This window comes from Bos taurus, chromosome 14 (assembly GCF_002263795.3).
Source record: "Bos taurus isolate L1 Dominette 01449 registration number 42190680 breed Hereford chromosome 14, ARS-UCD2.0, whole genome shotgun sequence".
In the NCBI taxonomy this organism is placed as follows: domain Eukaryota; kingdom Metazoa; phylum Chordata; class Mammalia; order Artiodactyla; family Bovidae; genus Bos; species Bos taurus.
The window spans coordinates 69,365,735-69,437,823 of NC_037341.1; the positions used below are offsets into that span (position 1 = coordinate 69,365,735).

Sequence of the window (72,089 nt, forward strand, 5' to 3'; positions counted from 1 at the left end):
TTATGTCTTATTTTCACTGCTGTCATTGTCCTGCACATATTTCTTCTTTTCTCCTTCACACTGTATCATAAACATTTTTCCAGATTATTACCTAGACTTTATGCATATAATTTTTCATAAAAATATTTTAAAAGATATTACAAAAGCAATACATTTGTGGGGAAACAACGCAAATAACACAGAAGTGCATGTGGTTAAAAAGTAAAATCATCAGATTTTAAGAATGTGGACTAAACTCATGCTGAAATCTCCACTTCCTCATAAGACCCCAGGAAGAAATTTTTAAAGGTATGGAAAGGAAAGAAAGAAGGAAGTCAGGGGGAGGGAAGGAATAGATGGAAGAAAGAGAAGGGGAAAAGTGAAAGATAATAGAGCCGCTCTTGAAGAAAAGCAAGGGCCCACTCCAGAATGGCTGAGCAGCAATCCTTAAGGAGGTGGAGAAGGGAAACTGCATGGTAAGCAGAGACACACCATGTCATAATGTCTACATGGGAACTGATGCAGTCAGACCACAGACGTGTAGGCAGAGGTGGAACCCAAGGGGTAGAAGGTGAGCTCACCCAGCCTCTGAAAACGGCTAACACCATCCAAAACCCCAACACGAGGAGGAACTTGGACCTGATACAACAATCAGCAGCTCAATGAGAACTCGAAAATTAGGGATTTCAGATTCCCATAGACAACGGCCCCAGCTGCATGCTGGAATCACCAGGGAGCTGACACATCCTCTGCTCCCCAGACCTGACTTACCTCCTCCCCAGACCTTGCTAGGTGGGCTTCCCTGGTGGCTCAGAGGGTAAAGCGTCTGCCCGCATTGCGGGAGACCTGGGTTCGATCCCCAGGTCGGGAAGATCCTCCAGAGAAGGAAATGGCCACCCAATCCAGAACTCTTGCCTGGAAAATGCCAATGGACGGAGGAGCCTGGTAGGTTACAGTCAATGGGATGGCAAAGAGTCATACACGACTGAGCAGCTTCCCTTCTCAGACCTCGCAACCCCCTAGTTAAGTCAGAATTCCTTGGGATTAGACCCAAGCTTCAGTATTTTTAGTGTTCCCAGTGATTGCAATGTGCAGCCAAAGTTGATTTCAACTGTTCTGTCGGAAATTATTTCCATGGAGTGAAAACACGAGGCTGTGAGACAATAGATGATCATTAGCAAGAATCAGTTAAAGATGATGAAAATAAATGATTGTTGACAGAAAAAAATTAATAATGGTCTGAATATCAGACTGGACACAACCTTGAAGGCTGTCTCTTCAGATGATTAAGTTTCCAGAATTCATTCAGCCTTTCTTCCCTCCCGCCTTCTCTCCTTCTCTTTCCTATTCCTGGCCCTACACCGTGTACGTGTAGCCACAGAGCAACACACAAAAGTCTCCAGACAAGGTCAACAAAGACAGTTTCCCGGTGACCAGCAGCTGCAGGTCACGGGAGATCTGTGAATTCTACCTTACTGCCCTGGCTCATCTCTGCCTGAGTCTTAGCAGGATTTGAAGTCGGGGCCTAGGAGGCACCTCTGGAACTTTCTGTGAGGTACACCTGGAGACTCTGGGAGAAGGAATAGTTCAGTAGACATCTCACCGCGCCTTCATCTTCGCTCTTCTCCTTCCTCACCGCACCCTAGGAAGGTAAAATCTGGCTAAAATGATTAATTAGGACAGCTTTATGACTCAAGAAAGCCACGTGCAGGGTGTGAATGAAAGGGGGACCTCCATCTCACCCACTCCCTGTCTCTGCCTGACCCCAGCAGCTGTAGGAGGGCAGAGAGATGCATGCCCTCTCCTTGGAGTAACTCAGCATTTGGATGACACAGCTAGGACTGGCACACACACACACAGGTGACGATCTTGGTAGGCAGGGTGTGTAGCAGCAAGGAGCTGGCTTTCTGGAGACCGAGGTTTGACTTCCAGGCTGGCACTTACTCCTTTTTATCCTATAATGCCTTGGGTTTGAAGCTCAGGTCAATGCTAGAGGCAAATGTCTTCACTGAAGCACTCAGAGACTCAGAGTCTGCTCTGGGAGTAATATTACCCACCTCCTAGTACAGGGCTGAAGATTAAACTGGATAATGTAAAGCCCCTAGGGCAGGGAAGGTGCTCAACAGATGGCCACTCAGTCTGCCTTCCAAAGGAGCCAGCCACCACTGCAACCGTGTCTCAGTCACTAACCGGAAGCTGCTCTCCCTCTGGGAACTGAGAGCTGAAACACACAGGTGATGCATTCTCTGAACTGTTTTATAGCCATGAACTCTTGCTATATACATATATTTTGCATATTTTCAATACCCTGTTGATTCCCACTTTTAGGGTTATAAAATCATCTCAGTGTATGCAGCTTTCTCCAGATATCTTATATACACTGGATTTCACTTTGCCAATGATAAAGGGAGTAAATTTAGTTTTGGAAGGCCACTAGCACTGTGAGTCTAACAAGACCTTCTGGAAAATTCCATCCACCAGTAAACTTGGATCTGAGGGATCCTGGGCTGAGCCCTCACTGATAACCCATTAATCTGCATGAGATTTCTATCTGGAAGTATAGCAGACATTCCAGCAATAAGTTTTTTGGTTCAACTTTTAAATTTTGAGATCACAGGCAGTTTTAAGGGATAACACAGAGATAGCAGATGTGCTTTGCCAATTTCCCCCAATGGTAACACCTTATAAAACCGTAGCACAAGATCAGAACTGGGACAGTGACGCTGAGACAGTCAAAATACAGAACTTCCCCATCATCATAAGGATCCCTCTTGTTGTCCTTTTAAATCCATACCCACCTCCATCCCCGCCTTAACCCCTGGCAACCGCTTTTCTGGTCTCCATATCTATAACTGCATTCTTGTCATTTCAGGAATGTTATATAAATATTTAAAAATTCTACAAATTATAAATGCTGGAGAGGGTATGGAGAAAAGAGAACCCTCCAACGGTGTTGGTGGGAATGTAAATTGGTGCAGCCTTCGTGGAAAACAGCATGGAGATTCCTTAAAAAGCTAAGAGTGAACATGTAGTTCAGTGATCCCATTCCTGAGCATATACCCAGAAAAGATGAAAACCCTAATTGGAAAAGATACATGTATCACAATATTCATAGCAGCATTATTTACAATAGCCAAGCCATGGAAGCAACGCAAGTGCCCATCAACAGATGATTGACATAGAACATGTATCAATAGTGCATATATTAATATATATTACATATATTAGCCATTGAAAAGAATGAAATATTGCCATTTGCGGGAGCATGGGTGGACCTAGAGAATATTATACTTAGTGAATTAAGTCAGACAGAAATATTAATAGTATATGATATCACTTATATGTGGAATCTAAAAAATAGTATGCATGAGTCTATATACAAAACAGCAACAGACTTACAGACATGACAACAAATTTTACAGTTATTAAATTGGGGAGGGAGTATAGGATTATTAGATTACTCTACTATGGAGAATAAGCAACAAGGATTTACTGTATAACACAGGGAATTATGGGCTTTGCTGGTGGCTCAGCAGTAAAGAATCCACCTGCCAATGCAAGAGACACAGGTTTGATCCCTAGGTTGGGAAGATCCCCTAGAGGACGACATGGCAACCCACTCCAGACAGAGGAGCCTCACAAGCTACAGTCCCTAGGGTCACAAAGTCGGACACAACTGAAGTGACGGAGCACGCATGCACACCTACACAGGGGCTTATATTCAACATCCTGTAGTAACATGTAATGGAATATAACCTCAAAAAATATGTATATAACTCAATCTCTTTGCTGTACACCTGAAACTAACACAATATTGTAAATCAACTATACTTTGATATTTAAAAAAGAATATTGCACAAATGGAATGTTGCCACACGTAATCTTTCACCACTGACTTTTTTTACTCAACACAGTTCTCTGGAGATTCATCCAGGTCATTGCCTGTTTCAATGCCCTCTTCCATTTCACTGCTGTGTCGTGTCCAGAGTATGAACGTACCAGCTTGTTTACTGTTCACTCATCGAAAGACATATCCATTGCTTCTAGTTCTGGGCTATTAAGAATTGAAGCTTCCACGAAGACTCGTGTCCAGGTTTTTGTGTGACCATAAGCTTCCATTTCTCTGGATAAATGCTCGGGAGTACAATGCTGCATCACATAGTAATTGTATGTTTAATTTTAAAAGAAGCAGCCAAAATGTTTTCCAGAGTGGTTGTAGCATTTTACGTTCCTACCAGCAATGTATGAGTGATCCAGCTTCTGTGCTTTCGTTCGCACCAGAATTTGGGATTGTCACTGTTTCACTGAAGCTACTCTGATAAACGTGTAGTACCGTCTCACTGCGGGACTTGCATTTCCCTAACAACTAATGAGGCTGAACATCTTTTCATGTGTTTATTTGCCATCTGTATATCACCCTTGGTGAAATGCCTCTTCATGCGCTTGGACCATTTTTTAATTAAATTTTTCATTGTTGAGTTTTGAGTTATTTATATGTTCTAGAAACCAGTCCTTTGTAGGATATGCAGTTTGCAGTATGCTCTGATTTTGTAGCTTCTCTTTTTATTCTTTTATCAGGGCCTTTCTCAGAGCAGGTTTGTCATTTTGATGAAGTCTGATTTATTCATTTTTCCCTTTATGGATCTTACATTTGGTGTTAAGTTTAAGAACTTTTTGCTTAACTCTAGATTCTGAGATTTATCACCTACCTTCTTTTCTAAAAGTTCTATCATTTACATTTAAGTCCATGATCGATTTTGAGTTTATTTTTGTGTAAGGCATGAGGCATAAGCGCAAGTGTTTTTGTTTGTTGTTTGTTTGTTTGGGGAAGGTTTTTCCTTCAAGATGTCTAATTGCTCCAACACCATTTGTTGAAAAGATTATCTTTCATCAATCAAATTGCTTTCTCATCATCATCAAACATCAGCCAGCTCAAATTGTGTGGATCTATTTTGGGGTCCTCTGTTCTGTTTCAGTGATCTCTGTGGCTATACCTCCACCCATACCATACAATTTTGATTATTGTACCTATTAAATAAATGTTGAAGCTGCTTAGACTGAGTCCTCCTACATGACTCTTTCAAAATAGTTCTAGTTCAGTTCATTTCAGTCACTCAGCCATGTCCAACTCTTTGCGACCCCATGGACTGCAGCACGCCAGGCCTCCCTGTCTGTCACCAACTCCCGGAGTTCACTCAAACTCATGTCCATTGAGTCGGTGATGCCATCCAGCCGTCTCATCCTCTGTCATCCCCTTCTCCTCCTGCCTTCAATCTTTCCCAGCATCAGGGTCTTTTCAAATGAGTCAGTTCTTCGCATCAGGTGGCCAAAGTATTGGAGTTTCAGCTTCAGCATCAGTCCTGACAAAGAATATTCAGGACTGATTTCCTTTAGGATGGACTGGTTGGATCTCCTTGCAGTCCAAGGAACTCTCAAGAGTCTTCTCCAACACCACAGTTCAAAAGCATCAATTCTTCGGTGCTCAGCTTTCTTTATAGTCCAACTCTCACATCCATACATGACTACTGGAAAAACCATAGCCTTAACTAGACAGACCTTTGTTGGCAAAGTAATGTCTCTGCTTTTTAATATGCTGTCTAGGTTGGTCATAACTTTTCTTCCAAAGAGTAAAGTGAAAATGAAGTCACTCAGTTGTATCCAACTCTTTGCGATCCCATGGACTGTAACCCACCAGGCTCCTCCATCCATGGGATTCTCCAGGCAAGAGTACTGGAGTGTGTTGCCATTTCCTTCTCTAGGAAATCTTCAATTTCATGGCTGCAATCACCATGTGCAGTGATTTTGGAGCCCAAAAGAAATAAAATCTGCCACTGTTTCCCCATCTATTTGCCATGAAGTGATGGGACTGGAAGCCATGATCTTAGTTTTCTGAATGTTGAGTTTTAAGCCAACTTTTTCACTCTCCTCTTTCACTTTCTTTAAGAGGCTCTTCAGTTCTTCTCCACTTTCTGCCATAAGGGTGGTGTCATCTGCATATCTGAGGTTATTGATATTTCTCCTAACAATCTTGATTCCAGCTTGTGCTTCATCCAGCCCAGTGTTTTTCATGATGTACTCTGCATATAAGTTAAACAAGGTGAAGTTGCTCAGTCGTGTGCAACTCTGCAACCCCACAGACTGTAACCTATCAGGCTCCTCCATCCATGAAATTTTCCAGGCAAGAGTTCTGGAGTGGGTTGCCACTTCCTTCTCCAGGGGATCTTCCCCACCCAGGGATCAAACCTGGGTCTCCCACATCGCAGGCAGACACTTTACCATCTGAGCCACCAGGGAAGCTCAAGTTAAATAAGCAGGGTAACAATACACAGCTTTGATGTACACCTTTCCGGATTTGGAACCAGTCTGTTGTTCCATGTCCAGTTCTAACTTTTGCTTTCTGACCTGCATACAGATTTCTCAAGAGGCGGGTCAGGAAGTCTGGTATTCCCATCTCTTTCAGAAATTTTCACCGTTGTGATCCACACAGTCAAAGGCTTTGGCATAGTCAGCAAAGCAGAAATAGATGTTTTTCTGGAACTCTGTTGCATTTTCGATGATCCAAGGGATGTTGGCAATTTTTGGCAGAGGAACCAGAGATCAGACCAAGGTAATGGAATTAGGACCAACAATAGAAAGATCTTACCAGACCCACTCCCATAATATACATTTTAAGATGACAGGATTAGTCAGAAGGTTCTCAAGAAGGAGAAAGGTGTCCTCAAGCAGTATACATTGTTGTTATATAATCATTGGTACAGAGCTTAAGGCAGAACATAGCCTCGAGCAAGATGAGTTGTTTTGTTGCACAATGATCAGGTCTGGGCCTAAAGAAAAAGAGGTTTGTCCTTTTCTCCTCCTTGCAAACTCCAGACCCTTTACTCCTCCTCAGGAACCCCAGACTTCTCATCAATCTGCCTAGGAATTGACTCTCTCAGGAACAGAATCAAAAGACACCCAGAAAAGAAACAGATTTGGTTCTGGTTGGACACCAACTCACTCTTGGTGCAAAGGGGTGAGGAGGTGACCCATCAAGAGAGCCGAGCCATGCCCCAGGTGACCTCTGGTTCCTGACCAGTGACCAGTCTCCACAGGAGCAGAGACGCCAGTGTCCTGTTCTAGCCCTGAGGCTTAACGGAAGGACTTTCCTGACTTCCCATGAAGATATCTTCTTTCCTCACTTCCATGAGCACCCCTTAAAATAAATCTTCTCTTAAAATAACAGCTCATAGCCCAGCACAGGTATATAATAAATTAATGTCTACAAAGTCTGGCATGTAGGAAATATCACCTTCTATTAATAAATTCCCTTTTAATCAACCTAACTCTGATTCCCAAGCCCTTTTCATTGCCACCCTCCTTTCCTGTTTCACACTGATTTCCCTATAGAACTTGAGCATTTTATCACAGCAGCTGCTAAGAATTGAGCTTTGCAAAGATGGATGGCATCTGAGAGGAACATAATTTGGCCTAATATAGAAACGGAAATTCCTTGAATTAGTAGTGCCTGGTGTTCAATAGGCTTCCCTCAAAAATGTAGAACACTCCTTGAAGCCTCCTTGAGTTCACTGCAGCTTGCAAGGACTCCTTGACTCACATTTGGGGAATGACGGGCCTAGCACATGGTAGGGATTCCATAAATACCTCTTGGGTAAACAATTCAGAATCCTTTTCCCTGTCAGAGTCGTACTAGATCCAGGAAGCTTGTTGCAACCAGGAAAGCAAAAGCCTCTAGCATGGCCTGGCCAATATGGTAGCCACCAACCACATGTGCCTACTGAGCACTTGGAAATAGGGCCAGTCTGGATGAAGATACGCTGTAAGTGTGAACTCCATACCAGCTTTCATAGGCCCACAGAAAAATAAAAAGTAAAATATCTCAGTAACGTTTGATTACATGTCAAAAGGATAATGTTTTAGACATAAAATATATTATTAAAATTAATTTCACCTGTGTCCTTTAATGTGTGTGTGTTTTTTTTAAGGTGTCTAGCTGAAGAATTGATGCTTTTGAACTGTGGTGTTGGAGAAGACTCTTGAGAGTCCCTTGGACTGCAAGGAGATCCAACCAGTCCATTCTGAAGGAGATCAGTCCTGGGTGTTCTTTGGAAGGAATGATGCTAAAGCTGAAACTCCAGTACTTTGGCCACCTCATGCGAAGAGTTGACTCATTGGAAAAGACTCTGATGCTGGGAGGGATTGGGGGCAGGAGGAGAAGGGGACGCCAGAGGATGAGATGGCTGGATGGCATCACTGACTGGATGGACGTGAGTCTGAGTGAACTCCTGGAGTTGGTGATGGACAGGGAGGCCTGGCGTGCTGCAATTCATGGGGTTGCAAAGAGTCGGACACGCCTGAGCGACTGAACTGAACTGAACTGAACTAGATTCTAGTAGCTCGAAACTTTGAAATTACAAAAGTGGCTCAAATTATGTGTCTATTGGTCAGCACTAACCATTGCACTCTCACAGTCAAGGCCAACATTGTCTTAGTCCAAGATCCCAGGAGTCTGGAGTGCCTAACTTCTGGGCCATGAGGCACGGGAAGACAGTGCTAACTTCCCCAGCACACAGCACAGCCATCCCCCTGAGGGACAGCCACCGCCTGAGGCTCTGCACTGGCTCCCAGCTGCTAGGACCGTCTCCAGAAACTCTCCCCCATCTCCTCTTTTCTTACATTCACAGGCCTTGGCCACCTCCACCGCTCCGGGGCACTCAGTATCACCCATCAACAGGCTTGCTGCTGCTGCTGTCACTTCAGTCGTGTCCAACTCTGTGTGACCCCATAGACGGCAGCCACCAGGCTCCCCCGTCCCTGGGATTCTCCAGGCAAGAACACTGGAGTGGGTTGCCATTTCCTTCTCCAATGCATGAAAGTGAAAAGTGAAAGTGAAGTCGCTCAGTCGTGTCCGACTCTTCGAGACCCCATGGACTGCAGCCTACCAGGTTCCTCCGTCCATGGGATTTTCCAGGCAAAGTACTGGAGTGGGGTGCCATTGCCTTCTCCGATCAACAGGCTTAGGCTTTCCTTAAAGGCTGGAAGAGCCCCTGGATTCAGTCACCTTCTCATCCCTTGGGCTTCCTGCTCCAAATGAATCCCTCTGGCCAAAGACACAAGAGAGCAAGGCTACCTGCTTGAAAGGTGGAGAACAGGACAGCTAGAGGAAGAAGAAACCAAGATGAATAAGACTTCAATACACTGTCACTATGGAAGTGTTTCATGTGCTTGTTTTGGGGGTGATTACTAAACAAGTGATAGCAAGGAAAAGTAGCGTTTACTTTTAATTTATTCATGATTTTATTTAACAAGCATGAGAGCTCAGTTGATAAAGAATCTGCCTGCAATGCAGGAGACCCCGGTTTGATTCCTGGGTTGGGAATATCCCCTGAGGAAGGGATAGGCTACCCACTCTAGTATTCTTGGACTTCCCTTGTGGCTCAGCTGGTAAAGAATCTGCCTGCAATGTGTGAGACCTGGGTTCGATCCCTGGGTTGGGAAGATCCCCTGGAGAAGGGAAAGGCTACCCACTCCAGTATCCTGGCCTGGAGAATTCCATGGACTGTATAGTCTGAGGGGTCGCAAAGAGTTGGACACGACTGAGCGACTTTCACTTTCACTATGCAGCAAGTGTCATATCAGGTACTGCTGACAGCTATTTGCTAAGTCACTTCAGTCGTGTCCGACTCCTAGCAACCCCATGGACTTCAGCCCACCAGGCTCCTCTGTCCATGGGATTTTCCAGGCAAGAGTACTGGAGTGGGGTGCCATTGCCTTCTCCGGAGAGCTATTTACAAAATACTAACTCATTTAGTTCTCATTACAACCTTATGAGGTAGGTTCTATCATTGTCCCCATTTTACAGGAAAACACTAAGACACAGAGAAATTAAGTAACTTGCTCAAGGTCACACAGCTATCAATATAATGTAAGAGGCAGAGCCAGGATTTGAACCCAGGCAGTTTGTCTTTAGACATTTGAGTCCTCATTACATGGTAATTACTGACAGTTCGTCTTGAGAACTGAATGTTTTAAATGTAACTTACTTTTACAAACAAACTCATTTTCCTTTAGGTTGACCTTTAGGATCTCTTTTAAAGATCTTGCCTTTGCTCTCTAAATCGATCTTGCTAGGACTAAAACACTTAATCACTTTGAAAATACTCTCTTTCACCTTTTTGGAACACAGCTTTCCAGGAGAGCTTTCTCCCCGGTATTATCAGAGCCATTATTTTTCTTATTTAGTATTTGTCAAATGGCTGCATTTTGATAGGTGAAGGACTCAAGGTTGAGATGGCCCTATCAGAAAATAAATAACATGATTGGTTTCACGACCACCGACACCATTCTTCAATTTGCTGGTGAGCCAGATTTTTTTTTTTAATATATGTAAAGGACTGTAGAAATAGAAGGTATGATTCTCTGTCTTTTCCACCCATGAGAAATCTGAAAACAGTAACATTCCCAGCAGAAATGACCCCGACAGAACAGTAAGAACTCCAAGCCAGTCTTGGTCAAACAGGTGGGATGGAGAAGCAACCCCAGAGGGAAGAATAATAACTCGTCTTTGGTTTCAGGTACTCCTGGGCACCAGACCTCTTAGAGCAGGAAGTTAAATAACACGTCCTGCTAAGAAGCATCAGCTTCATTTTCCAGTTTCATTAGCTGTTCCTCGATTCTTCTCTTGGGGTCAAGGTGATATCAACTCCAGCACTTGGTTCTCTGTTAACTGACAGCTAAGTCTGCGTTCCCAACGCCCTATTACCTTTAACCCTGGAACTGCAGGTCTGGACAGGGCCACCAAAGGCCCATCTGTGTGGCTGAGGTCCAATTTGTGGCTGGACTCATTCTTGCTGTGATATTTTGAGATACCAATATTTCATTTTCTTTTTTCTTCTTGGCCTTGCCGTGCACAGCTTGTCGGATCCTAGTTCCCGGATCAGGGATGGATACCAGGCCCTCGGCAGTGAAAGCATGGAGTCCCAGCCACTGCACCACCCGAGAATGCCCCCAATTCTTTTCATATCTTTTGAGACTTTATTGTTAACTCCCATAAAACAGTTTTTTTTTTAAATTTTGATTAGATGCGAATTCCTCGAGGGCAGAATTTTCGGAATTATCTTTGTAATCCCAGGACTTGGCCAAGAGAGATCAGCACAGAGCTCAACAAAGGTCTGCAGCAGGAAAGAAGGCAGCCAGGCTGCCTCTGTGACAACACTGTGATGGGTTTCCTTTTTTCTATAAGTATTTTTCCCTTAGGTGAGAATATAAGATAGGCAGCATTTCAAGTCCTGCTTTTTTTTTCAGTTAACATGATACAGGCTTTTCCAGTATGCTATGGTCTGAATGTTTGTGTCCCCTCCCCACCAAATCAATATGTTGAAAACCTATGCCCCGAATGATGACATCAGGGGGTGGGTCCTTCGGGAGATGATTAGGCCCCAAAGGTAAAGCCTTCATGAATGGGCTCCAGGCTCTTCCATATGAGGCCAAAAGAGCTGGCTTGCCCTCTCTGCCACTCATGCTGGCACCCTGATCTCAGGCTTCCAACCTCTAGAACTGTGAGAATTCAATTTCCCTTGTCTGTAAACTATTTAGTCTCTGGTATTTTGTTCTAACAGCCCACATGGACTAAGACATGGTTGCCATAAACTCATCTCATTTTGGATATATATGGTATATATGGTTGATTAATATTCCACTTATGAACGTACCAAAATTTTCCAAGTCATTCTTTTGATATCAGCATTTGGATTATTTCCTCTTATTAACTATTGTAAATAAAGCTATGGCCAGCTCTTTCGTCTGCGTTTTGGCTTAGTTTGTTAGGATTCCCTGAAGCTGGAATAACTAGGTTAAAGGTTATAAACAGTTTTTTGTTAATTTGATAGTTTAAAACACGTCATCCTGTGGTTTTACGCTGTATTTCTTTCCTGGCTAATGGTGCCAAACATTTTTCTTTATCTTTGTTTACTTATTTCGTTTGTGAACAGCCTGTTCAAGTCCTTTGTCCATTTATCTGTTAGGGTCTTAGTATATTTTTTATCAGTTTGCATGAGTTTCTTTCCATTATAAAGATTCTAATACTTGTTATATTTACTAAGAGGTTTCCTTCTTTCTGTGGGCTGTTTTAATTTACAGTGTTTTTGTTGATAGAGACATTTACCAATTTTTTATAATTTAATGAGTGCTTTCCCTCATGCTGTTATTGTTTCTAACATTGAAATTCTTAAAAGAGAGGGTCACACCCAGTGGGACCCAATGGGTCCCAATGGGTCTCTTACTAAACTTCACTGTTTCCAAAATTCACCATCATCCAGCTGTTGACTCCAGGATGCTTTGCAAACTGACTTTGCTAATGTCATCAATGACCTTTACCATCTTTCAAGTCCTGTGCACCCCCCCAACCCCCTGGAGGCATCTGGAAGGTGGAGAGCACCACTTCCTGTGGCCACCAGCGTGGAGCCTGCTGCCCACCTCCCCAGCACCATCCACTGTTTCTCGTTGGATTCTCCTTCTCAATCCCCTTTACCAGATCCTCCTCATTGTCCCATGTCCAAAAGTTCTGAGGGATGTCTTATCCAATGAGACATATTTGCCAGGTGAGTAATCTCATCTAGTCCCGTGGCTTTAAATGCCAACTTGATGCTGATAACTCTCAAATTTCTCTTGCCAACCTAGACCTCACCTCTGAACTCCAGACTCCAACTTCCTCTGCAACCATCTCCACTTAGATATTTAAAGGGTACCTCAAACTTCACATGACCGCAAGCAGATCCATGGCTTACTCTCCCAGACTTGTCCTCCGTTCACATCCCAGCAAATGGCAAGCCCAACCTCACAGAGGCTCGCGCTGGAAGCCCGAGTTGTCTTTGACTCCTCTCTGCCATACCCTAAATCCGGTCCATCCACAAGCTTCATTAAACATGTCTGGCATCCAATCACTCCTGCCCACTTCCACCCAACCCGAGATGCCATCATCTCCCACCTGAGCTACTGCTGAAGAATCCCAGCTTTCACTCTCAGCCCTTGTATCATCTGTTTTACACACCACACAGCCTTTAAAAAGTAAGGAGGATCATGTTACACCACCACTCAGGATCTTCCAGTAAAGATTTTCCTGTGTCCTGTATGTCCGTCCATAATCCGTCTCCCACCCTGCCTCTCTCTCCTTCCTTGCTCACTCAGCTCCAGCCATTTTGGTTTTGTGATTCTTAAAGACGCCAAGCACCCTCCTGCCTCAGGGAGTTTGCTCCTGCCCTGGGCTCCTCCTGAAATGCTCCTCCACAGACATCCATGGCTCACTTCCTTGGCCGCTTTAGACGCTACTGAGAGTCATCTTGTGAGGGACGCCCTCCCTCATTCTGCTTTATTTTTCTCCTTTATTACACTTGTTGTCACTTACATAGGATATAGTGTCTGCTCTCCATTTCCACTGACTAGAATACAGCCCTGGGGTAGAGAGCCTCAAAGTGGTTCTCCATGACCCCCACCTTCCGGTACTCATGCCCTGAGATAATGCCCTTCCCTTGAGTGTAAGCTTAACCTAGTGACTTATTTCAAAACAGATGAAACCTGGAAAAGATGATGGGAGGTCACTTCAAAGATTAGGTTACAGAAACCACTAATTATCCTACCTCCCTTTGCCTCAACCCTCAGCCTAGAGGACAGGCCCACATTGCCAGGAACTGATGTCTCCGGCCAACAGTCAGTGATGACCCGAGGCTAGTAGCACACAAATGAGCAGGAAACAGGTCCCCCCAGCAGCCCCAGCTGATATCTTAATTACAGCCTTAGGAGAGTCCCCCAGTCAGGCCATGGCCAAATTTCTGACCCACAGAAACTGGGAAATAACAAATGTTAGTTGTCTTACGACACTCAGTTTTGGAAAAACATGTCGCACAGCAATAGATGACTCAAACAGTCCAGTGGGGCCAGAATCCATCTGCTTGATTGACATTATCCTCAACATCTAGAAAAGTGCATACCGCATTACCCAGCAATATTTTTGAGTGAATGAATGAATTTCAGGACTCGTGCTAAAAAGATGGCCTGTCTTGCTCTGGACAATGTGGTGTGCATGTGTGAGTCTGGAACTATTTCAGCCATTTTACTACCCTTTGTGAAGCCAACTAGGAGGCAAGGCCAACGAAGAGGGGGCAGAGCCAGGAAAATACACAAAACCAGAGCCCCAGCCAGCATACGTGCTCTACTCTACATTTTTTTGGTTATCTGAGCAAAGTTTAAGCTAGCCTGAGCTGAGTTTTCAATAACTTGAAACTAAAAGCATCCTAACTATTACATTTGTTATGGCGTCATTCTCCGCCCTACCCACAAATGTTCTTTATCTTCTTCTTTCCTCTGCCTACCTCATTACGGCAGAGATCACAGTTGTCTGCCCAGTTTCCATTCTCCCTTCTTCTCAACCAAAAGAACCACAATTTAGGACTTCCCTGGTGGTCCACTGGTTGAGAATCCACCTGCCAGTGCAGGGTTTGATTCCTGGCCCAGGAACTAAGATACCACATACCATGGAGCAACTAAGCCCATGCGCCACGGCTCTCGAGCCTGTGCTCTAGAGCCCGAGAGCCACAACTAGGAAAGCCTGCACGCCACAGAGCCCATGCTCTGCAACAAAAGAAGCTGCAGAAATAAGACACCTGAGCACAGCAACAGAGAGTAGCCCCCGCTCACGGCTCACCGCAACTAGAGAAAACCTGCTCACCACAACTAGAGAAAACCTGCTTGCAACAATGAAGACCCAGCGTGGCCAAAAAGAAAAAGAAAAAAAAATTTTTTTAAAAAGAACCACAATTTAGTTGGAGCAATAAGAGGCCTATCTAAAGAACTGCATCGCCTCACCTCCCTTGAAGCTAGGTCAAGTGACTAAATTCTGGCCAATGTAAGCAGAAATTATGGAGTAGATCTCCTAGAAAGACTTTCTTAAAAGCAGTCTCACTTAGCGGGAAGATACACTTTTCTCTCGGCCTCTTCTGTTTTCCCTCTGCCTGAAATGGGATCAGATCAGATCAGATCAGTCGCTCAGTCGTGTCCGACTCTTTGCGACCCCATGAATCGCAGCACCCAAGGCCTCCCTGTCCATCACCAACTCCCGGAGTTCACTCAGACTCACGTCCATCCAGTCAGTGATGCCATCCAGCCATCTCATCCTCTGGCGTCCCCTTCTCCTCCTGCCCCCAATCCCTCCCAGCATCAGAGTTTTTTCCAATGAGTCAACTCTTCGCATGAGGTGGCCAAAGTACTGGAGTTTCAGCTTTAGCATCATTCCTTCCAAAGAAATCCCAGGGCTGATCTCCTTCCGAATGGACTGGTTGGATCTCTTTGCAGTCCAAGGGACTCTCAAGAGTCTTCTCCAACACCCACAGTTCAAAAGCATCAATTCTTTGGCGCTCAGCCTTCTTCACAGTCCAACTCTCACATCCATACACGACCACAGGAAAAACCATAGCCTTGACTAGACGAAACTTTGTTGGCAAAGTAATGTCTCTGCTTTTGAATATGCTATCTAGGTTGGTCATAACTTTCCTTCCAAGGAGTAAGCGTCTTTTAATTTCATGGCTGCAGTCACCATCTGCAGTGATTTTGGAGCCCAGAAAAATAAAGTCTGACACTGTTTCCACTGTTTCCCCATCGGGACCTAAAGCAGTCGTTTTGTGATTGAGGTAAATTCGAGGGGGAAATGCACACATTGAATATGGCAAAAGGGAAAAATGAGCGCCTGGCTCTCTAATGAAGCCACCATACTGGGAGCCCCATCAGGACGTCTGTTATGAGAAAATGAAAATCTGTTGTCAGCAGTGGAGCTGACGCAGCCCTTAACTGTGAACTTCCCCAGGGTCTGTCCTCGTCTTCTCTTTTTGTGCCACGCGCTTCTCCCAGCTGGTCTCATCTGCTCCCACTGTTTCAGGAACCATCTACATAATAAAGACTCCCAAACTGATGCCTGCACCTTCTGCCTATCTCCCAAGCTCCCAAGGGACTCAGATATCCCCACTGCAGGGCACTTAGAAGCAGGTGGGATGGCATGGATTCTGGGGTCAGGCAGGTATCATTGCCAACCCTGACTCTGTTACTCTACGAGCAACCTTTGGTGAACAGCAGTACCTCTAAGCCTCAGCCTTCTCACCTGTGAAATGAACATAATACCACTACTTTCGTAAGTAGGTTTTTATGACAAAAATATACAGAAACAATGCCTGGCATAAAACCAGTGCTAAATACGTTTAGTTCTCTCCTCCCCGTCACCCTTCCCATCCTCTCCTCTGCCTTCTGTCCTCTCACCTCCAGGTAAATGGCTTTACTCTGTCCTCACAGCTAGAAACCTTGGACTCTCCTTCAACTTGTCTCTTTGTTATTCCACCTTATTCCATCAAAGGCCATCAGTGACCAGATTCTCTGTTGCTTTTATCCCAGAACCGTGGCGGCACTTCTCTGTCTCCCTGATGTAAATTCTCACTTGCCTTTGTCTGGCTTATTCCTGTGGCCAAGCACAGGCTCTCCACAACTTATCTTCCATCAGAGCTGCCCCTTTAAAACAAATAAGAAAAAAAGATCTTGGTGGTGCAGGGGGCACAGGTTTGATCCCTGATTGGGGAAATTTCACATGCTGTGCAGCACTGCCAAAAAAAAAAAAAAGTTTTGTGTCAACACAGCATATTGACCTTCCCTGAATTCTGTTGCCAACAAAATAAAATCCAAATTCTACAAATGGTCCTCTAAGGTGTCCCCTCCTCCTCCCCAGGTACTCACCATTCCCCAGACATCTCAGGCTTTCCCTGACTCCGTCACCACACCTCCTGGGATGTGTGTGGGGCCCCTTAAACCACACCACCACCATTAATATGTGGCCCAATAATTGGAAGTTTAAACTTTTCTCCCTGCATTTCCCCTTTTGCCTTCCCCCATTCTAAAAGGGTCTGCTCCAGTCTCAGGGGAACAGGGTTGGCTTGCAGACACTTCCCTTCCTGGCTCGTCTTTTCCCAGCCCTAAGTCAGCTGAGCTGCATAGGGATGTGGGTGGGGAGGATACATCCCTAGTGGAAACTGACCAGAGGGAGATATTTCCTCCAAACCAAGAAGAGATGCCTCGGCCTGGGGAGAGGAAAGAGGGGCTTCTGGGGCCCGCCAGCAGCAGGGACCTGAGTCCTGCTTTCTAGAAGCACCGGAGGATGTATCAGGCAGTTGGTGGAAATAGTCATGATATCTCAGGGCGATGGGGTCCTGCAGCCAGGGTTCGTGTGTCACAGAGACAGCAGCAAAGGGGAATGCAGGGCGCTGCTGTCTGAGTAACAGACCAGGATTTCATCAGAGCCTGGGTGCAGGGGGAAGCCACAGGAAAGACTAAGATTGAATTTCCTGCAAGCCTAACAGGATGGGGGCTGAGAGTGAAAATGAAGTTGAATGATAAGAAATCATGAAATGGGGTGTTTGGTGCCCTAAGTTTCTTACCTGCTTGAGAAGCAAGTCTCTGCCCATCTTATCGGGTTCCTGCCCTGCGCTTGCCCATGTGCCCTCTGATCTCCTGCTCTGATCTTTCAGCCCCAGATTTCTGGCTCCCTGAACTGCGACAAGGAGTTCCTGCCAATCCGGACAACTTCACTCCTGGTTCATTGAACTTTGAGTTTCCTGCATAGCTGTGGACTCTGCTGGCAGTTTGTCCCAATATATCCCCAGCTGGGCCAGCCTCTGTCCCCTAAAGGTAAGGGTGAGAAGGAACGCAGTACATAGAGCTTTTTTTACCTCCCTCTTCTCTGGCAATTTTATGTATCTTCAGGACTTTGCTAAAATGTTACCTCCTGGGCGCCTTCGCTGACCTCCCTAGGAAACATTCTTTGTCTGGGTTTCCAAAACATTTCGCTTCTACCTTTGTGCTTGTCATATGTTTTTTGTTGTTTAAACTTTTTGGGGTATAGTTGCTTTACAGTGTTGTGTTAGTTTCTGCTGTACAATAAAATGAAAGGACATGCATACATATATGTTTACACACACACATATATATGCATATATATATCCCCTCCCTCTTGGACCTCTCTCCCACTTCCACCTCCCGTCCCACCCCTTTGGCACCAAACTGAGCTCCCCATGGTATACAGCAGGTTCCTACTAGTTAGCTATTTCACACGTGGTGGTGTATGTATGCCAGTCACAATCTCCCAATTCATCCCCCCTTCCCCTTCCCCTCTGCCTGTCTACATGCGTGTTGTCTACACCTTCATCTTTACTCCTTGCATATAGGTTCATCTGTACCATTTTTCTAGATTCCACACATATGTGTTAACATATACTATTTGTTTTTCTCTTTCTGACTTGTTTCACTCTGTATAACAGACTCTAGGTTCATCTACATCTCTACAAATGACCCAACATGGTTCCTTTTTATGGTTGAGTAATATTCACATGTGTTATTATTTGTGCATTTACATGGTGGCCTTTTCAACAGGAGCCATGTCTCATTCACCTGGCACAATGTCAGCCACAGAAGAGGGCCTCACAAATGCTCATTAAAGTACCATTTCTCATGCAGTGCCCCAGATTCTCATTCACCCTTCTAGCCTTCTTTCTCTGTATTGAGTAGGTATGCTTTTGACTATAAGTAACAGAGAACCTGACTACAGTGGCTTAAACAGAGATTTATTTTTCTCACTTGAAGAGAAATCTGGAGATAAGCAACCGAGGGCTGTCAGAGACCCAGCCTCTTCCTATCTCCCTGTCCTGCCAGTTTCAGCATGTTGGTCATAAATGCTGCTGTACCTCCAAGCACTACATATAAGTTCTAAACAAGAAGAAGTAGGAAGGGTGAAGGGCCAAGTATGTCCCTTTACATTAGGAAAGCACAGGTTTTCCCAGACTTCTCCTCACATCTCATTGGCCAGAATATGTCACATGACCACCCCTAGCTGCAAGGGAAGCTAGAAGGGGAAGGCAGGGGAGAAAGTGGAGGAACTTGGATGTGAATAACATTCTTGGCTCTCAGCCCAGACCTACTGAATCAGACATGCTGGGGATGGAGCTCACAATCTTTGTTGTATCAAGCCCCCTCAACAATTCTGATTCAGCTAAACTTGGAGAACCATAGTCATATATGATGGCCAGTGTTCTGGAAGGGGAAAATCCTAGACTAGAATTCAAATCACCCATTTTTTACTATAACTTTTGTTGCTCACCAGCCAGGAAACCTTGGTTTTATGACCATTGAGTTGTTGTGAGGATCAACTTAAATATTGTAGATGGAAACATCTTGAGAGCTGTAAGTCATGGACAGTTATACTGATTTTGAAATTATAAATTTCTTAGTTCACAGTTTATGTAGCTGACACATTCAGCAGATTGCAAATGCTTGGGAAAAGCAAAACTACCCATAAAAGGCATAAAAAGATCAAAAAGTTATGACAGTAAGGGACAAAAATAGAAATTGAAACCACAGACGTTCAAAATACACTGGTATCAAAAACAAATGTTTGCAGCAGTCCCAGTGGTTGCTGCTACAGGTGGTTTCCATGAGAGGAAGGAGGACATATGTAGTTTCAAAACAAATACTTTGGAGGATAATGAAATGGAGCATTTAGGGGAAAGGGTTGGTAAGAAGATGTGGAACAATTGTAAGGGATTTGGTGTTCTGCTGTTGGGATTAAACATACTGAGACCTCATTGTCTGAGTTCCAAGTAGAGTGTCCATGCCTCCCTGTAGTAAAACCTGGTTACTCAATCTATTTATTCCACAACAGTCTCCCATGTAACAGACACTGAGTGGTCTTTACCAGTGAACTTGGCCAGTTCATCAGCTGCTCACTAGGCACCAGGGAAGTCACAGTCAGACCTACATTTTTTTTTTTTTTTTGAAGCTGAAACATATGGTAAATGTTTATTTTCATATTTTACATTAAACATAAAACACAAACATTAAAACATAGGACATGAATAGAGATCCCACTGTCTGGTTTTCAAAGCAGGTACAAGGATATATATAACAAGAAAATATTTTTGAGTCTGCTTAACTCCAAACGCTCAAATGGGAAAACAATCTCAGAGACTGGGGTGAGGGAAGATGGTGGGGCAGAGCCTGCATCTACAGATGTCATCTCTCCTCCCAGGCGGACGGGAGCAGGGGTGGAGGGGAAGTTCTTCCACTGGAGAAATCAGTCACAATCGCAAGAATTTTTGTTTCTCTAACATCTAAACTTACTAGGGGAATGCAAGGACTGGTAAGGCATGAGATTCTTTCAACTTCTCTAATAACCTCCTCAGGGTAGGAACTGGCCCATGATTAAAATAGCAGAGGTGTACCAACACTGGGAGTGTGACCTGTCTGCTCAGGTGAAAACCACAGTGTCAGGAAGGAAGTGCTGACAACTCTGTGAATACAGTAAAAATCAGTGAATGTACAATTTAAATGAGGGGAATTTATGACAGTTGAACTATATCTCAATAAAGCAGTTAAAAAAAAAAAGAATGAAGTGTTTTCACTCAGAGACCCCATGACATAGAGGCTGTGAGCAGCTTAGACTGTGTGTCCATGTGTCAGTTAACTTTGTACAAAATGTGAAGCCAAGGTTTATTTACTGATTGATTTGTTTAACATCTGGGCTCTAACACACACATGCTGTGATGAGAGCTTGTAAAAGCCAAATCACAAAGCCACACGTTCCCTGGGTTTGTGAAAGAGGGTAGCAATCTGCATGTGAAAAGCTGATGATGTAACTGGCTGAAACTGGTGGTGACCTGAAGCCCAGTTCAGTTCAAATAAATAGGCCAGTTCTGGGTCACAGATTCCAAATATTCAACAGCGGTGGATTTGGACTTTCTGGGGGTGTTTCAGCTCATTGATCAGTCGGACAGAGCCTCACCTACTTCTCCCCCTTCCCCTTCTGTGGACCCGGCCAACCCCTGAGGGCAGGGCTAGGAGGTAGCTGGGGCAGCTGTAAGTCCAGGCATGATCGTGTTTACTCCATTGTGATCCTCTGCTCCTTTCCTGGGGAATTCCTACAGTTATTGCTGGTATTAAAAAGTAGCTGGTGAGACCATGAGTCTCTGGGTCGAGTGCAAGCCCCACCACTCACAAGTTAGTGATCTGGGTAAGTCATTTCACACCTCTTGATCCCATCCCCTCTCAGAGCTTTGAGGACTTTGTACTGACCCCCTCTCTCCCTCACAGTGGTCTCAGCTTCTCTGTCATGCCTTTCTCACCAGCAGTACCAGTGGCTGGAACTTCTCCCAGAGTAAAAATCCAAAATAAAGACAAAGCCTCCCTGTCTCCCCTGTCACCTCCAGTGCAGCCCTTTGCTCCCTTCACAGCAAAATTCCTGAAAAGGAATTGCTCAGTGATAAGTGCCCCCTTGCCCTGAAATCCATGTTGAAGCCATAAACCCTAGCACTTCAGAATGTGACTACTTTCCTAAAACGGCCTTTCCAGAGGTGATTAAGTTAAACGGAGGCAGTCTGAGTGGGCCTCCGTCCAATATGACTGGTGTCCTCACCAGAAGAGAATATTAGGACACACACAGAAGGAAGGCCAGCACCTGCAAGTCAGGGTGAGAGGTTCCAGGAAAAAAATCAACCCTGCCTGCCTACACCTTGATCTTGGACTTCCAAGTCTCAAGAACTGCGAGGAAATAAATGTCTAGTGTTTAAGCCACCCAGTGTGTGGCGCTTTGTCATGAGCCCTAGCAAATTAATACACTTAGACCTTCTGCCTCTGCTTCCTCCTCTCCTAGTCTCTCTCGGGATTTTCCCTTCTCTTGTTAACCTTTTCCAGTCAGCATTCCGTAGCCACCAACCAATCTGCCAGACCTGCTCACCCAACGTTACCGCTGGCTGCCATCTTGCTGGATCCAGACAACACATTGCCATCCTCATCAGACTAGGCTTCTCTGCAGTTTCTTTCTTTCCGAAGGCATTTTCAGCCCTCGGATTCCAGGTTATTTCACTCTTAAGTTTTCATTCACCCCATTGGCTGCTCCTTCTCAGTCTTCTGGGCTGAATATTCCTTCTTTCTGTCTTCTAAAAGTCAGAGCCCCTGACCAGGCCTCAGCCCTCTTCTTTGTCTATAATCTTTCCTTCAGTCATTCCATTCAGTTCTTTGGCTTGAAGTGTTAATAAAAAGCTGATAAGTCATACATTTGCAGTACAACCCCTACCTACCTGTTCCTTGAGCTCCAGGTTCAATATTCAATTGCCTAGAACATTTTCCCTGAACAGCCAAAGAGCATTTTGGACTCAAGATGTCTGAAACTCCAGACTTTAACTTCTCATCATATTTAGAATGAAATCCAGATTTCTTATTCCTGCTTGCAAGTTTCCTCGTTACCCTTCGGACAGCATCTTCTTCCAAAGCCCCTTCCCTCACCAAACTCCCAGCACTCTGCTGGCCCTCTATGCACACTGGGGTGGCCTTTACGCTTAGTGTTTCTTTTGCCTCTACTCCGAGTACTGCTCAGAGCCTCACAAGGCCTATTTGGTCCTTTGCATCACTCAGGGCTTGACTCAAAATTCACCTTCTCGAGAGGCTTTTTTCGACCTGTTGTCTCAGTATCACTCTCCTGAAGGTTGCAGGACTCAGAACACTTAGGTTACACTATAACATTTTAATAAGCTCCTACTATAGTGCTGAGCATTACATTAAATGCTTTATATTCATGATCTCATTTACTTTTCAGAACCACCTAATGAGACATTCTTATCATCCTTACTTTGCAGGTGAGGAAACCGAGGCTAAGAGAAGTGAAACCCAAGGTCATATAGTTTGCACTAAGGTCTGATTCCAGAACTGGCGCTCTTAACCGTGAAGCTCAGCTGCTTCTCACTTTAAACACTATTCCTGATTATGGACAATATGGCTTCCAGGAGTTTACTTTCCAGGATTAATTAGTTTCCACTGCACTTGTGTTTGAGCCGGTAAAGTAACTCTGCTGTATCAGTGTTTGCTAGGGAGGCACTTATTTTCCAAACTCTGGTTTTAAACAATCAGATAATACAAAATGCAGGTTTCATGGGGACAAATTCAAACATGGGTCCAGACCACGTCTGTGGTTCTTGCTTATAGACTTATTAAAGAAGATAAGGGTATTTTCCTCATCTTTGTTGTTTGGAGGTAGGCTCAAGTTCTCAGAAGCTATTAACACTTTTAAACTTAAGGTTTTTTTCTCTTAAAAACATCCTATTTCCACAATGTGATTAGAAATAAAACCTTTAAAATAAAATTCTTAGATAACGGTCAGTGTGCTGGTGAGAACAAACATTTGTCAAATATCTACATGTCCCAAGCACTTTTTTGCTTTCACTGTCTCTCTAAGTAGGTATTATTTCACATCTTTTACAATTAGGGAAACTGAGGCACCAGAAGATAAATAATCCACTATAGCACAGGAACTCTGCAATTTCCTGTCCCTTCCTTCTTTACCAGATAGTACATGCTGCAAAATGGTTTTGCCTTCCCAACATGATACTGAATTGACTCCCTTAAGCCATTGTTCTTAGGGCTCTGAAATTTAGTCCCAGGACATAATGATAATCACAAAAGCCACTTCTCAGGGACCTATATGCCCTTGTGGCCAAAACCCAAAGACTAACAGAGGAATTTCAAGATCTGGGCCAGTCCTCTTGAACTCGTGGACTTAGGGGTCTGCTCAGGTAACTGTCAGATACCAGGTCCTGCCAAATTCTCAGGGACACTGTTCGGTACGAGAGCAGCGCTATTCCATGAGCATGAGGACTCTTGTGCTTCTGACCTTTGCGTTGGCTCTCCTGGCTGCCTGGGCTGCCTCTTCATCTCGTGTCCTTCTGTCCTCAGAGAATTCCATCTGATCATCCTACCTCCCCACCAGTTCAGTTCAGTCTCTCAGTCGTGTCTGACTCTGCGACCCCATGGACTGCAGCACCCCAAGCCTCCCAGTCCATCACCAACTCCTGGAGTTTACTCAGACTCATGTACATTGAGTCAATGATGCCATCCAACCATCTCATCCTCTGTCGTTCCCTTCTCCTCCCACCTTCAATCTTTCCCAGCATCAGTGTCTTTTCCAATGAGTTAGTTCTTCGCATCAGGTGGCCAAAGGATTGGAGTTTCAGCTTCAGCATCAGTCCCTCCAATGAATATTCAGGACTGATTTCCTTTAGGATTGACTGGTTGGATCTCCTTGCAGTCCAAAGGACTCTGAAGAGTCTTCTCCAACACCACAGTTCAAAAGCATCAAGTCTTTGGTGCTCAGCTTTCTTTATGGTCCAACTTTTACAACCATACATGACTACTGGAAAAACCATAGCTTTGATTATACCAACCTTTGTTGGAAAGTAATGTCTCCGCTTTTTAATAAGCTGTCTAGATTGGTCATAACTTTTCTTCCAAGGAGTAAGCATGTTTTAATTTCATGGCTGCAGCCACCATCTGCCCCCAAAAATAAAGTCTGCCACTGTTTCCACTGTTTCCCCATCTATTTCCCATGAAGTGATTGGACCAGATGCCATGATCTTAGTTTTCTGAATGTTATTCTTTAAGCCAACTTTTTCACTCTCCTCTTTCACCTTCATCAAGAGGCTCTTTAGTTCTTCTTTGGTTTCTGCCAAAAGGGTGGTGTCATCTGCATATCTGAGGTTATTGATATTTCTCCTAGCAATATTGATTCCAGCTTGTGCTTTATCCAGCCCAGCATTTCACATGATGTACTCTGCATATAAGTGAAATAAGCAGGGTGACAATATACAGCCTTGACTTACTCCTTTCTCAAGTTGGAATCAGTCAACCAGACATTTGTTCCATGTCCAGTTCTAACTGTGGCTTCTTGACCTGCATACAGATTTCTCAGGAGACAGGTAAGGTGGTCTGCTAGTCCCATCTCTTGAAGAATTTTCCACAGTTTTTTGTGATCCACAGAGTCAAAGGCTTTGGCATAGTCAATAAAGCAAAAGAGGATGTTTTCCTGGAACTCTCTTGCTTTTTCAATGATCCATTGGATATTAGCAATTTGATCTCTGGTTCCTCTGCCTTTTCTAAAACCAACTTGAACATCTGGAAGTTCATGGTTCACGTACTGTTGAAGCCTGGCTTGGGAATTTTGAGCATTACTTTGCTAGTGTGTGAGATGAGTGCAATTGTGCAGTAGTCTGAGCATTCTTTGGCATTGCCTTTCTTTGGGATTGGAATGAAAACTGACCTTTTCCAGCCCTGCGGCCACTGCTGAGTTTTCCAAATTTGCTGGCATATTGAGTACAGCACTTTCACAGCATCATCTTTTAGGATTTGAAAAAGCTCCACTGGAATTCCATCACCTCTACTAGCTTTGTTCATAGCGATGCTTCCTAAGGCCCACCTGACTTCGCATTCCAGGATGTCTGGCTCTAGGTGAGTGATCACACCATCGTGATTATCTGGGTCATGAAGATCTTTTTTGTATAGTTCTTCTGTGTATTCTTGCCGCCTCTTCTTAATATCTTCTGCTTCTGTTAGGTCCATACCATTTCTGCCCTTTACTGTGCCCATCTTTGCATGAAAAGTTCCCTTGGTATCTCTAACCTTCTTGAAGAGATCTCTAGTCTTTCCCATTCTGATATTTTCCTCTATTTCTTTGCATTGATCACTGAGGAAGGCTTTCTTCTCTCTCCTTGCTCTTCTTTGGAACTCTGCATTCAAATGGATATATCTTTCCTTTTCTCCTTTGCCTTTTGCTTCTCTTCTTTTCATGGCTGTTTGTAAGGCCTTACAAACACCTCCCCACCAACCTCTGTCTAATCCTGTATCCAGCTTTGTCTTTCTTCACAGCACCCATTACATTCCACACTTATCTCCTCCACTAGAGGGTAGCTTCCTGAGGGCTGAGACTGTTTTGTTCACTGCGGTTATCTCCAGTGCTCAGCATAGAGTAGGTGCTCATTAAATAATTACTTAATGAATGAATGGATGCTGTAAACACAGCAGGCCTGAAGGAATGAGTGGGTGACGTTCAGTCTTTACAGGCTATTCTATTCATATCCTCCTTCTGTCTGAGCTTCAAAGGTAGAGACAGGACGACTCCTACCAGAGGAGTAAACAGGGAAAGAGGTCCCCAAAGAATAGAAATCAAAACCCTCCTGCCTCCAATTTCATGACCAAAGCCTTGAAAAACCTGAACACAAATTAACCTTGCAGAATGTAATGGATATTTAAGGTAGTTGATTCCAGCAAAAAGAATAACCCAGTAAACAAGTTTTCCTTAAATAGGCAGACTGCCAGGCAGCATGCAGCTTACATAAGGAGAAATCACACTGTCTACGTCACCCCCTTGGAGAAAGGCGGCAAGACACGTTCTGCTCAAGCTGTCCCCATAACCGAGTGATTCATGGTTACACATCCCACCTGGAGCTGCCTCTGGCACATGCAGGCTGTTGGGCAATGACCCAGAAGAAGCCGTGAGAGTTAAGAGGCAGCTTCCGCAGCAAGAGCAACAAAAGACCTTTGCTCACACTCCTCAGATAACAGCTGCCGTAGTACTGGGACAGGTCATGTCTGCCCCTCCAGGGTGGGGGTGGGTGTTGTCTTCAGCTTCATGGTGCGTGTGCTGTGGATAGAGGGCTACTCTAGATCATGGATCTCGGTCACATCCTAGGAGGGACGACTCTCTGCTCTGCTGTAAGGATACATTTTAACATAATTTTAAATAACTGGACACTTTTTGTGCATTCACCTAGAAACCAAAAAGTCTTTAAAGTCGGGACTTTACAGAAACTGGATAAAGCACACTAGGTTGGGGGACCATCGTCTGTCACTCACAATCCACCCCATGCCACCACGGCTCTTGGGGGCTCTGTTCCTCAAACACTGGCTGTCGAACAAGATGGTCTTCTCCCTCCTAGAGCCTCAGCCAGAACACAGACCCTTTTAAGGATTTTATTTCTAATCATCATTCATTTTAAAAAACGAATCTGCTGGAGTAACAGAGGTTCCAGACTCCTGAAAAGCTAGGACACAATGGCTCTAGTATCATTCCTGACTTCTTCCTGAGATAACTGGCAGTGCAGTTGCCTGACTTTTTTTTCTTTTCCAGAAAGTGGAGTTCACCAAACCTCTTGCTTCCTTCTGTTCCAGGCTTTCTGGAGAGCAAGACAGACCCTTTCTTTCTTTCTCTTATGACAACAGATTTCACCGTGATTGTTTTCCCAAAATGCACAAACAACAAACAAATCTTCTGTCTTTCCGAGATACTTGACATCAAGCTGGATGGATAGTAGAAGCCTAGCAGATGCTGTGTTGATGGACAGATTGAAAATTACCTGGGCAGATTTTACTTTGGGAGTCTTCTCAGTAAAGTCCGAATGACTTGTTGCTTTGTTGTTCGAGGTTGCCCTGAGGAGCCACCCTACAGGGTTCCCCATCTGCAGCTTGGTAGGAAACAACATTCTTTAGCAGCCTTGACGCAACTGGCAGGGTAATGGCCATAGCCTGCCTTTGTTAACAGGAGGCAGGGGCATTAGCTGTATTGTTTCTGAAGTTGGCAGAAATGTGGCCCTGCCCTGTGGTCCTTCAAAACAAAACTTGAGGTTGAATCTCTTTTGTTGGGTAGATAAGGCAGTGCATTGAGCTCCATGGAAAACAGACACGAGGGCTCTGACAGATGGGGAAAGGGTCACCCCCACAGCAGGGGGTCAGCTTGGAAGTGGGTACTATGGCAACCCACTGAGAATCATCCTGTGAATTAAAGGAAGGTTGGATTCACTGGGTCTGCCCAGGCAGGGAACCTGGCTGAGTCTTTGTCAGCCAACAGACAACAGGCTGGTTTGCAGCTGTGTGATTTGACAGTTTGGTTGTGTTCAGACAGCTCTGTGCTGTGGAGACGACATTACTCTGAGTCTCACTGCGAGTGTGTATGTAAACCAGTGGCTCACCAAGGAGGGAGGCAATGGGAGCCATCCGTTCAGGCAACAAGCAGTGGATCTGTGTGTGTGTGTGAATGGAGAGAACTTAAAAACAATAATAAAACTGATGAAAATTCTGTTTGCTTTTTATTATTTTCATGCTCTAACAGTTCCAAACAAGGTACAGTGATAAAATATTCCTCCCTCATTGGGGCAGACTTCTCCTATGTTTCCTTCTCCCACCCTTGGTATAACACTGGGATAAACAAGCACCAGGTGGGACAATTATAAATCAGCAAGAGAGTAAACAGAAAGCAAATGACTCCTGAGATAAGATTAAAAAAAAAAAAAAAAGAATTATCCCCCAAACTCTGCCTTGTGGAGTCTACAGAAGGTTGATCTGTATGCTAGGGGACTTTCTCTTGTTTAGCTTTGTCTTGGTTATCTATTGCTGCTTTTAAAACTACCCCAAATTTAGTGCCTTAGAACATCAATCATTTATTTGCTCATGATTCTATAGTTTCGGCAGGGCTCAGTGAGGATGGCTCATCTTCATTCCATGTGGTGTCTGCTGGCCTTGGACCTTCCTACAGCAGTTTTTCACTCACAAGTCTGGTACCTCAGCCGAGACAGGTTGAACAACTAGGGGCCAGTCAGTCATCTCTGTCTTTCCAGGTGGCCCCTCCACATAGCTTAGACTTCCTCACAGCATGGTGGGTTCTCCTTAAGTGGTGGCTGGTGTTCCCCAGAATGCAAAGCAGAAGCCATCAGGCTTGCTTAACGTCTGGTCTTGGAAGACCTCCAACACTATTTTTGCCACATTCTATAGGTCAAAGCAGTCACAGGGCCAGCCCCAATTCAAACAGAAGAAAAAATAGACTTCATGGTGGAGACACCGTTGTGACCATCTTTGGAATCAGCATCTACCTCAGGTCATTTTCTCTGTCGTAACAAGGTATTGTATGCTTCCACATTTTGCCTTTAATGATGATAAATCTTATCACACTGGAAAAAGGTAGGTCTCGCTATGACCTTTTAAGAAATCAGACTCTTAGAATTATCATCACGCCTGGGTTCTGAATGACAAGACAGTCTCTTGGTAAATTCCTAAGAAGAAACAAGATTTGGGGGCATGTAATATTAGCAATGATAATCAAGAGAAAATATGAGGATGAACTTGATTTGCCAAAATCCAAGTTAATGCCTTGCTCTATCTTCTGAGAAAAAAGTCAAGTGGCCCCTGAATTTTGGTTATTACTCCTGGGTGTCAGACCATCCCCCGTCTTTTACACCCTTTAAAACTAGTACTGATGGAAACAGACTGGCCACAGGATACCCCTGAGGGTCAGGAGGCCAGAGCCTTTCAGATCCTTAATGTATGACACACCTGCTCAGGGTCCCTATACAAATTTCACCCTGGATCAGAGAACTGCATCTCAGTCCAAACAAAATGCATGTGAGGGTGGAGATACGTCAAAATGACTACTTTGCCTTTGCCAGACAGTGTGAATCCGTCTATACCCGTACAGAGCTTTGGTTTGGAAAATATTTTCAAGCCCCCTGTTTTACATTCCTCTCACTATAAATAACTGGGTGAGCAGGTAGGCCTCTGGTAAACGCCCACGGTTTTGTGCTGTGTAAACAGCAGAACAGAGGCCATCGGCTCCCTGGGTCAGAGCAGAGCCTGGACGGGGCCCTGTCTTCTTCCTGCGGGTTCTCCTGGCTTCTGGAGCAGAGAGCCTAAAGGCTCCTGGCGTCTCTGCCTTCAACGTCTGGTCTCACGGCCTCTTCTGCCTCGCCGGCTTGCATCCCGAGCCAGTAGACCAGGTCAGTCAGCTCCCAGGGTCAGTGACCACAGCAAGGTGGGCGCCTGGCTCCTGGTCTTAAGCAGGTTGGGTGGGCGGCACGCCTGTACTCACGGGGACCAGCCCTTCCTTCCCACGCCGGCCAAGACGTGAAGTGGGCCTGCCTCACCGTCTTGGGCTTCCATCACTCGCGAGGTCCTTAGCTTTCCTCTCACATCAACTCTGTGTCCCTGTGTGCCCCCAGACGCTCGGCCAAAGGGACAGCTGGGGTCAGGGTTCTTCCTTTCGGGGTCCAGGTCTGCTTGGTCCTCACCCTCCGGGGCGGGTTTTCGCGTTGGTTGGCCCCCGGCCCAGCCCCCAGCACCCCCGCCTTCCGCGGGCCCCTCTCTCCCCCATGGGTGCCCGGGCGTTGTTGCCCGGGCTTGTTTCTAGCTCCGGAGCGTCGCCCGGCCCGGCGCCAGGTCACGTGCGTTAGTGACAGCCTCTCGCAGGGTGGCCCCGGGGCCCGCGCGCCGCTGATTGGTGAGGCTGAGCCTGGCCCCGCCCCAGGGCGGGGCGTGCGGGCGGGCGGGCCCGACGGGCGGGCGCAGCGGCGGATCAGCTGTTCCGAGGCTGCACAACAACAAAAGGAGCGGGACGCGCCGGCAGCGGCCAGCGGCGCGGCCTCAGGAGGGCTGGAGCGGCCCCGCGCCCCGCCGTCCGGGAGCCGCAGCTACCTCAGCCGCCCGCGAGCGGGTCCCCGCCGGCTGCCTTCGCCGCCCGTCCGGCCGCGGGTCGGGCCCACGTAAGTGCGGGCGGGGCCGGCGTCCAGGGCCGTTCGCTCCGGGTCGCCCCTCTGGCCGCGGTCGGTGCGCCGCCCACCTCGGTCTCCACTCGCACCCGCGGGCCGGCTGCCCACCGCCTCGGCGGCCCCGGGGGTGCGCGCGGGCGCGGGGCGGCGGTTGGGTGTTTGGTTTCTGCCTCCCCCCACCCCGAGCGCGGCCTGTTTTCCCGGGGCCGCCGCGGGACCGACCTTCTTTTCTCTCTCCTCCTCACTCCGCCTCCTGCCCTCCGCCGTTGGGCTGGGGCTGCCCGCCCGGGACTGGGCGTCGGGGTCCCCGGGCCCCGGAGGGGCGAGCGCGGCGGCCGCCGCCGCTCCGGGGCGCAGCTTCCAGGGCTCGCGGCTGCTCGGCCAGCCCTCCCCGCGCGCGGCGGCTCCGCTACCCCGCGACCGGCGCTCCCCCGCCCGTCGGTGGCAGGTTCCTTGACTCTTGCTTTGATCTTACCTATCAATGGTGGAGGTTGCACCTGTGGTAGGCATTTTATCTCCCATCGTAGTTAAAATCCTCATCATTTTGATCACGCACGCTCATTGGGTGCTTAGCGTGGGCCACAGACTCGGTGAGGATTTTACGTGCATTAACTCGATTCCCACAATAATCCTGTGAAGTTAGGCTGTATTACAGATAGGAAACCTGAGGGCCCAGAGATATGGACTTAACTTAAGACCACACAGCCAGGTAGAAGGAAATGGTGTTTTAAGTTGAAGATGAGTTTTCTGTAGGGATAGGGATTCCGCGTGTGTGTGTGTGTGTGTTAAATTGTATTTCCTAATTACATCTAATCATTGTCTCCTGGTTAATTCCAATTTCAAGGAGATTAAGGAGGAGGGCCTCTCCCCCTTTCTGTCATTGAGACAAGAACCCTTTCTGAGGACAAAGTAGTTTTGAGAAAGGGTGGAAAGTGTCCCCTGGGGTTGTTGAACAGAGGTAATAATGAGGAGCCCCAAGATCTGGAAATCACTTGCTTGGTAACTGAAATATCTTTTTCACTGCAGATGCAAAAAGCACTAGGAAGCTTTTGCTTTTAACTGGCAGCATAATTTTCGAAGGTTCCAGCCTGGAACCAGGACCTTGCTAATTTCTATGACTAAGGTCTGGTTTGTTTTTGTATCTTTATCTTTTGTTCTTTTCTGTGAATGCTTCATCGATTGCTCATAGTTCTCTTGGGAATGGTCCCACTTTCAAACTTCAGGGTTAACAGGCTGTGAATTACCATTTATTGCTGTCTTTGTTCACTGTCATTCAAGGCTTCAGAGCCAACCTGGTGGATCCTGGGGAGAAGAACCTCCTTGTAGCTGGTTGAGTAGGCTGGATAGAGTGGAACAAGCGAAGACAACTTTCTTGGCTTGGTTTTTCTACAGTTTAAAATTGATGTAAAATTACTTGAATCAGCACGTTTATTCTTCTGAACTAGTGAGAGAGGGTGGGATAAAGAGATCATTTTGAGCTGCTTTTTGATGATGATGTGTTAGTTTGGCCACCTGATATTTCGAAACTATCAAGAAGCCACAACTGTACACATAGTTAGGAGTTAAATCATCAAAGTTGTGGTGTTTTTTTTTTTTTTTTTAAATTTAAAATGTTTTTGGAGCCGCCTACTGGCAGCCAAAACCAACTGAAAAGTGCAGTTCTCCAAAATTCATAGAGCCAGAGTTGAGGCTGGAAGGAGCCTGAGACATTCCGCACTGGGGGTGGGGGGCAAAGGCGCAAGGTCCGGGAACCAGAGAGACTTCGTTCCAACGTGGGCCCCACCCCTGAACAGCTCCGTCACTTTTGAGCAAGTTACTTAATTTCTGAGCCTCAGTTTTCTTATTAATCAAATGGGACAAATAAGTGCCTCAAATCTGTCACATACAATAAACATTGAGTAAATCACAGCTCTGATGACTATAGGAACATTTTGCCAATAAAGACACTCAGACCCAAAGATGCTAAGTGACTTGCTCACAGTCATACACCTGGTTTGAAGTGCATTTGGGGTTTATATTTACTGGGTGCCTGCTGTGTGCCTGCTTCTAAGTGATACACACTTATTCCTCATGTTGGCCCTATCTCCCCATTTTAGGGATGAGAAAACCGAGGCACTGAGAAGTTACTGTATATCCTAAATACACACAAGTTCTGAGGAGCAAAGTCAAGATTTCAAACCGAGCAGGCTAACTCCAGAGCCGCATGGCCTCAAGGTTGGTTGCCTGTCTCAAAAATGAGAAAATAAATCATACCGACAAACTCTTCCCAGCCCAGTAACTCCTTTTCTAAGTTCTCAAACTAGAATGCTTTACCCCTTGAGTATTAAACTCAGCCACCTTTCTCTGCTCACAGAGCATTTCTACTCATGTCATATGAAAAATATTGATAATAAAATGTTAAGTAACAAAGCAGGATACAAAATTGTGCGTGCATTGGCCTACAATTTTGATAAAAAAGAAACTGTCAGTAGAAGAAAATGCACAATGTACTAACAATGATTGCAGTAAAGTACGGAATAACAGTTTCCTTATTTATTTTCTAAACTTTCTGTAATGTGGTTTAGTTCATTTTATAATGAAGGGAGGGAATGGAGGTATTTAGAGCCAAGTGGAAGAGGCTGCAGCTGCCTCTGTGAAGTGCTGGGGTGCAGACACTTCGTTTCTTTTCTCCAGCAGGTGAGACAGCCAGGCTGGCAGGTGCAGGGACAACAGCAGCGCCTCCCGCCTTGCCGTCATCCCTCTGCCTCTTGGCTAAATTCCAGAGCTGTATTTGTAAATTTGTCCTCTTAGGACACTTGTTTTCTCTGGAATTTTCACCTTAGTTTTATCTTTGTCCTAGAGTTGTGAATATCAAAAAGTCTGTTACCTGCTGAGGAGTACAGTCTGAAGTTCTGCTTTGCCTTTAGCTGCACAGGATCAGCCCCAAGGAGAGCCTCCATCCTTGGGCCGAAGCCAAGATGAAGAGCAGCAGTGACCTTGTAGGGACAGCCTGGTCAGTGGGAAGATAGGCCATCAAGACATTAGAGCAGCAGTGTCCAATTTGCAGTGTGGGCTCTGTATGGAGGTTTGGATTTTTAAGTAGCCACCTTAAAGAAGGAAAAAGAAACAGGTGAAACTAATTTTGTTACTATATCTTATTTAACCTACTATATCCCAAATTAAATAAGATTTAAAATTTTCCCAGGGAATTCCCTGACAGTCCAGTGGTTAAGACTCTGAGCTTCCACTGCAGAGAGCGTGGGTTTGATCCCTTAGATCCCACATGCTGTGTGATGCAGCCAAATAATTTTTTGTTTAGTTTTTCAGTCTAATTGCATTTCAAATAATCGTTCACCTGATGTTCCCAGAGGCCACCTCCCTGAACAGTGTCAGTGTACTGGGGTCTCTCCAGCAGCTCCTTGTCCTCTGCGACAGCTACAGAAAGCGGGGCCGAAGGAACTTGGCAAAGTCAGACCAGCCTCACTTTAGGAAACCCAAAGAGGCTTGACTCGTGTGGTCCTGGGGGACGCTCCTCCAGAGACGCCCTTCCCGTGGCAGAGCCGCGTGTGCTCCAAGCCTAGGCTGGCTTCCACGTTACGGAAGAGGGGGCAGTTTGGAACCTGCAGCTGCCCAAGCACAGTGGCCCTGGCATGACTGCTGCCTTGCAGCTGCCACTTCACTGGCCTGGGCCTCAGTGACTGACCACATGTGGCACCACAGTTGGGGGATAGGGGCATATTCATGAAGAGCTAGGGTTCCCGTGGGGTGTTCCCTCCCCACCTAGCAGCTCTCGCTGGTGCAGGGCCTGAGTCCACCCGGGCACTCTGGAGAATTCATCCAACTAGGTCAGCAGACCCAGAACTGTACTTGGGGCCAATAATTTAAGAGAGATGGGGGAAAGATTAAAAGTATCCTTTCTCCCGCCTAGCTCATATGCTCAAAACTTTTACATGCACAGCAGCCCTGGGATAGCTCATCTTTTGGGGTAATCAAGTCTAGCCAACTACACAGTCCACTGCTCTTGTAAATTCTCTTACATGCAACATAAAGCTCACTTTGCATTCTCATCCTCGAGCTCCAGACTACGTGATTGGCCATACTGCTTTCCAGAAGGGTTTTAGGAAGACTGGTTATGCAAGTGACACTTCCTGTTTACCCGTTTTTCATAATTAATGGCTGAGGATGACAGATTGTGACCACAGAACTATTCAAATGTCATTTATTTAAACACATATTTGTAGTACTATACGAGTAGTAACCTGCCGAACAGTTGTAGCAGTCCAGTGCACACACAAGGAATTGAACCAGGAGTCTCATCACCAACAGATGTGAACCACATCATTTATAGCTAAGGATGATTGTTTTGAAAATGAAATATCCAGAGTGTGAAGTTAGGGATTCAGGGCTGATGCTCTCTGGGTGATCTCCTCCACTCTTACGGTTCTTATGGTTCCTGTCACCCCCTTTGTGTTGGTAACTCCCAGATCTGTGCCCTCAGCAGACACCATGCTCTTGGACTGCAGAGCCCTAGATTCAGCTCCTGCAGACATCCCAGGACTCACCAGCTTCCCCAGTTCCTTGTGTCCAGAGCACATGGCCTACACCTCTGCTGTGTTCCTCTTCCACTGAACCTACCAATCCTCCCCGCCACTCCCCCCCCCCCGCCCCGCCCCATCCCGCCGTTGGCCAGGCCAAAAACCTAGGGCATCCTTGACTTTTTCCCTCCCCGTCACTTCTGGCGCACGATGCCCTGCAGGATCCAGTCCCCACATACCCCCTAAGCCTGCTGTCAAGACTGTCCACCTAGATCTTGAGTCATATGGAAGCCACATTCTCACTCATCTGCACGTTTCCACAGCATTGTTTCTACTTCGTCCATTCTTGAGCTTCTCAACCATTCACAATGAAGGTCATGATTGCATGTGTCCTTCTGTGACCCCTGTACTTCTCCTCACGTGATACTCATCACACTGGGTTGGTGGGCTTGCTGTGGGAGGGCCTTGTCTGCTGCTGTCTCTCCTGCCCTGAGCACTAGGCCTGATGCATAATAGGTGCTCAGCAAATACTTGCAGAATAGTTGACACTGACTGAGAACTCTGTCCCAAGTGCCTTGCTAAGTAGGTTGCCTGCACTATCTCATTGGACAAGAGTAGGATCAGGGAAGCCATCTAGGAGGTGGTGATTGGCAAAGTCAGACCAGTTGGCTTCAAGTAGAGTGAGAGTGGTGGAGAGAAGTAGGTGGATTCCAGCCATGTGTGCGGCTAGAGTCCACAGGATGTGCTGCCAGTTTGGGTGAGGGGTGCGGGGGTGTGGATGAAAGGGAGTTTAGGATGAGGGCTAAGCGTTTGGCCTGAGTAACTGCTGCCTCTCCTTCCTGAGAAGGGGGGCGACGGGCAGCGAGCCTGAGTATGTTTGTGGGGAAAATGAAAGATCTTGCAATTTGTTAGGTTTGGTCTGCCCATCAGGTAACCAGGCAGAAATGCGTATATAAATCTGGACCTCTGGAATAAGACCAGGCGAGGCTGGAGTTCCTCATTAGAACTCACCCGAACTCCATGGGGTAGAACCCTTGGAGTAGTGTGACTTCCTCACGCTGGTAGGAGACAAGCCACCTTTGAACCCAGCCACAGTGGTGCTTTTCGGTTCTGGTTGCTGGGCCACCTGAGTTCTCTGCAGTGTGACTTTTTCCATGCCAGCTGTAGGAATGGTTTTGAAGGTCAAAGTGTGCTGTAGTTAGAGATTTTAATGGAATTAGGTGTGCTTACAATCATACACAAGAATAGAGCAGGAGAGAAAGGGGGCCAGGGAAAGGGGAGGGCTTGGCGTGGTAGTGGACACGCACCCAGGAGGAGTGCTGGGATCAGTTGGCAGCTTCTGACCAGCTGACCATGAAAACCTAGCTTTCACTCTACTTATAGAAAAGTGGTGTTTCAGTTGAAATATGTTACCCAGGGATATACTTTTATATCCCTTATTATAAAAGCACAGAAGTGAAAAAAGAACTAACCCCTTCCATTGCGCATTTTGAGAGATTTACAGGTTGCGTTTGAGTACTCTATTAATATTTGTAAAAAAAGAGATTCTGCATTCTTGTGTTTGAAAGAAGGGAAGAGCCAAGCTGCAGGCTAAGGCCTGTGCTTTTCTGTAGGTGTGAGGAGATGTACATGTTACATAAACACGTGCTGATTTGAAATAACCTTTTTTTCTGTTTTATTTTAGGGATGATGGCTCTTCCTGCTTCTCACCTAAGTTGAATAAGCACCTTGTGCACTTTAATCCCCTGTCAGCGGCATCAGGCTGACCGAAGACAGGTTTTGGAAATCTCAGCTACAAAGACATCCAGCCAAAGTCTCAATCTTGCCTTAACAATGTTCCAGAGATTGAATAAAATGTTTGTGGGTGAAGTCAATACTTCTTCAAACCAAGAACCAGAATTTAGTGAGAAAGAAGATGATGAGTGGATTCTTGTTGACTTCATAGGTAAGGATATTCTTAGCCGTTAATCATCACAGCAAAAGTGGAAACTCTTTTATTGAGTTTTTGCATAAGTAAACCAATAACTCTGAAGGTTTTTAAGCCTTAAAAGTTAATAAACAAGAATTTGTCTAAAAAAATTGCAGGAAGCATTCTGTGCCAGATGATCAGGTCAGTGACACTGAGGTCAGCCTCTCCAGTATGGCAGCTCTTACACCCTGATCCAGCCAGAGGCACTTTTATAGGAAACCCCCATCCTCTACCAGCAGTAACCCATTTGGTGCATTATGTGTTTACTCAGCAAAATAGAGACCAACCTTAAAAACTGTTCTGCCAAACCAACATAATCCATCACATACAATGATACACACCGCCCCCTAACACACACACACATGCACACACGCGCACACTAGGTGCTCAGAAATTATTTTATGATCATTGTGAGTGAATATGAATGGTTTTGTGTCTGATCTAAATAAAGGGAGGACTGTGAGCATCAGCTAACAGCATCATCTCTTCTTTTTCTGTGCTCTGATGTGATCTCAATGTGTTACTCATACCCCGCGGGACTTCAACAACGTGTGTGGACTGCCATCTAGACACTTGCACGGGTTTCTCAGCAGCAGAGGATGAAGAGGAAGAAGACATCAGTGAAGAGTCACCTCCCGAGCGCCCTTCAGTCTTTTCCTGTCTCCCTGCATCTCTCGAGTGCTTGGCTGACACGAGTGACTCCTGCTTCCTCCAGTTTGAGTCCTGTCCAATGGAGGAGAGCTGGTTTATCACCCCTCCCCCATGTTTTACTGCAGGTGGATTAACCACTATCAAGGTGGAGACCAGTCCTATGGAAAACCTTCTCATTGAACACCCCAGCATGTCCGTCTATGCTGTGCATGAGCCCTGCCCCAGCCTCAGCGAGGCCCACTGTGGGACTGAGGAATTTCATAACCCAGGCAGTCCCAGGTACGTTCCTGTCTCCACAGACATTTGTGAAAGTATGTGCCTAGTGTATAAGGCGGGTGATGGTATGAAAAGATGAACTCATTTGAGATTTTCAAAAAAATTAGTTCTAGCATGGCCCCAGTTATGTAATGGAGAGCTGTCTCATTTGTGATATTCTGCTACTGAATGGAAAGAAAAGACTGGCATTTCTGCTAAGTATCTTAGAATATAACTCTGGCACTTTATAGGCTGGATTATTTGGGGTATCAAATTTGACAGGAATGGTATATCTTAAAATCTCACGATCTTCGAAGTAGTCCTAACTAAGTCACATCAGATGGTGCTTAGCCTTGAAAACCCGAGGAATCTGAAGCATGAGGTAAATAAAACGGCAGATTTAGCAAAGCATTTTTCTCAGAGAGTTCTTTTCTGCCTTGCAGAGGGAAGCTTTCATATCCAAATACTGTTTTGTGGTTATATGGGTGTCCCAAGTGGTCTGAAAGGCTCTGCTTGGATGGCAGATGGGTTGAGCTTCTGAAACAGTTCAGGGAGGGTGTCTAGTCAGTAATCCGTTCCAGAACAAACTCACAAGTCTGTGGCCTTTATCCAGGGACTATATTCAAGATTGTTCCCACCCACTAAAACAAAGCCCGTGGCTGCGTTTAGTGGCTCAAAGTCCAGCTGGTCTGTGATGCACGTTGGTGGGAGGTCCCTTCTGGTATTAAGGTATTTGTAGGATACTGGCACTGACTTAATTCCCTTTATACCTGTCAAGGGGACAGGTGACCTGGATTTTGGAGCCGCCCACAGTGTTCCTATGGTTCTGTGAGGTCACCCAGAGGGCCGCTTTTTCAGTGTCCAGGCTCTGACTTTACTAACCAGGCCACTGTATGCGTATGTCCTTCCATTTCCTGTTTGCCAAATATAAACAAAGCCCAGGCAGCTCGTTAATCTGATAACTTTACCAGAGTTTGCTGCACTTTCAACTCTCAATATTGTAGATGTTCTTGAATGAAGATAAACATACACTTGTACCAGACTGAAAAACATTTGCTTATATAGTTACCCACGCTTTGTATTAAGTTGGATCTTTGAGGGGAAATGTTACTTTGGCACTTTATTCCATATTATAAATTTATCAAGAGGTTAATGTTTCAGGCATTCCAACAGAAATTTAAAATACAATTTTTTGAGATGGTTTAATTAATTTCTTTAATTGTTTAACAGTTGATTCAAGTTAATTTCTTCAGTTCTTAGAAATTCTTCTAACTTTATTTTGATCTCATCTCTGAGGAGTTCCACTAGAGAATTTAGTGTGATTAATAGCCACTTTAAATTACTAGCATTTGTATATTTACGTTTTCAATATTTAAAGTATGTGTATTTACATATGTATATTTAGCAGCTTCATAGACAACAGAAGCAGTCCATATGCACTGCAGAAAATTAGAAAGGGCAAAAAGTTTTAAATTTTAAATGACGTTTTTCTCACTGCTGAGAGATGAATACCGTCAAGACTCCAGGGCATATCCTTCCAGGTGGTACTTTCTGGATGTGCCCATGCATGGATCTATAACACCATTTTAAACCCAAATGGGATCAAGCTATAGGTACTGTTTATAATCTGCTTCCTTCGGCAGTGTGCGCTACCTTTTTTTTTCTCCCCAGTAAAATTTTACTTTGTGAACTATACAGACCACACTGAGATTTGCCCAGGAAAGCCCAGAACACTTCATCTAGTTTGTCCAAACCAGGATCCAGTTCAGGACCTTGCACTGAACCTGGTTAAGTGTTTGTAGTTTTGATGCAGTGAGAATGTTCATTTTTTATATCTTGTTTGTCACTGTATATTGTTATATGTTTTGATATAACACTTAGGTAGCTAATTATAAATAAAGGATCAAATGGACATACCTAAATTTATATGAATTTTTTCTGAACATAAGAAAGTACTGTAAATTATTACAGTTTTATAATAACTAAAAAATTTTAACATCTTTATATTTGGATTTTAAATTTTTATAAGAAAGGCCCAGTAAATCAAGATAGAAATCAGATGTCACCAAAATTAGGAAGATGGCTATGTAGTAAATATCTGTATTTTCTGAGCAAGAAATATATTGTATGCTTTTTGAAAGTTAAGATTATTCCCATCCTGTATATCCTTGAAGAGATTACCATAAAGCACATAAAAGTAAGGTGCTTAACAATTAAAGAAGGCTTCAGAGTATGTACTTCATTGCATTTTAGCCTTTATAAAATATTGTATGTGAAGGTTTATATGCTATCATAATCTTAAGTAATACATGTTCCTTTAATGACCCATAGTAACCCAGTTTTAATAAAGAAAAGTTGACCACATCCTAATAGTAAAATTAAATAGCATTTTCAACTTTACTAGTGATTTAATAGTTCACCATTTAACATTTGTAGGGCCAGGAAAAGCTGCTTATAAGACTCATTGGCACAGAGTAAGTATATTTCATTTGAGACTGTGTGATATGTGTTATCAGTCTGAGCAGGAAGGCAAAGGACTCAAGGCATCCAGCTTTTAAAAACCACTGTCTTTGTTTTATTTTAACTGCTTTCTGTTAGTTTCTTAATGTGACCAGCTTTAACTCTACTATTTAATAAAAATAATATATTAAAAATGTAACTGTGTTTTCCTCTAGCAGTTGTAGGCAGAATATATAACTGCCTTCCTGTGTAAAATAACCCTTAAAAATCTTAAAGTTCTTCATTACGTGTTAATGTAGTTTAGAACTATCTGATTAGCTTTTAATATAGAAAACAGTAATTACATGGTTTGTAGCCATATATTAAGATTATGTGTTCTCCAAGGGTCTTTATAATATTGCTCTGCAAATGCCATTCCAAAGTGTACCTGTTGTGATATAAATTTAAAACTTAAGAGTTATGTTTTGTAATAAGCAGATATCTTACCAAGACAAATTTATTTTTAGATGAGTAGAATTTCCTTATGCATATTTCTATTAAATTCAGACTTAAAGCTTGTTTTCCTAGAACATTTTGCTTATAGACAGTCTGTGAAGCTGCTGTTGGCACAGTGCCTCATAACCAAACCTTGGAGTGGGACTTTTGTTACATTCTTGGTTGAGTCAGTTAATATTTGTGACCTTAACCTTAACCTCTCTGAGCCTGAGTTTTCTGATCAGTAAAATTTAGGAATTAAAATAGTTTTCTTTTAAGGTTATAGTGAGAATCAAACTACATGTATAAATGTGTTTGGTGTGTAACTGAAATTCACTCAAAGTGTAAAGCATTTTTTTAAAACCTACAGTTCACTTAATTTACCACCTCTGGGTGGATTCTATCACATATTTCAATTGAAAGTTGGCTGCTTCTTTCGACCATTATCAGTCAGTGTGGTCACAAAATAAAAACTTGTCTGACAGCCATGAGATACTGAGCTCTCATTCAACCATAAACAAATGAGTGTGGCAAACTGAATTTGTTTCATCGATAACATACTATGTTATGTAATACATGCCCAATTTTTTCTGTTTCAGAGTGGAAGCCGAGAATGAAATGGGGCAGCACATTCATTGCTATGTTGCAGCTCTCGCTGCTCATACAGCTTTTCTGGAACAACCCAAGAGCTTTCGCCCTTCCCAGTGGATTAAAGAACACAGTGAAAGACAGTCTCTGAACAGAAATAGCCTTCGTCGCCAAAATCTTACCAGAGATTGCCACTCTCGGCAAGTCAAGCACAGCGGCTGGGCTGTCCATCAGCCCTGCCCACGTCAGTACAATTACTAAGAATCTGAAGTGTGTTCGGTTGGTTTCTCATAGTTTGTGCATATGTGTGGGCATGTGCATGTATGGACGGTGAAGATGCTGTCTCTTTACAGCCAACAGATGACCAATCACATAGTTTTATTGGTGTGTTTAGACACTATCTTGAAAACCAGAGTTATATGCTGGGTATCACGTAATGCCTTGCTCTTAACATTTGCTTTTTTTGTAAAAATTTTTTCAGAATATTTTTGGAAACATATCAATACAGTTAGTGTTTGGGAAGGTCTTTAAAGCTATTAAGATGTACATGAATTAGCAATTTAAAGATGTTTCTTCCCAAGTACGAGAATAGGCATCTTTCTATTTCATTTTATTTGGTATTAACCAGTCTTTTGAGTAAGCAGAAATTTATTCTCAGGGTCAGCCATACACTTTATTGACCAGTACTTGATAATCTTTTCTGTATATAATGAATACATTTTTACACACTAACATGAGCATTAACAGGTGATGTGGTTGCCATAGATAAAATGGAATTATGGCTGAACTTTCTTTTGGAAGAAAACTTGATATATTTCTGTGTGTATGGGGTTTTTAATTCCCAGATTAGCCATGCAGTTCATTTTGGAATTCAGGTACATTAAGTGTTAGTGAACAGTGCATTCAATAATTCCGATGTGACCGTGTAACGTGGTACAGATATTACAGCGTCGTGGGACAACAGTGCCCGTCTCATGTGCAGAGGGATTCAATTCGACCTGTGAAATTGTATTTGGGGAAATGTGTATCTGTAAGTAATCCATTGGTCCACTGTTTGGATTCTTTCCTGCCAGCTCTGCCTACTTGCCACCTCACATCAGCTGTAAATTCAGAAGTACGTGTCCTGTACTCTAGTGGCTTCCTATTCATATCTGCCCAGGGGAAAAGAGAGGCTTTGTATTTCTGATACAGTGATGGATCTTCTGCTATGGAGTCTGTTCCGCCAGCTGGCAAGCAGCGGTGAAGGGGATTCCTGGTGACGTCTATTCGTAGCATCTAAATGAAGAGTGACAGGTTGAGTTTTTCCTTGAGTTTATATATATATTTTTAATTTGGGCTTCAGGCAAATTCCTTAACCACTTTGGCCTTTGGTACCTCCACCCAGGAGGGAGTAGTAACACGTACCTCCCTCCCAGTCGTGAGGACCGGGTACTGATTTGAAGTGGGGCTGTCCTGAACTGATCCTCGTATGAAATTCCAAGGGCCTCTCTGCCGAGTCTAGTGAAGGGGCAGGGCCAGGGTAGCTCTTCGGCCACAACTCCTCTTCAGAGTGTTGGTGCTCATGAGGCCAGGGTGCAGGGTTCGAGTCACACCGAGGCCAGTTAGCTCAACGAACGCAGAGAAGACCTATTTCTTTAGCTCTAGCCAGTCACTTTATTTTTTCGCAGTTGTGATGGGTTTTGCTGAGCCATCTGCACTCTCACCAGTTTCCTCTGAAATTAAGTTAAACACATTTACAATCCAAAGCACATTCTACTGACAGAGCAATAATACTATCACCTTCATAATCAAATAGCTTATTTTTCCATTCTCCTCTGCAAACCTAATTGAGTACATGACTAGACAGTGTTGTCAAGGAAAAAGCAGCATATAGTGTGAAGTACTGTTTTATTCAGTAACCCTGTAGCAGTTGGGTGCAGGGAACCATGGGAGACTTTGCAGTGAAGAGCTGCCTCTTTTCTGACCAGATTGGGATGTGTGGAGTCGGAAGAGGTCACATAGCTTAGTTAGACGGGGGTGGTAGGTTGTTCCTCCACTACTGGCTGTGCTGAAGGGCCAGGAATGTCTCTCCAGAACAAGGGTCTAGATCCCCCTTCTCACCTTAGTCCCCTTCCATTTCGACTACCCCTTTATTTATTTGTTTTCCTCATTAGGGGCCAAGTCTGTTAAGTTTTGTCAGACTGAGCTAGAAGTTGTTTTGTTACTATTTGTGTTTACCAGCCTTGGGAGATAGCGTGTTCATGAAGGTGTGTGTGTTTTATACCATGACTGTTAAAGGGCCGCATGTTGCTAACTTGAGCATAGGTGTAAGCCTCTGAATACATGGGGTCTCTTTTTTTCACATACTAAATGTAAGCTGTTAGTACCTCATGAGCTTCAGAAGTTCAGCCATGAGAATTTGTTTGGCAGCATGAACAGATTTGTATATAAAACTGCAATGGTCTTTACTATTTTTTCAGATTTCCTGATACCTTAAATACATTTACATCTCTATCAGTTACTGACTTTTCGTTTGCCTTATTCGAGCCAGGTTTTTTATGCTTTGTACCTGGAAAACAATTGACTTCGTCTTTTCAGTGTTTTTTCAGGGTAAGGCCTACCACGTATCTGTGATACCATACGGTGGTTTCTGCATCAGTGTCCAAGGCTTCTGTCTAAACTGGCCCATGTAAGAACTGAAGAAAGTGGTCACCTAATGCAGTTCTTGGCCATCACGTGTGTGAGGGATCGACTGTGTGCAAGTTCACAAGACCAATAATAACAGAGAGTGCTATTGACCTGTTAAGTATTCTTTGAAACAGGGCTGAAATGCAGCTTATTATAAGTTAATTATTATTTTTGCTGTTGTAAATATAAATGGTTTACAGTGTGCTTTAGGGCATATTTCTTAAAAATTCCAGCAGTGAGAAATAAAACCCCTTTGAATTTAGCACTCTGGTTCTAAACTGAAAAGTCTGGAATATGTGGTGCACACAGCAGCTTCATGAATGAGTTTCTTAGTTTTTATAATGCACCATGTTTCTCAAAGTTTGTGTTTTTCATTTTTAAAACATTTTATGATGTATATCTTATGTTTATTACTTTTCTTCCTCAAATAATTTGATTATGTACTGCACCATAAGTTGAAAATTAACCACCCATTATTTATCTTCTGTGGGAATTTATATGGTTGGGTTGGGGGGAGGGGAGGGAATTTTTTGCAGAAGGTGCAGAGTGATTGGATTTACTACTTATGGTTCCAGGGAGCCTTTTTACATTGCTGTCCTGTGCATTCCCCAGTTCTGATGCAAACTGTTCTGTTTACATACCTTCTCTGTTGTGTCAGCACTCTGATTCTAGTGAGGTGACAGTTAAGACTTCAGAGGGCCGTTCAGCATTGCCTAATGTTTTTGCTTCTCAAATCTGTGTAGTACACTGGTTTGTAATCTTTGTGTCTTCATTGAACCTGAGTGTCTTTGCTATTTCTCTTCTTCCTCAAAGAAATATATTGTCTTATATACTCTTTTAAGAAAAAAGAGTAAAGAAGGGTATCTTTCTTTTTCTCATCTTCTTTGAGTTGGAAACAAAACAAAAAAAGGACTCTAGAAGATAGACATTTAAATTTAAATAGCTTAGTGGAAAAAGTTTAAGAGTTTCCAATTATTAATCTTTGTTTTTAGAATCAGTTAAGAGACTGCTCCTTGTACTGGAGATACTAGCATATGTTCGTAATGTTACCTTAAAATTATCTTTATTCTATAAGTCCCATACATACTGGTTAAATTCTTTAAAGAGTTGGGCCACTATCATGGATGGTTTCACTGCCATCGGCCCTGTTGATGTATTATAAATGGCATTATCTACTTATTTTAATGCTTAAAGTTTTATATAAAACGCTTTATTTAGAAAACTTACATAATATAGTGGTGTCTGCCTTGCCATGTACCAATTTCACTTGAAATTTGACACCAATTGCAGTGGTCTGGGGTGGAGGAGGCAGTCCTGGAAAGCACACAGATAAGGATATCTTTTTCTGTCTGCAACAGTATCCTTTATGTGGGAGAAGTTACTATTCCAAGAAAGGCAGCTTAAGTGGATAATGTTTTGTGTGTCACTGACAGTTTTTCTTAAAATATTTTTTTTAATTGTGTAATTGCTAAATGCCCAATTTTTCTCTGTATTTGCCTGAAGTTTTAGTATTTGTTTTCTAGGTTGACTTCTAAAAACCAAACCAGTGCTTGGGGAGGTTAGATGTGTCTGTTTCCAAGCTTGGTGTGTATGAGTGGTTTTGCTTGTGTTTTCCTCCAGAGGTTTGGAAATCTTAATCAGTAATGTGTGTATTATAATATTTTAAGTGGCTTTGGTGTTTTTTTTTCTCCATCAAGTAAAATTGTGAACACATTTGCTTTTCAAGGGCAGGGCATCTGTTCTAGAGACTGAAGAGTATTGTAGGTTGTACTCTGCCTTCTTGATGTGTTTCTGGACAGTTTTTTTTTTTTTCCAACAACTTGAAAACTTAAAAGGGACATTTGGTTAGGTTATATACTGTACATCAATCTATGCATAAATGGCAGCTTGTTTTCTTGAGCCACTGTCTAAATTTTTTTTCTGTTTTTATAGAAAATTTTTGTACTGATTGGTTCATAGATGGTCAGTTTTATACACAGACTAAACAATACAGCACTTTGCCAAAAAATAATTGTAGCGTTGCTTAAACATTGCGCACCAACACCAGCTCTTTGGAATTGGGTTCAGTGGTGTATTTTGCACTACCTGGAGTTACGGTTTTTAATCTGTCAATAAATAAAATGTCCTTTACCTTCACATTTGTCAGATTCTTTTATCTTTATGGTCATTAGTCTTAAAAACTAGGTACAACTTACTTAATCAATTCGGTCACTCAGTCATGTCTGACTCTTTGCAACCCCATGAATCGCAGCACACCAGGCCTCCCTGTCCATCACCAACTCCCGGAGTCCACCTAAAGCCATGTCCATTGAGTCAGTGATGCCATCCAACCATCTCATCCTCTGTCGTCCCCTTCTCCTCCTGCCTTCAGTCTTTCTCAGCATCAGGGTCTTTTCCAATGAGTCAGCTCTTCGAATCAAGTGGCCAAAGTATTGGAGTTTCAGCTTCAACATCAGTCCTTCCAGTGAACACCCAGGACTGATCTCCTTTAGGATGGACTGCTTGGATCTCCTTGCAGTCCAAGGGACTCTCAAGAGTCTTCTCCAACACCACAGTCCAAAAGCATCAATTCTTCGGGGCTCAGCTTTCTTTACAGTCCAAGTCTCACATCCATACATGACTACTGGAAAAACCACAGCCTTGACTAGACGGACCTTTGTTGACAAAGTAATGTCTCTGCTTTTTAATATGCTGTCTTAAAATGAATGCTTTTTAGTTTTACTTGTCCAAAAGATACATTTAATATATACTTTACTTTTTTAAAAAACTTGTATAAATTAAAAATTTTCAGCTAAAATGAATACTCATTTACCTGAACATGAATTTAAGAATGATCCCAGCCAGAACGTTTTCCCTCCAGCCAATCTGTGTTAAAAAAACAAATACAGAATTTAACATACTGGTTCTTAGCCTTTTTTAAGCAAGGTTGGTTGAATTCTTAATAGCTCCTCTCCCAGATAAATGCAGACACAGTCTTATATAAACGTTGCAGGACAGTGTCCCTGAGGTCCACCGATGTCCCACTGTGGCACTCCAGTTGTTTTGCTTTGGTTTCTGTTGTTCTCCCATGCTGCACAGCTTACAGGACCTTAGTTTCTCAACCACGGATTGAACTTGGGCCACAGCAGTGACAGCACAGAGTCCTAACCACTGGAGCGTCAGTCATGTGCAACTCAGCCACCTCATGGACTGCAGCCCATCAGGCTCCTCTGTCCATGGAATTCTCCAGGCAAAGAATACTGGAGTGAGTAGCTATTTCCCTTCTCCAGGGGATCTTCCCAACCCAGGCATCAAACCCAGGTCTCCTGCATTGCATGCTGATTCTTTACCATCTGAGCCACCAGGGAAGTCCCCTAACCACTGGACCACAAGGGACTTCCTCTGGAACTCTAGTTTAAAAAGGCCAGTAACATTCAGAATACTTGAAAGCACAAAGAATAACTCCTGTGTGAAGGGTCTTTGAGGAAGATCGGCATTGTAGAACGGTAGCTTACTGCAGGATACATTTTTGTTATCTTTTGAAACTCTCAGCTGAGATGAAAAGATTGGGGACAGGGGTGAAGAAAAGGGGCGACCCCAAAGATGAAAATAAGGTCATGAAAGTTGATTTGGGATGGAGCAGCATGAAATGAAAGCGCCTACCCGAGAGGGGCAGGTGGAGGGTCGTTGTTGAGTCTTTAGTAGGCCCACTTCAGAGGGACTGGAACGTCAGGGGAATCCAGCAGCTCCATCGAATCTCAAGGGCAGTGACTGCACGGAGTCTAACGTAGGCAACTCAGAAGCAACACGGGCTTGTGAGGGATGGGGATGTCAGGGTTCCACAGTTTGACATCTGCAAGATTATCGAGCTCCGTTTGAATTTATACTGACCAAACATTAGTCACTGTGGCATTGTCTGTAAAATCCAAAATGCTAGGAACAACCTAAATGTTTACACATAGGAGAATAGTTGAAAATCTTGTGGTACATTGCATAATGGAAGTCAATGCTCATTGGTTTTAAAAAATGAGATCAAATCTATGAACTGATTTGGAATGATTTCCGAGGCTCTGAAGTGGGAAAAAAAGCAAAGTGCAAAAGAGTATTTAAGATACCCTGTATGCAAGAAAGAAGGGAATGTAAGAAAACACACCTGTATCTGGTCATTTGTACAAAATATAGGAAGAATAAACCAGCAGCTAAACCTTCAGAAAGAAGGTGAAGTTGCTCAGTCATGTCTGACCCTTTGTGACCCCATGGACTGCAGCTGCCAGGCTCCTCTGCCCATGGGATTCTCCAGGCAAGAATACTGGAGTGAGTTGCCATCTCCTTCTCCAGGGGCTCTTCCCAACCCAGGGATCAGCCTGGGTCTCCTGCATTGCAGGCAGACTCCTTACTGTCTGAACCATCAGGGAAGTTATTAAACCTTCAGAGGGCAGAGAAAAAAGCCGGAGAGAGGAACTGGGACAGGTTCCTTGGGATGAGGAAAGAGCAATGTTTCTCTTGAGTGTCCCTTTTGTACAGTTTTGGCTCAGAAACCACAGAATGCTCCCAGCACCCCCACAAAATAAAAGACGAAAATCAACCGGGGTGTGTGAAGGAGGAACCTCAAATTTGGAACCAGTTACAATTGCACCTATTACAAATGACAATATAACCACACTGAAGGTGTGGTTAAGTAACTGGAAATTAGCATTTTGAATGGGTACTATTAATATAAGGCTAAGATGAAAAGAACCGTAGACAAATAAGCCAAGTGGTCATCTGGGCTCACAAAGGTATGAGTTAGCAATTCTATCATTCTGTGTGTATTTAGGACTGGACATGTGAACGGAATATATGGTGGGTAATGAGAGCCAGTTTCACACCCCCCGACACAGACACATACTAAGGTGACCCTGAGCAAGGTCAGAGCTTCTGTAATCCCTCCCCCTTCAGTGAAGCCTGAACCACTGGTTGCTTCTAACCAACAGAATATGGCAAAGGTGAAGGGACTTTGTAGTTGTAATAAGGTCCCTAATCGGCTGATTTTAAGGTCAAAAGAGTCTCCTGGATGGACTGAACAATCAGGCAAGCCCTCTGAGAGAGAGTCTAGATGCTAAACTTCATTAATTATGATGGGAATGCAAATTAAAACCATAATGAAATACAATTATATATTCACTTGATTGGCAAAAATTCAATGCTGACAATGACAAGCGGAGGTGGGTCTACTCTTGACACAACCACCCCGTGTCCTGGTAGCTCCGTTCCAGGCACAGACCATACGGAAACGTGTGCTTCTGTGCATTAGGACTCGCGTCCCAGAATTTTCCTTTCAGCATTTTTTCCCAACAGCCAGAAACTAGAAACAGCCCAAAGGCTCGCCGACGGTAGGCTGGATAAACCGGTGCACGCGTGTGATGCACTGCTATGTAACCGCGACAGTGGACCACCTGTAGCCACACCCGTCAGATAGGAGCCATTTTTGAAATGTGAGAAAAGGAAATCACGCAAGAAAAATGTGAGAAAAGGAAATCACGCAAGAGTGGGGGAGAACTGGGCTCTAGGAGCCAGGGTTGGAGAAAGATACACTGTTCACTGTGTACATCCTTTTGTATTTAACACAACTTCAATGAAACTAAGTAACTGTTTTTCAGCTTCTTGGTTCTATTCCAGACCTACTAAATCGGAATCTCCAGAGGATGCCTAGGAATCTGGATTCTTCCAGCTCCCTGTGATGTTTAGGCAACTGAAGTTGAGAATCCCTGGTGGCAGAAGAGGGAGTCAGAGCAGACTGTGCTGTCAGGAATTCCAGGGACCACATCCCAGTCCTCCTTGTCTCTCCCCAGAAGCTGGGAGCCCTGGCCCTTTCCTTGGGAGCAGACATCCCAGGCACAGCTCTTGAAGGCTGGTTCCCGTTGCTGCCCTGGAAATAAGAGGCACTGGCCCACCCGCCACAAAGTGCCTTCTTGGTCTCAGGTGACCAGCCAGAGAAGAGTGTGACTGCTCCCTGCTCCCTGTCGCATCCTTCTATCTTGATCTCCTTCCTTCCTTTAGTGGCTCTGCCTCTGTTTCATATCGACCATGGATGATACGCAGTTGAGAATTATATTAAGACTTGAGTTCTGTGTCTTTGGGTTAATTTTAGGTCTAAAATACTTTAGCATGCAAATTTATATTTTGAATAAAAACTTCTGCCGGAATGTACAATTTTGGATCCCATAAGACTGCAGACTCTAGACCTGGCCTTTCCAGATGGTAGCCCCTAGCCACAAGTGGTTATTTTAATTGGAATCAAATAAAATTAAGAGTTCAGCCCCTCAGTCACAGCAGTCATATTCAAGTGTTCAATAGCCACATGTGGCCAGGGGATACCATAACAGACACTTCAAATACAGAACATTTCCTTCACCCATAACAATCTCTATGCCTCGCCACAGTTCCACAGCTCCTGTGTAGCAGTCTCGGACCGCTGCTCTGCCAGGCAGCTTTCCCCCACTTTATCAGATAATCTGCTTTAAGTCATCACAACTATGCAGGCTGTCATCCTCTTTCTTCACGGCCACTCTCCTTCCCACCCAGCCTCAGCGCCATTCTGCACCATCCTCATGATCGCACGCTTAACTCTGTGCCTTCTCTCTTTCAGACATGCCTCCTCTGCTGATCTCCAACCTCATGTTAATCCAAATGCAGGCCTTTGTTTCTACACTCAAGCTGCCTAAGAGCTACTGGAGCCATGAGACTGGGGCCATGAGCCACTGGGGGGTACAAGCTCGAGCTTGACTGTTGGCCCATCCTATTGTGCACCCCTGGTCAACTTGACACAATTCCCCTTCTCTGCTCACCTCAAGACTCCTATCCCAGGGCCATCAAGCTTTCATGTGCAGACGAATCATTTGGGAGATCTTATGAAGAATGCAGGTTCTGATCCACTAGGTCCAGGGTGGGGCCAGAGACTCTGCATTTCTTAACGGGCTCACCCTAGAAAAGTTTGTGAAGCTGAAAAGTGGACTAGCAGTTACAGAGCTGACCAGGCTTTGTTGATGATAAATGAAGCCTCTAAAATAACAGTAACAGTCTGATGTGGTGGCCTCCCTGGACAGCTTCTTTCTCAACCAGCCTTCCCAGGACCTGCTTGTCCCTATTATCTCTGAAACCCCGGGAGGCCCTGGCCAAGGTTTCCTGCTTCACGTCAAGCCTGGACCCCAGGGGACATGAACGGCACCTGGCTTTGTCTCCCTGATGAGCCTAGGCTGTGTCGATGGCACCCATCAGTAAGGGAGTCAAACGGATCAGTATGTTGCACTTAGAAGTTTCTGAGTTTCACAGGTCAGGCAGTAGTTTTGGGGGGAAGAAAAATGACAAACATCTACCCAGAAATCCAGAACAAGTTAGAAAGTCTTGGAACTAGGGAACATCTTACAAAAAGTTTTGCTGATCCAAAAACATGTTGCGTTTGGCAAACATGTGCTGCAGAATGCATTTGCAGCCCCAGAGTTCTGCAGAAGTACCTGAGGGATTATTAACACAAGAAACTTCTGTTAATACTCTTGCTCTTAAGCAAAATGATGAAGAAACTGACATATAGCAATGTAAATAAACTAAAGAATTCCTTCTTGTATACTTTGTCATATAATTGGATTGGTAGAACTTGCATGAGGTCACAACATTCAGGGGAGGACTTGACAAATTAAAAGGACATCAGTTTCAGGTTCCAACTAAAAGGTTGCGCCTCCCTTTTAATAGAATCTGTACATTTGACATTTTCTAAAATCTCTGTAGTGCTGACACACTAAATTTCGTCTAGGTGGAGATTCTTTCTGGCTATATTTTCTATTTTAAAACCATAAAGTGGGGGTGCCATTGCTAAGACACTTCTTGGTAATTCAAATACCTGGTTATTATACAAAAAAAATCCACTTCAGACCCAAAGACTTATGTTTACTGTCAGTTTTGGCAGAACTGACTTTTACATCTATTTTCCAGTTGAAATACCCTCGTCAGAGACTGGGAAATGTTGAGTTCTAGTCATATCCCATAGCTACACCTGTGTTGTGACTGAAATTTCAGTAAGTGTGTGAAACGATCCCGAGGAAGTACAGCTGACTTGAAGATGTGACTAAGTGCCTCTGTGCCTCTCACACAGGGCCCTGGGGAACAGGCAGAAACCAGGGGACTGCACTCCTTGGAGTGTTATTGTAGTATTTTTATTATAGGAGCTTAAATATTGACACTACCCTTTTCAGTGGCTTGTCTTCTAAATTCATTCTTCTGGCTGTTTTTCTGTTTGTTTGTTTTTTAATAGGTAAGGTAAGCTAAAATTGGGCCTACTCTGTAGTAATTTCTTTAAATGTAAATGCTAAATACACAGAAGTGTCTGACAGGATGACAGCTGGGCTGTAGGAGCCGGGTCATGAATGGGGTGTGAAAGCCAGGGCGCTGGCCTCTCTCCCTCAGACGGAAGGGCCGGGGACAGCAGCTCTCCTAAGGACGTTTCTTGCTGTTGGGTGGTATTGATCCCATGGACAAGCACCTGGCTGGCCTCTGTGTGATTTGTTGTGTTGATTCGGTGTTGAGTTGCTACTGAGAAACAACCTTATGCCATCTTGCTACTTCCCTCAGCTCCTTAAAGACTTACAAACTCACTGCACATTCCTGCCTCACTGCCTGAGCCGTATACACCGTTTCTGCTTACCTGCTGTTGGCGGGAATTTCAGTCAGTGGTCTCTACTAGTCGCAAGGGAGAAGGGGAAGCGTATTTGGCCCTTCTTTCAGCCAAATAAGGGGATCTGCTACTGACGAAGAGCGAGGGCACGGACGCCAGGGTGGGGTGCCTCCCCACCTGCCCACTGGAAGCCGCTCATCCTACAAGGCCTAGGACAGGCATGATATACTCTGCATATAGGTTAAATAAACAGGGTGACAATATACAGCCTTGATGTACTCCTTTCTCAATTTTGAACCAGTCTGTTGTTTCAAGTCTGGTTCTACCTGTTGCTTCTTGACCTGCATACAGATTTCTCAAGAGGCAGGTCAGGTGGTCTGCTATTCCCATCTTTTTAAGAATTTTCCACAGTTTGTTGTGATCCACACAGTCAAAGGCTTTAGCATAGTCAATGAAGCAGAAGTAGATGTTTTTCTGGAAATCCCTTGCTTTTTCGACGAGCCAGCGGATGCTGGCAATTTGACCTCTGGTTCCTCTCCTTTTTCTATATCCAGCTTGAACACCTGGAAGTTCTTGGTTCACAAAGTGTTGAAGCCTAGCTTGGAGAATTTTGAGTATTACTTTGTATTATTTTGTACAAGTCAAAATATTTGTCGTTTCTATAAATGAAATTTCAGTGCCAACCAGAACCTTTGTTTGGCAGCTAGAGCTCCAAGGCTAAAGGGGTCTCTGGTTAAAAACAAACAAAAATGTATTCTCACTGTCCTAGGTGCTCAAGAAACATTTTCTCATGAAGGGAACTATTATTTCTTTCATTACATGAAACATATCTTCCAAAAAGAGTAGGCCCATGGGATGTCCCTGATATGGACAGGGACATAACGATGGACATTGAGGATGTCCCTTAATGCAGTGGTTAAGACTCTGCACCGCCAATGCAGGGACACAGGTTCAATCCCTAGTCAGGAACTAAGACCGCACATGATATGAGTCGTGGCCAAAAGATTTTTTAAATGGGCCCATAGTTGCTTATTGGCAATTCTGAAGTCTGCGAGCTCTTGAAACCAAGTTATTTCATAGCTTTGGCACAAAACTTATTTTGCAGCAAAACTGCTTGAACTGACGTAAGACTCAGTTGTGTCATAACATTCCTCCCAAAATATCTGCTGAATACTGGTGTTTTGTTGCTTTTTTTTTTTTTTTTGGTTCTTTTATAACCGTAAAAACGTCAAACAGAGTCAAAGATACCCTGTGGTAATAGTGAGAAGATAAAAAGAAGAAAAGAAGTGTCTTTCATTAACAACAGCACAGCACAGTGATGTTATTACAGAAGCTTGATCCTGCGGTCTGTGAGGCATCTTACTGGAGATTATGAAGTAGAATAATTATGAAATATGACTTAAAGAAACAGATGTTGTTTAAGGTATACAGTGATGATGGACAAAAATTAGTAAAAATAAAAAACCAGAAAATGTTGCATAGAACAAAAAAAGTTAAGACCTTGACCAAGTTTTGGCTCAGTGGATTCCACAAGAAGGGAATGTGTATCTGGAATATATGCCACGAAGAACGGAACCTGAAGGTCTGTGTGAACATTTATTAGAATTGGCTATAGATACTGAAGAAGCGGGGTAGAGCCCCTGGAGGAAGGCAAGGCAACCCGCTCCAGGAGTCTTACCTGGAGAATCCCGTGGACAGTGGGGCCTGGCAGGCCACAGTCCATGGGGTTGCAAAGAGTTGGACCCGACTGAAGCGCCTTAGAGGGCATGTTGAAGAAGCATCACTGTGTGAAATGATCTGGAAATCAAGTGGGAAAAGCTTCTAATGATCAGAAAATTATATGGGTAAATTTGATAAACTCATGCCTGATGAAAACCTTATCCTTGAACAAACTGACAGTGTAGACGAAACAACTCTTTCCTGGAGATACACTCTCGGAAAGACGTGCAGAGCACTGAAGAGTGACCACAGGTCGTGGGGGTGCTGTGACTGCTGCCCCGTAGACAAACTAGCAGCGTCTGGAGGGGGCAGCCCCTCAGATGTCAGAAAGGCGCACGTGATTTACCTGCGCTGCACAACGCAAACAGGACATAGGTAAGCAGAGAAATACGGTGATTTACCTCGGCTACACGCAGAACACAGGTAGCCAGAGAAACACTGTGATTTACCGGGGCTGCACACGGGACACAGGTAACCAGAGAAACACTGTGATTTACCGGGGCTGCACACAGGACACAGGTAACCAGAGAAACACTGTGATTTACTGGGACTCCACATGGGACACAGGTAACCAGAGAAACACTGATTTACCGGGGCTGCACACGGGACACAGGTAACCAGAGAGACACTGTGATTTACCGGGGCTGCACACGGGACACAGGTAACCAGAGAGACACTGTGATTTACTGGGACTTCACATGGGACACAGGTAACCAGAGAAACACTGTGATTTACCGGGACTGCACACAGAGAAACACTGTGATTTACCAGGACTACACACGGACACAGGTAACCAGAGAAACACTGTGATTTACCAGGACTGCACACGGACACAGGTAACCAGAGAAACACTGTGATTTACCGGGGCTGTACACAGGACACAGGTAACCAGAGAAACACTGTGATTTACCGGGGCTGCACACAGGACACAGGTAACCAGAGAAACACTGTGATTTACCGGGACTTCACACGGGACACAGGTAACCAGAGAAACACTGTGATTTACCGGGACTGCACACGGGACACAGGTAACCAGAGAAACACTGTGATTTACTGGGGCTGCACACAGGACACAGGTAACCAGAGAAACACTGTGATTTACCGGGGCTGCACACGGACACAGGTAACCAGAGAAACACTGTGATTTACCGGGGCTGCACACGGACACAGGTAACCAGAGAGACACAGTGATTTACCGGGACTGCACACGGGACACAGGTAACCAGAAAAACACTGTGATTTTCCGGGGCTGCACACGGGACACAGGTAACCAGAGAAGTACGGTGATGGGTCAGTGAGGATTTACAGCGGTACTCCCTGCAGGCAGGCTGCCTTGGAAGGACTGCAAGATGTTACTTTTCCTAGAGAAGTGCTCCACAAGACCACCCTGAATTTCCTGTGATGCCAATGTGGAATTATCCTCAGTGAAGAACAAGTAAAATCATTTAACAAGTAAGACAAATATTGTCCTAGGTGCTTGCTTGCTGAAATTAACAAGGGTCTCAGAATCAAAGACTTTCTGGAAAAGTTCAATCTTCAGGATGCCATTAGGTGCTCAGGCTTGGAATTACAGTGATACATCAATATTAAAAGTGCTTTTCACTGATATGATGCATAAACAGTCACTAATCATGAGAAAATTCAGACAAACTCAATTCAAGGGACATTTTTCAAAATACTTCACCAACACTTCTCTAGAGTTTTAAGGTTGTGAAAAAAAAGGAAAGATGGAAACTGCCATAGGTTCAAGGAGAAACCAGGGAGACATGATGATGAAATGCAGCAGGGTAAACTGAATTGGATCCTAGACCAGGGGGAAAAAAGGCCATTAATGAGAAAACTGGTGAAATCTGCTGAAGTGTGGGCTTTAAGGAATAGTACAATACCATTGTTAATTTCTTAGTTTTGGCAAATATGCCATGGTTATTTAACATTAGTGGAAGATGGGCTCAGGGTATATGGGAACTCTGTACTATCTTTTCAATTTTTCTGAAAATCTAAGATTATTTCAAAATTAAAAGTCTATTTTTAATAATGCTTGAATTTTTTTGTTTACAGTGATGTTTGAGGCTAAATCCACAGATGAATACTTTAAAGGATTTCCTATCACTAATGAGAAGACTTATTGCTAAAAGTTTATGAGCTAAAAGTATAAACTGACATCAAAGAAGCATTCCGCATTGATGATGATACTTCCATTGGGCGTATCTCGAGTGAGAAAATGCTGAAGTGGCTTTGTGTGTGTGAGTGAATGCATTTTTTTTTTTATTGTGGTAAAATACACATCATAAAATTAATCATCTTAACCCTTTTTTGGTAAGTGAATATTTGCTAAATCTTTTTTTTTTTTTTTTAAGGACTGGTGTTTGTTTATTTGGCTGCACCACAGAGTATGCAGGATCTTAATTCCCTGACCAGGGACTGAACCTGTGTCCCCTGTGGTGGAAGCAGAGAGTCCTAACCACTGGACCGCCAGGGAATTTCCATCTCAACCATTTTTAAGTGTGCAATTCAGTGGTATTAAAATACAGTTACGCTGTTGCACAACCATCACCATATCATCCATCCCCAAAACTCTTTTCATCTTGTGAAATTTAAACTTTTTACCTATAAACACTAACTCCCCAGACTTCCCTCCTCTCAGCCCCTGACAACCACCATTATAATTTCTGTGTTTATGATTTGGACTACTCTAAGTATCTCAAGGAATTAAAGAGCCTCTTGATGAAGTTGAAAGAGGAGAGTGAAAAAAGCTGGCCTAAAACTCAACATTCAAAAAACAAAGATCATGGCATCCAGTCCCATAACTTGATGGCAGATAGATGCGGAAACAATGGAAACAGTGACAGACTTTGTTTTCTTGGGCTCCAAAATCACTGTGGACGGTGACTGCAGCCATGAAATTAAAAGACGCTTGCTCCATGGAAGAAAAGCAATGACAAACCTAGACAGCATATTAAAAAGCAGAGACATTACTTTGCCAACAAAGGTGTGTATAGTCAAAGCTGTGGTTTTTCCAGTGGTCATGTATGGATGTGAGAGCTGGACAATAAAAAAGGCTGAGCGCGGAAGAAATCGATGCCTTCAAACTATGGGGTTGGAGAAGACATTGAGAATCCCACGAACTGCAAGGAGGTGAAACCAGTCAATCCTAAAGGAAGTCAATCCTGAATATTCATTAGAAGGACTGATCCTGAAGCTGAAGCTCCAATACTTTAGCCACCTGATGTGAAGATCTGACTCATTAGAAAAGACCCTGATGCTGGGAAAGATTGAAGGCAGGAGAAGAGGGTTACAGAGGATGAGATGGTTGGATGGCATCACTGACTTGATGGACATGAGTTTGAGCGAGCTCTGGGAGATAGTGAAGGACAGGGAACCCTGACGTGCTGCAGTCTATGGGGTTGCAAGAGTGGGACACAACTGAGTGACTGAACAACAAGTACCTCAAGTAAGTGGAATCATATAGTATTTGTCTTTTTTGTGGCTGGCTTATTTCACTTAGCCTAATGTCCTCCAAGTTCATGCATGCTGTAGCATATTGCAGAATTTCCTTCTTTTTCTAAGGCTGACTTGTATGTATATACTATAATTTGCTTATCCATTCATCAGTGATGGATATTTGAGTTGCTTCCATGTCTTAGCTAATGAAAATAGTGCTGCCATGAAAATGGGGGTACAAATATCTCTGAGACCCAGTTTTAAATTATTCTGAGTATACAGCCAGAAATGGGATTGCTGGATTATATAGTAATTCTATTTTTAATTTTTTGAGCAACTGTCACACTACTTTTGCACAGTGACTACACCATTTTGCATTCCCACCAGCAGCGCACAGGTGCTCCAGTCTCTCCGCATCCTTTCCAATACCTGTCATTTGGTTTTCTGATAGTAGCTATCCTAATGACTGTGTGAAACGGTTTTAAATACAGATCATCACTAGGATAACAGTGATGATGGATATGACTTTGTAAACACGGGTGGAAAAAAACAGCCCTACGTGGGATGGTGAAATTGTGTTATTAGTCAGGGGCTAGCCTTGAACCATGCCGCATTTATCAGTGAGCGTGAGCTTATGGTGATTTTCATAATTTAAGAGGGACTGCTTAGATGGAAACCTAAATTAGCGAAGCATTTGACCTGCTGCTGCTACTGCTAAGTCACTTCAGTCGTGTCCGACTCTGTGCGACCCCATAGACAGCAGCCCACCAGGCTCCCCCGTCCCTGGGATTCTCCAGGCAAGAACACTGGAGTGGGTTGCCATTTCCTTCTCTAATGCATGAAAGGGAAAAGTGAAAGTGAAGTCGCTCAGTCGTGTCCAACTCTTAGCGACCCCCTGGACTGCAGCCTGCCAGGCTCCTCCGTCCATGGGATTTTCCAGGCAAGAGTACTGGAGTGGGGTGCCATTGCCTTCTCCCATTTGACCTGAGAAGTACTTAAAATGGCCCTTAGTCCTGCTCCTGCCAGCAGGGGGCGCTCCGGCTGCTGCTGGCGACACGCACTGAGGTTCCTCCCCTAAGACGCTCAAGCAACCAGGGGCAAGGGATGTTCACCTTTGTCTTTGCACAGGCATATTTAGCTGAATTCAAACCTGTGTATCTTGAAAGATTTACAAAATGTTTTCTTAGAAATAAGACTACTAGAGTATTTACATTCTGTATTTATCCCACTATTTCATTTTGGTGATTTTGTTATTTAAATAAGCTACCCACTCTTTGTCCTAATAAATCCTTCACTACAGAAACATTAACATATTTGACCATTGTATGCTACGTCAGACTCTGCTGCGGTTACTAAATTACATACTACTGCTTAAGAAACCTGAAAAATTCTGAATTCCAAAACTGACCAGGCCCCAAGGATTTTCGATTATAGACTGTGGATATTCTTTTAGTCAAAAAGCAAATAATGTACTTGCGAGAGATCATTCTGTTGTTCCAAGTTAAAAATCCTGTTTGAACAATTTATAACACCTGCCACACTTGGCTGTCCAGACTTCTAACTATAGGCAGCTATACCATCTTCCCTCATAGGATAAAGACCTCTGTTATATTCTGGCACTAATACCAAAACAAAACTTACTTTTTTACACAACGGAACTGAAAAGTTTAATCGTCTTTGGAGCTAATACTTCCAGGTTGTATCAGCCTCTAATTAGGGGCCTTTACAAGATTATATGAAGCATGAGTTAATTTCTCCCTAATAATTCAGCATCGTCATTATGAAGACCAGTTATTCATTGTGAAAACAGGGCCTAGCCCCCAGACCATCTGGCTTCCTGAGTACTTGTGCTCGCACTTTAGTCCTCCATGCACGCCTGGGCTCAGACCCTCCTGTCTGCTCTCAGCGTAACTGCCATAGCATCGTTACTGGAAAAGCTTGTTCAGGTTATCTAAAGTAAGAATAAATGATCCCACAGAAGCCAGAACATCAGACATCTGTTTTGGCTATTCAGCGGCCCTCTTCCTTCCTCTCTACTTTGCAGCTGGGTTACTTGTAACTGAGGCACCAGGTAAATAACGCCAGAGAGCCCTGGTGCCATTGCACATTATTCTTCATCTCCATAAGGATTAAGGGGAGCAGAGACACGTATCACCCCTTTTGTAGGCCAGTGCCACACTGAGCACATCAGGATAACACACTCTGGTACCACAGCCAACATATTTTGCTTGTGTTTTAATATTCTACTACAAATTGCTTGTATAGAGGGGAAAAGAAACTAATGTTTACAGAGGGACTACAATGTGCTTTGCATATGCTACTGCCTTGCATCACACATGGGGATGTAGCTATTACTCCCCTTTTCAGATGAGTGAAAGGAAAAGTCACTCAGTCGTGTCCAACTCTTTGAGAATGCCATGGACTGTGTAGCCCGCCAAGCTTCTCTGTCCATGGAATTCTCCAGGCCAGAACACAGGAGTGGGTATCCTTTCCCTTCTCCAGGGGATCTTCCCAAACCAGGGATTGAACCCAGGTCTCTCACATTGCAGGTGGATTCTTTATTGTCTGAGCCACCAGGGAAGTCCTTTACAGATGAGGACTGAGGTTAAATACTTTACCAAATCTCTCACAACTATTAAGTGACAGAAACTAGATTATAACCCATCTGTCTAACCTATTCTCTCAAAATTTTTTTCACTTTATTTAAAAAAAATCATAAACTCATTGCGTGCTTGTTATAGCAAGGCAAACAACACAGATATGCTGCTGTCTCCTTCCACATTCTGTCTGCCCTCGAAGCATAAATTTCATCAGCTGAGTTGGTATCCTGCCAACCCCTCTGAATACTCACATACTGATGATGCCTGACTTACTATGGTTCCACTGACAACTTTAGACTTTACAGTACAGCTCAAAAGTGATAGGCATTCAGTAGAGTCTGTACTCACATTCTGAATGTTGATCTTTTCTCAGGTTCGCAACATGCCATCCGATACTCTCAAACCACAGACCACAGCTACCTGTTAGTCACACCATCAGGAGGGTAAACAGCCAATGCCCTTACAATCATCCTGTACCCAGAAAACTATCCCAATGGTCACTTTCAGTATTTAGTAAATTACATGAGACATTCAACACTTTATTATAAAATAGGGTTTGTATCAACTTTGCCCAACTGTAGGCTAATGGCAGTGTTCTGAGCATGTTTAAGGTAGATGACTCAAAGCTATGAAGTTAAGACTTAGTTCAGTGGCTCAGTCGTGTCTGACTCTGTGACCCCATGGACTGCAGCACGCCAGGCTTCCTTGTCCATCATCAACTCCCGGAGCTTGCTCAAAGTCATGTCCATTGAGTCGGTGTTGCCATCCAACCATCTCATCCTCTTTCGGCCCCTTCTCCTCCTGCCTTCAATCTTTCCCAGCATCAGGGTCTTTTCCAATGAGTCAGTTCTTTGCATCAGGTGGCCAAACTATTGGAGTTTCAGCATCATCATCAGTCCTTCCAATGAATATTCAGGACTAATTTCCTTTAGGACTGACTGGTTTGATCTCCTTGCAGTGCAAGGGACTATCAAGAGTCTTTTCCAACACATTTCAAAAGCATCCATTCTTTGGTGCTCAGCTTTCTATATAGTCCATCTCTCACATCCATACATGACTACTGGAAAAAGCCATAGCTTTGACTAGACAGAACTTTGTTGGCAAAGTAATGTTTCTGCTTTTTAATATGCTATCTAAGTATGTCATTGCTTTTCTTTCAAGGAGCAAGCGTCTTTTAATTTCATGGCTGCAGTCACCATCTGCAGTGATTTTGGAACCCCCCAAAATAAAGTAACTATGTCCTTGTTTCCCCATGTATTTGCCATGAAGTGATGGGACCAGATGCCATGATCTTAGTTTTCTGAATGTTACGCTTTAAGCCAACTTTTTCACCTTCATCAAGAGGCTCTTTAGTTCTTCTTCGCTTTGCCATAAGGGTGGTGTCATCTGCATATCTAAGGTGATTGATATTTCTCCCAGCAATCTTGATTCCAGCTTGTGCTTCATCCAGCCTGGCATTTCGCATGATGTACTCTCTGGGAGTTAGTGATGGACAGGGAGGACTGGCATGCTACGGTTCATGGGGTCGCAAAGAGTTGGACACAACTGAGCGACTGAACTGAACTGACTCTGCATGTAAGTTAAATAAGCAGGGTGACAATATACAGCCTTGATGTACTCCTTTCCCAATTTTCAAACAGTCTGTTGTTCCATGTCCGATTCTAACTGTTGCTTCTTGACCTGCTTACAGATTTCTCAGGAGGCAGGTCAGGTGGTCTGGTATTCCCATCTCTTGAAGAATTTTCCAGTTTGTTGTGATCCACACAGTCAAAGGCTTTGGCGTAGTCAATAAAGCATAAGTAGATGTCTTTCTGGAACTCTCTTGCTTTTTTCAATGATCCAACAGATGTTGGCAATTTGACCTCTTGTTCCTCTCTGTCTTTTCTAAATCCAGCTTGAACATCTGAAAGTTCACAGTTCACGTACTGTTGAAGCCTGGCTTGGAGAATTTTGAGCATTACTTTACTAGTGTGTGACATGAGTGCAATTGTGTGGTAGTTTGAGCATTCTTTGGCATTGCCTTTCTTTGGGATTGGAAGAAAACTGACCTTTTCCAGCCCTGTGGCCACTGCTGACTTTTCCAAATTTGTTGGCATACTGAGTGCAGCACTTTCACAGCATCATCTTTTAGGATTTGAAATAGCTCAACTGGAATTCCATCACCTCTGCTAGCTTTGTTCATAGTGATGCTCCCTAAGGCCCACTTGACTTCACATTCCAGGACGTCTGGGTCTAGGTGAATGATCACACCATTGTGGTTATCTGGGTCATGAAGATCTTTTTTGTATAGTTCTTCTGTGTATTCTCGCCACCTCTTCGTAATATCTTCTGCTTCTGTTAGATCCATACCATTTCTGTCCTTTATTTCTGTCCTGAAGCTATGAAGTACAGAAGATTAGGTGTCTTAAATGTATTTTTAACTTTTTACCATGGGTTTATTGGGATGCATCATCAATCTGTCCATTTCATCATAGGTGATTAGAATGCAAAACTAGGAAGTCAAGAGATACCTGGAATAACAGGTAAGTTTGGCCTTAGAACACAAAATGAACCAGGAGAAAGGCTAACAGAGTTTTGTCAAGAGAACACAATGGTCATAGCAAACCTTTTCCAACAACACAACAGACTCCACACATGAACATCACCAGATAGTCAATACCGAAATCAGACTGATCATGTCTTTTGCAGCTAAAGATGGAGAAGCTCTGTATAGTGAGTAAAGACAAGAACTGGAGCTGACTGTGGCTCAGATTATCAGCTCCTTATTGCAAAAGTCAGGGTTAAATTGAAGAAAGTAGGGAAAATCACTAGGTCACTCAGGTATGATGTAAATCAAATTCCTTGTGATTATACAGTGGAGGTGATGAATAGATGTAAGGGGTTAGATTCTGGTAGACAGAGTGCCTGAAGAACTATGGATGGGAGTTTGTAACACTGTACAGGAGGCAGTGACCAAAACCATCCCAAAGAAAAAGAAATGCAAGAAGGCAACGTGGTTGTTTGAAGAGGCTTTACAAATAACTGAGAAAGGAAGAGAAACAGAAGGCAAGAGAGAAAGGGAAAGATATACCCAACTGAATAGCAAGGAGAGAAAAGAAGGCCTTCTTAAATAAACAATGAAAAGAAATAGAGGAAAACAATAGAATGGGAAAGACAAGAGGTCTCTTCAAGAAAACTGGAGATATCTAGGGAACATTTCATGCAAGGATGGGCATGATAAAGGACAGAAGGACCTAACAGAAGCAGAAGAGATTAGAAAGAGGTGGCAAGAATACACAGAAAAACTAAAAAAGAAAGGTCTTAATAACTTGAATAATCACAATGGTGTAGTCACTCACCTAGAGCCAGACATCCTGGAGTGTGAAGTCAAGTGGGCTTTAGGAAGCATTACTAAGAACAAAGCTAGTGGAGGTGATAGAATTCCAGCTGAGCTATTTAAAATCTTGAAAGATGGTGCTATTAAAGTGTTACACTCAACATGTCAGCAAATTTGGAAAACTCAGCAGTGACCACAAAACTGGAAAAGGTCAGCTCTCATTCCAATTCCAAAGAAGGACAATGCCAAAGAATGTCCAAAGGGTAAAAGTGGTAGTCGTTCAGTCGTGTCCGACTCTTTGTGACCCCATGTACTGTCGCCTGCCAGACTCCTGTGCATGGGATTCTCCAGGCAAGAATACTGGATTGGGTTGCCATTTCCTTTTCCAGGGGGCCTTCCTGACCCAGAGATAGAAACCAAGTCTCCTGCAGTGCTGGCAGAATCTTTACCAACTACCATACAACTGTGTTCATTTCCCATGCTAGTTAGGTGATGCTCAAAATCCTTCAAGCTGAGATTCAACAATACATGGACCGAGAACTTCCAAGTGTACAAGCTGGGTGTCTAAGAGGCAGATGAACTAGAGATCAAATTGCCAACATTCATTGGATTATGGAGAAAGAAAGGGGGTTCCAGAAAAATATCTACTTCTGCTTCACTGACTATACTAAAGCCTTTGTCTGTGTGGATCACAAAAACTACGGAAAATTCTTAAAGAGATGGGAATATCAAATCAACTTACCTGTCTCCTGAGAAACCTGTGTGCAGGTCAATAAGCAGGAGTTGGAACCAGATGTGGAACAATGGGCTGGTTTAAAATCGGGAAAGGAATGAATCAAGGCTGTATACTGTCACCCTGCTTATATAACTTATTTGCAGAGTACATCATGTGAAATGCTGGGCTGGAGGAAGCACAAGCTGGATTCAAGATTGCCGGGAGAAATATCAACAACCTCAGATATGCAGATAATAACACTAATGGAGTAAAATGAAGAGGAACTAAAGAGCCTCTTGATGAAGGTGAAAGAGAAGAGTGAAAAAGCTGGCTTGAAACCCAACATTAAAAAAGCTAAGATCACGGCATCTGGTCCCATCACTTCTTGGCAAATAGGAGGAGAAAAAGTTGAAACAGTGACAGACTTTATTTTCTCCGGCTCCAAAATCACTGCAGATGATGACTGCAACCGTCAAGTTAAAAGGTACTTGCTCCTTGGAAGGAAAGCTATGACAAACCAAACCTAGATAGCACATTAAAAAGCAGACATGATGACTTGGCTGACAGAAGTCCGTATAAACAAAGCTATGGTTTTTCCAGTAGTCATCTACAGATGTGAGAGTTGGAACATAAAGAGGCTGAGTGCTGAAGAACTGAAGTTTTCACATTGTGGTGCTGGAGAAGACTCTTGAGAGTCCCTTACTCTGCAAGAAGATCAAACCAATTAATCCTAAAGGAAATCAACCATGAATGTTCATTGGAAGGACTGATGTTGAAGCTAAAGCTCCAATACTTTGGCCACCTGATTCAAAAAGCCAACTTACTAGAAAAGACTCTGATGCTGGGAAAGATTGAAAGCAAAAGAAGGGGGCTGCAGATGATGAGATGGTTAGATAGGATCACTAACTCAATGGACGTGAATTTGAGCAAAGTTTGAGCAAAGTCAGAAAAACAGTGGAGGACAGAGGAGCCTGATGTGCTGCAGTGCACAGGGTCACAGAGCCGGACACGACTCAGTGACTGACGACAACAACAATACACACAGAGATTTGGGTTTTCCCAAAGGTAAGATCACCCTACTAATGTTACTCTGTTACTCTATGTCTACATTTATATCATATAGACAGTTTTCCAAGTGTATACATATAACCCTCACTTATTAAAAAGTAACTGCATGCTATATTCTGAATTACAGATAAACCATAATTTATTCAACATTTCCTGACAGAAATTCAAATTGTCTTTAGTTTTTTTGCAGTCACAGACTGAGCTTTAGTAAACTTCCTCGGACATAGAACCTTACAAACTGGACCCTTGATTTCACAGGATAAATGAACAAAAATGGCATTACTGAATTTAATCTCTGTATTTTTTAATAGGTAGCTGGCTGTATGCCCAAAAGGAATAGCAATTCATATTTACAGCAGCAATGGATAAGTGCTCATTGTCTCACCCTCTTGCCAGATACACTACCAAGGTCTCTGAGATAATATTTTGCCTATTTGATAGTCAAAACTGGTATTTCATTGCATTTGTTTGATTACCAGTAAAATTTGGATCTGCACTCTTCTGTTATCAGGGTTAGACTCATAAAAAAGAGCGATGTGCAAGGCCAAACAATGCAATCGGCCTCCAAGGCTGGTAGTTATCCCTACAAGACGGGGGCAAGGTCTGTTGGATTCTGGGCAAAGCCCACCCTCAGTCAGACAGTAGGGTCTATAGCCGGGGCATCAGAGAAAGAAAGGAAGACACAACTGGACTTGGAGGTGTGAATGGTTCAATAATAACAGTAAATAAATGGAGAGGTAAGTGGGGTCATTCTTATTAACTCTCAAAGGCTGTATCAAAACCAGGTCTTACAGGGGAGGGGGTAAGGAACACTGAAGACCAGATGCTTCTTTTACAGCCTTTGCCCTTCACCTGCAGAGTAAATAAGAAAGAAGAAAAAGAAATGACAAAAAGAGAAAGAAAGGAAAAAAAAACCCAGTTTCCTTGAGCGAGGCCCAGGCTCCTGTAAGAGGGCGGGGTGTCTGGAGCCTCTGATACAGGAAAGCAGACAGAGCGCGGCCTCCCACAGCTCAGCCCACTGCCTCCAACTGCGAATGAAATCTGAGGACCAGCCGGAGGCCAGCGTGGAGGGGCCGCCATCAGCCGAACCACGGCTCAAACCAGAGGCCTGCCTCTGGACCGGTCGTAGTTCTCCAAAACTTCTTTTTCCATTTTGAAAAATGAGAGAGGGGTTTGGAATTTCTGATGTGGAAGGCCACTTCCGATTCTAAGATTCTATAATTCCAAAGATAAAATGTTGATAGTTTTCTGATAATTTCAGCTCATCTCTAAGTGGTATCCATGAAAAAGTTGAAAGGTCGTACAATTTGCAGTCTAGGGTTCAGGTCCCAACCTGCCAGCTATGTGATCTTAGACAAGTGCTGTGATTCCTCTGAGACTTTCCTCATCTATAAAATGGACAAAATAAACCTCATAGTGTTGCTATAAGATTTAAGCATTTGAGAGGGTACTTATAAACTGCAAAGGTTAAAACAAACTCAGCAGAATGTTCTTACTAAGTCTGAGATGCTCGTTCCCATTTCTTCCCTTAGTTTAAACTTCACTAATCAGATACTTAGATCATTCATTCTGAAAATATTGAAAGAATGTCTTCTGTTCTAGGCACTGGAGATACTTTAGTGAATAAGACGTTGGAGGTCACTGACTTCACAGGACTTGGACCTGAAGATGTTCTTTTAACATCTGCATCAGACAAGGAAATCCGGACACGTAAACATTTTAGCAAGCTACATAAAAGGTAAACAAGTTGTGTCCAGTATTGCAGATATGAATTCAATACATATGTGCAGAGCTCCTACTATAGCCCCAGACCTAAGGACCAGGCACTGTTCTAGGTGTTGGGAGGCTGAGCTCTGCACAAGACATACCAGGTCTCTGGCCTTCTGAAGCTTACAATCCACCAAAAGAGTTGACTCAACCAGACTATCACTGATTATATGAGTACATATGACTTCCCTGGTGGTTCAGATGGTAAAGAATCTGCCTGCAATTCAGGAGACCCAGGTTCGATCCCTGGGTTGGGACGATCCCCTGGAGAAGGAAATGGCAACCCACTCCAGCATTCTTGCCTGGAGAATTCCATGGACAGAGGAGCCTGGCGGGCTACAGTCCATGGGGTTGCAGAGTTGGACACAACTGAGCGACTAACATATATATACATATATGTTTTTTTTATTACATATGTAAGGCACAGCCAAAGAGAAGTATGAAGCTGCTATGAGAAGTGTGAACATGGCTCTGGACCCAGGGCTGCAGGCCTCTTCTCGGGCTACACTCAGGATGGGAGACATCATAAACTCTGACTTGTCCCCCTCGTGTCTCATTTCTCCTTCCAACTATTGAGCCTGGACAAGTTAACCGCCTTTACCAAGGAATGAGATGTCTGGGTGGAGAAAGTAACCACAAGTATTTTTCAGCTGTGGTCAGTTGTTACGGCTTAATTAGATTTTCAAACAGCATTCACCCATTCTGCTGAAGTGTGACTCAGCTTCATCCTTCTTTCAGGTTCCTCTGAATTTACCCAGTGACTCACTTAACGTAACGACTCCACAGCCAGTAACAGACCACCAGCTGCTCTCTGACCTCTGAAGTATGGATCACTGTGCTGCGTACTCAGCTGTTCATTCAGCAACTGTGGATTCTTTTACATGCAACATGGTACTAGGCCCTTGCTTCTGGCATCTACAATCACATTTGAAAACTTATATCAGCCACAGGTCATTTGCATCTCTCTTTGAAGACAGTATGAGTGGATACCATTTGATTAAAGGAGATACAGGAGCTCGCACGAAGGAGACATCACTTCTGGCTAGAGTTAACTAGGGAAGCGGAGGCTGCAGCTCTGATGAGAACCTGCTTCATCCGGGACATTTTACGTAGATTCTTGGATTGGATGTGGATGCTGCACAAAGACCTTGGAGGTGGAGACCTTGAGTAATGGAAAGAATTAGGAAACGCAGAAATGAAGTTTCAACTGAGAATTTATCCACGGCCCAATGCTGGTCAGGCACCCAGGTGAGCAGTGTGGACCTTGGAGCAAAGGACTTTCAGCAGGAGACACACACAAATAAACAGGCAATTACAACTACCATATGGTGTAAGGTGTGCTACAATAGATAAAAACACCGGGGTAATGGGAGAACACAATAAGGCGTATTTGTCAGGATTTGTTCAGTTGCACTTAAGCTAAACTGTGACGGACTGGCTTATGTCACCAGGAACCTCGGTGGATCCAGGACTTAAGGAAGCTCTCTCTGTGTGTCACCACGTCCTGCAATTTTGCAGATGGTGTGTTCTTCCAGATGAACATTCTTTGACACAGTGACCCCAGACGCAAGAGGCAGGCTTCCAGCTAGCTCCAGTGGAAGGAAGTTAGGGAGGGACTTTGGCCCTGCTTGGGCCATTCAGTTTTCCCTTAAACTGTTGCCCAGGGAAAGGGAACTATGATTAACACACTGGGTTTATGCGTCTATCCCTGTTGGTGGACGGGTAGAGACGGGGAGGGAGGCGGCGGGGTGTTGGGGGGGCGGTGGGGGGTGGTGGAAGAAATACATGCTGGGTCACCGAAAACAACGGCTACCATGAAGAGGCCCTAAAGGGAACACGGGCTGGAACAGAGAGCAAGGCGTGTGCACGGTGAGTTCCTGGGCTGCTGGGAGATTAGTCTGGCCAGAGCTGGGGTCACACCCAAGAGCAGGGAGGGAAACTGAGGCCAGACTGTGCAGGGCTTTGAATGCCTGGCCAAGGACACTAGGTCAGCCTGATGGGTACGTGGTGACGGTTCTGTGCAGAATCTTTCCCATTTTCCTGAAAATCATTCAGAGCAACAAGAATAGAGGTGTGAAACACCAACAAGCTTACATCTTTAGTAAATAAAACAAGGAAAGGAGAAGTTTCACAGACTTCGCATGGTGCGCAGTGTCACCCCCACCACCAACAAACACGGGAAACTATAATGGGAGATTCAGCAGGTGCCCCAGGGAAGGGCAGAAATGGCACAAGGGTCCTGAGGGGGCAGGTCTCAGCAATGCCCAGTGAAAATTCAGCCCAGGAGACGACTCGGCCTGGGTGGGAACAGCTGGGTGAGCGGGACTAAGGAGGAAGAGGGCAGGGACACTGGGGAGGAAGAAATAAATCTGTGAGTGACTGGGGCAGCCACAGTTTCAGCTCAGGAAAGCGAGGAGAGCAGGCGGGCAGGAAGGGGCAGGATGCCTGGGAAGCAGGGGTTGGGGGAGGAACCAGGATGAATGATAGGAGCTCAGCTGAGCCAGGTTACAGCTCTAAACGGAGAGGACACCCTGATGCACGAAGGTGCCACGAAGTCAGGTATACGATGCACGAGAGAGGCAGGAAGCCTTGAGCTGAGAAATGCGGACAGCTCCCTCGTTCCCATCATGGGATTCTCTTGCTAACAGTCGTTTTAGAAAACTCCGACTCATTCCAAAATGATAAAAAGTTAGACGTCAACATTCAATGAAACATGTAAAATATCATGTAGGAAACGAGTTGCCAGTCCAGGCTCGATGCACGATGCTGGATGCTTGGGGCTGGTGCACTGGGACGGCCCAGAGGGATGGTATGGGGAGGGAGGAGGGAGGAGGGTTCGGGATGGGGAACACATGTATACCTGTGGCGGATTCATTTTGATATTTGGCAAAACTAATACAATTATGTAAAGTTTAAAAATAAAATAAAATTAGAAAAAAAAAAAAAGAAAACTCCGACTCATTCCAAAATGATAAAAAGTTAGAGGTCAACATTCAATCAAAGGCACTGTCAGGAACACATCTCTACAAAAGTACCGTCAGAAGAAAACTCTGAAGAGGAGCAACGAAACTTCCCTGCAGGCTAAGAAAACTCAACAGAAAACTGTGGCCACAAAGCAGAAGCAAGTTTTATTCCAAAGTCCCATGATGAATTTTTACAAATGTAACGAGGCAGCGGCAGCTAAGCAGGGAGCTGACAAAGCAGAAATGGTTCAAGGAGGGGATGGTGAGGTCAAGGACCAGAAGGGGACAGAGAGCGGGAGGGCAGGGGACAGAAACGGGTAGATTTAGGGAGTGAGCGTAAGAAAAATAAATGCTAGACGTTTCAGAACAAAAACCAATTACAAGGAACACAAGAGAGACCAGACACCACTCTGAGGGATACCGTGGAAGATACAGAGAAATAAAAGTGAAGATAAAGTGGAAATTAATAAAAATCATTAGAGACAGAGTGATGGGGAAGAAGACAGGCTAAGGGAAACTGCACAAACATCAGGTCAGGGTAACTGAGGGAAAAACCCAAAACAAGCCAACAGAACGGATACTTTAAAATGAGCCCAATTTTAAGTAGGGATTGGAGGGAGAGCTAGGCCCAGGTCACAGACCTGAATTTAGTAGCGAGGCGGGGAGGGCAGGCCTGGCAGTCTTCTGCAAGGCTGCGTATCTGGGGGCAGGTCAGAGGCATCTTCCCTGGGGGCTCTGGGGCACTTCCCCTGAACTGCAGTATCGCAGGAGGGACACAGAGGGAATGGACCGAGCATCTCTGCTCCCTGGTCCTGGCTCAGCCCCTTGGAGCAGGGGGTGGGGGGTGCGGGGGGGCGGGTAGCGCCTTAGATACAAGTTAGCAATTAGAGAACCAAAACTACAGAGATTAATGTAATAAACATGTATCCAGCACCCAACTTTATAAAATCTTAACATTTTACCATATTTGCTTCAGATGTTTTTAAGGAGAAAAACAAGTTTACTGATATAGCTGAAGCCAATTGTGAACCCCTTGGATCCCATTCATCTCCACAACCCCCGTGAGATACCAGTAGCCTGAAATTGATCGCTGCTTGCTGGCTTTTATGCTATTACTGTATAAGTAAGTATCCATAACGATATGTAATATTTCTTTCACAAGCTTTCAAATTTGATATAAAGGTATCATACTGAATGTTTTGATCTAAAATTTGCTTCCCCTCCACCAAACATTATGTTTTTGAAATTTATCTATGTTGACACATGTGGCTTTACTTCATTTTAACCATAGCACAATATATCACAATGTATCCATGCGGTCTTTTGTCGATGAACCTCTGAAAAAAGGTCTGGTGGTTATTTTATAAAACTAAAGCATATACCCACCAATTCACCTCTTAGGTACCACTCAAAAGAAATGAATATGCTTGTCCACAAAAAAGAAAGAAACCAGACACAAAATAGTGTGTATGCAAGATTCCATTTCTGCATATAATATATACAAACACATATACATTCATATATATTCATAGTATGACCAATCTATGGTGGAAAAAAGAATGGTGGCTGCCTCTACGAAGGCGAAAATGGGAATTAACAAGAAAAGGAAACTGCGGAAGTGACAGTTATAGTCTATAATTTGTCAGGAGTTTGGGTTACACAAGTGTATCTGTTAAGAATGTATACTTGATATTTGTATTTTTCATTGAAATTTTATCAAAGAAAAAACTAAACAAATATTGAACAATGGAGAAAAGATAATCTCTTCAATAAGTATTACTGGGAAAACTGGACAAGTGTATGTAAAAGAATAAATTTTTAAAAATGTATTAAAACCTAAATATAAGATCTAAATACCTACAACTCCTAGAACAGAACACAGGCAGAAT

The 72,089-nt window shown here is 44.0% G+C and overlaps 1 protein-coding gene and 1 long non-coding RNA gene across 5 annotated transcripts; one reads left to right on the plus strand and one right to left on the minus strand.

The window, feature by feature from the left end:
- Positions 1-27,937: 27,937 nt before the first annotated feature.
- LOC132342223 (uncharacterized) lies at positions 27,938-33,361 on the minus strand. The gene is made up of 2 exons (XR_009490540.1): positions 33,274-33,361; positions 27,938-31,848 (listed from the first exon to the last, which is right to left on the minus strand). It is a non-coding gene; the product is annotated as an uncharacterized lncRNA (long non-coding RNA).
- On the plus strand, positions 30,232-46,481 carry TP53INP1 (tumor protein p53 inducible nuclear protein 1). Of its 4 annotated transcripts, none has more exons than XM_059874305.1 (5): positions 30,232-30,401; positions 32,504-33,516; positions 36,606-36,866; positions 37,460-37,820; positions 41,330-46,121. In XM_059874305.1, the coding sequence occupies exons 3-5, from the start codon at positions 36,755-36,757 to the stop codon at positions 41,577-41,579; spliced, it is 723 nt and encodes a 240-aa protein (XP_059730288.1). In that variant the 5' UTR covers positions 30,232-30,401; positions 32,504-33,516; positions 36,606-36,754; the 3' UTR covers positions 41,580-46,121. The 4 variants fall into 4 exon arrangements, with proteins under 4 accessions (XP_059730288.1, XP_005215744.1, XP_005215741.1 ...); XM_005215687.5 differs by lacking the exon at positions 32,504-33,516 and adding an exon at positions 40,233-40,270 and having other exon boundaries at positions 41,330-41,420; XM_005215684.4 differs by lacking the exon at positions 32,504-33,516.
- The last annotated feature ends 25,608 nt before the right edge of the window (positions 46,482-72,089 follow it).

Excerpts from the sequence above, each read along its gene's own strand:
- TP53INP1 (XM_059874305.1), top strand. The coding sequence starts at position 36,755 with ATGTTCCAGAGATTGAATAAAATGTTTGTGGGTGAAGTCAATACTTCT. Across the intron at positions 36,867-37,459 it reads GATTCTTGTTGACTTCATAG|ACACTTGCACGGGTTTCTCA; the intron begins GTAAGGATATTC and ends ACTGCCATCTAG. Across the intron at positions 37,821-41,329 it reads CATAACCCAGGCAGTCCCAG|AGTGGAAGCCGAGAATGAAA; the intron begins GTACGTTCCTGT and ends TTTCTGTTTCAG.